Source organism: Mus musculus, chromosome 9 (genome assembly GCF_000001635.26).
Source record: "Mus musculus strain C57BL/6J chromosome 9, GRCm38.p6 C57BL/6J".
NCBI lineage: Eukaryota > Metazoa > Chordata > Mammalia > Rodentia > Muridae > Mus > Mus musculus.
The window spans coordinates 78,773,275-78,845,363 of record NC_000075.6 but is presented as its reverse complement, the minus strand read 5'-3'; the positions used below and the strand labels follow the sequence as shown (position 1 = coordinate 78,845,363).

The following is a 72,089-nucleotide window of genomic DNA, read 5'->3' as shown; positions in this document are numbered from 1 at the left end:
CTTTGGGATGGAAGGGGCAGGTGATGAGGAGTGACGCTGATAACCACCCACACACCTTTAAACAGCTTAAAAAATCATAATAATGCCTGACCCCAGTTCAAGAAGTCACCTAGTCAAACGCGTCCTTTAAGAAACCAGCAAGTGTTTGGAAATCAGTTGAGTTATAAACATGCTGTGAAATCATATCCCGGCTGCACCCAGGTGCTCAGAGACGTGTGGCTCTAAGCCAGTCTCTTACAGTCTTTCCAGAGACTGCTGGAAAGACCCATTTCCCTGAAAACACACAACCCATTGACTCAGGGTGATCTGTTCACTACATAGATGAAGAGGAACAAATTTAAGACACCACAGTATTTGAAAAACACATTTTACTGATTTGGAAAGAAGTTAGTCAACACTGACCTACCGGTTTCAATATACAGAAAACAGTGACAGTAAGGCGTGGTGGTCCTTTCACTACTTCTGCAAAGCTGCTTATGAACACATAAGATGACTTTTCAACGCGCTCAGGAAATCAGCAATGTGCTAATGAGTGCCTCTCTATCCCATTTTCCTGGGTTACACCTCCTCCTCTATGCTCACAATAGCTTTTATACTCACAATAGGTTTTTGTTCCACCTTCTCTTATTCTGAAATATAAGAAAATATTTAATCAACTCACTGAGAGGTAACACAACAAGCTCGGGGTGTTCCACTACTCTAGAGTTATCCCTCTCTCAGCAGGAAAAAGTGCTTAGCCCATGAGAAGGACAGTAGACAGAGGGATGCTATGCCTACCTAGGTCAATCAAAACGACAGACATAAAAAACAGGAGCACTCTAAGTCTACAAACCCTGATTATTACGAAACTGCCTACTCCTAAATTTAAAATGTTCTTTTCCTGGTGTTCCTAATGTCCCCTTGTTACCACCATAACAGGTTAATAGCTAACAGTGATAAAAACTAATTCTAAAACTTAAAAAGGAGGGAAGAAAGGATGGAAGGATCAAAGGAAGGAACAGAAGGGGAAGGAAAGGGGAGGGGAGGAAAAGAAAAAGACAAAGACAAAGACAGACAAAGACAAAGACAAAGACAAAGACAAAGACAAAGACAAAGACAGACAAAGACAAAGACAAAGACAAAGACAATAAATTTTCCACAGAGCCATTCAAATGTTTCCCCCACAGGAGATCTTAGAACAAATATTAAGAGGAAAGAAAGAAGGAAAGAATTCTTAATCTACCTTCTATACCAGCAAGCTTCCAGGGCCACAGAGGAATCTTTTGAGTTTAGTAACTTCCCATGAACCCCCAAAGTAAAGATTTGATGGCTAATCTTGGTTGTCAAATTGAATGCATCTGGAATCAATGAAAAGCCCATGCCATTCCCAGTTAGCTCTCTCAGCCTTGTGCTTGTGGATCAAGATGTGAGATCCCAGTACCATTTCAGGGCCACAACTGCCAGCCAGCTGCTGTGATCCCCAGTATGATGGCCATGGGCTGAAACCTCTGAAAAATCCTTTGACACCATCAGAGCCCAAATTAAATACTTTCTTTTTATAAGTTGCCTTGGTCATGGTGTTTTATCTCAGCACTAAGAGAAATGACATCTGAAGAATACCATGTTAATTAAATTATATTAGTCACCTATTTGACTAATACAATTTATATTTGTCTCACAATTCTAATTGGATATAATGCCTGGAAATGTATTTTTAGCATCAGACTTTTGGGAATGACTTCTTCAGGGAAATGGTTGCCAAACAGCTCACTGTGGAGCTGCTGTGCAGTTTGATCTCCAAAGGGTGACAAATAGACAGTCCACACGAACATAGTTGTCAAGTCACATGTCACAGCTTATTTTCCAAGGACATTTTTAAATGAAGCCATACAGTCTTACCCAATAATCAGCCACCAAACGCAGACACTATTGCATACGCCAGCAAGATTTTGCTGAAAGGACTCTGATATAGCTGTCTCTGGTGAGGCTATGCCAGTGCCTGGCAAACACAGAAGTGGATGCTCACAGTCAGCTATTGGATGGAACACAGAGCCCCCAATGGAGGAGCTAGAGAAAGTACCCAAGGAGCTGAAGGGGTCTGCAACCCTATAGGTGGAACAACAATATGAACTAACCAGTACCCCCAGAGCTCATGTCTCTAGCTACATATGTAGCAGAAGATGGCCTAGTCGGCCATCATTGGGAAGAGAGGCCCCTAGGTCTTGCAATCTTTATATGCCCCAGTACAGGGGAATGCCAGGGCCAAGAAGTGGGAGTGGGTGGGTAGGGGAGCAGGGTGGCGGGAGGGTATAGGGAACTTTCGGGATAGCATTTGAAATGTAAATAAAGACAATATCTAATAAAAAAATTTTTAAAGAAGTTGGTTTAAATTTAGTTATTTATAGTCTTCTCATCATTGCTTTTGGCACTTTGCTCCCAAGTCTATTAGGGAGCTCTTAGTAATTGTTTGCATTATAGGTGGAGGAGATGAGAGTAATTACTGTTTAATAAGGACATTTTAAAATAACAAATCTCATCACTTCCCTCCCATGTTTTATTCAAATATTTTGTATTTTTTATAACCACATCCATAACAATTGTTTATGCCAACTCCCACACACCTGACCATATTCTTCTCAGATGTTTTCATTACCCACAATTTACGTACAGGAGAAAATGACATCTTAAAACCATTTCATGTTGATTTTCCTCTGCAGATGAATTCATAATATTTTTCAGACTCAAGGATACTAAGTTGACAGTGATCTCCTTCGAGTCACACCATGATGTTAGAGCCTCTCTCTCATGGGCACATAAGGGTGGGAGGAACCTCAGACTTATACAACAGTCAAATCAAGAAACACATTTCCATAAAATGTGGCAAGCTTTTGTTCCGGGAAAACACGGTATTTTTCAGTTAATAGCACCATAATCCTGGTACTGTGCAACAACACAGGCTAATATGGGAAATGTTAAGCAGCACTGAAGATGTCTAAGAAAACTTTGTCAAAGAAGCCTAGAGAAATTTCTGCAGCTAATGCAGGTCTTCCCTACAGTTTCCAGTAACTACCTCTTCTTTTTTCTATTTTTTTCTTTATTGAAAATAATTTTTTTTCACAAATATGTTCTGATTACAATTTCTCCTCCCCAACTCTAGAGATCCTCTCCACTTATCCTTCTGTCTAAATCCACACCCTTCATGTCTCTCCTTAGAAAACAAACAGACATGTAGAAAAATAATAATTTATTTCAGAAGGTTTCTTTTTTAATTTTCTTTCCATTTATTTATTTGTTTGTTTGTTTGTTTGTTTGTTCACTTTACATCCTAATCACAGCCTCCTCCTCCCAGTTTTTCCCTCAAACAGCCCCTTGCCCACCATCCCTTTTCTCCTCTGAGAAGGGGAAGACTCCACTGTGTACCAACCCACCCTGACACATCAAATCACTGCAGAACTATGCACATCCTCTCCCACTGAAGCTAGAAAATGCAGCCCAGTTAGGGGAACAGTATCTACAGGCAGGCAACAGAGTCAGGGACAGATGCCAGGCCCCACTCCAATTACTGGGGACCTGTATGAAGACCAAGCTACATATATGCTACATATGTGTGAGGGGCCTAGTTTAAGCCCATTTATGCTCTTTGGTTGGTGGTTCAGTCTCTGGAAGGCCCCAAGGGTCCAGGTTAATTGACTCTGTTGGTCTTCTTCTGGAGTATGTATCCTCTCCAGGCTCCTCAATCTTTCCCCAACTCTTCAATAAGACTCCCAGAGCTCTGTCTAATGTTTGGCTGTGGGTCTCTGCATCTATTTCAGTCAGTGGCTGGGTGGTGCTTCTCAGAGGACCATTATGTTCCTATCTGCAAAAACAACAGAGTATCATTAACAGTGTCAGAGACTGGTGCGCCTGCCCATGGAATGGATCTCAAGTTGGGCCGGACTGTGGGTGGTCATTCCTTTAGTCTCTGCTCCATCTTTGTCTCTATACTTCTTGTAGGAAGAACAAATTTTGGGTCAAAGGTTTTGTAGGTGGATTGGTGTCCTTTTCTCACTACTGAAAGTCCTGCCTGACTACAGGAGGTGGCCACTTTGGGCTTCATATCCCACACTGCTACGAGGCTCAAGTAGAGTCACCATCATGGACTTTCTGGAGGCTCCCTCGTCTCAGGTCTCTAACAATGTCCTAGAGATATCACACACACACACACTCTCCCTACACCTGAATATTCCCCTCTATTCCCCTTCCTATCCCTTCTTCCACCCAGTTCCCTCCATCCATCCACTACTATTATATTTCCCTTTCTGGGTGAGATTCAAGCATCCTCCCTTGAGACCTCCTTGTCATTTAGCTTCTTTGATGTGGGAAAACTCTAATTAAGGAGGAAGTTTACAGTGGACCAGATAACCTTCTAAGACTTGGCACCTAATGGGGACTCCCTTCATTAGTGAAGCTTCTCCCTCTCTGGCCTGGTCTGGGGAATTCTAAGCCCACCCGTATGCCTTTACCTGAGGAATGTCATATAGCCTCAATTAGATTACAGGATCAGTTTCTCCCCCCACCCCATAAGAACATGTTCAGCTAGCATTTGAGATCCCTGAAATGCTTTCCCATGCTAATGGGGTACCCAGTCAATGACCTTTGCTCATCCTGGATGTTCCTATCCTCTGTCTCCCAAAACATTATAGGCCTTGACTTACTCTAAGTAAAGTTGATCTCCTTACTGATAGCTGGCCCTGTTGCTGTCATTCACCGTACATTCTTACAGGCTTCCAACCCTGCCCTCATCTATTGCTCCCTCTGTCCTCATGGATTGAATCAGCCAATGATCCATGAGAGCGGGGACACCCACACTTTGGGTCTGGGGACTTTAGTGGTAGGAATCCTGTACTTTATGGTTAAGATCCACCTAAAAGTGAATACATATTAATCATGTTTTTGAGAGTCTGGGTTACTTTACTCAGAATGACATTTTCTAGTTCCATCCATTTAACCACAAATTTTATGATATCCTTGTTTTTAATTGTTGAGTTGTATTCCATTGTGTAAATGAACCATATTTTCTTTATCCAGTCTTCAGGTTCAAGAGATATCTAAGTTGCTTACAGTTTCTGGCTGTTAGGAATAAGGCTGCTATGAACATAGTGGAACAAGTGTTCTTGTGATATGATGGAGCATCTTTTTGGGTGTATGCCCAGGAGTGGTATAGCTGGGTCTTGAGGTAGAAGAACTATTCCCTACTTTCTGAGAAACCACCAACTTGATTTCCAGAATGGCTCTACAAGTTTGCATTTCTACCAGCAATGGAAGAGTGTTCCCCTTGCTCCATATTTTTTTGGCTAGTACTATCTGGTTTTGCCCTAGGTCTCTGGGATTTCTAGTCTCTGGTTTTCGTTCACCCAAGCAATATTGGGTATGGTTTCCATTTCATGAAATGAATCATAGGTCAAATTAGACATTCGGTGGTAACTCCCACAAGATTTTTGTCACCATTGCCCTAGTATATTTTTAGAGGCAAGGTTGTAGATCAAAGGTTGTGTGGCTAGATTGGTGTTTATCTTTCTCTTTCAGTAGCCTACAGAGTACTTTTCCACACTGTAGGCTTAGACTTTTTACAACTAACTTTAGTAAGTGTTCTTAAAAGCTCCCTACTAGCCCACTATCCACAAGAAGTAGTAGGCTAATAGGACAAAAGGTGGATGTGGACCTGTTTAGAAAGAGTTCTTTGGGTGATTCCAATCTTTGTTGTCATGATATCGGCAGTTCTGTTCACATGAATCAGCAGTGGAGGCTCAATCTACTTGAAAATAACATTCACAAATCAGCAATGGCAGTTCAATTCAGTAGAAACCACAAGGCTCTGCCAAACAGTACAAGTCCACAAAACCAGCAAGAAGCCACCAGAACAGCACCAGAAGTTCTTTGGTGCATTTTTCTCTACGAAGTCACAGCAAATGATGATCAGCAAAGAAGACAAGATGAACCAATCCCACAGCATCGTCAGCAAACCCTAGCATCAGCAAAGTCCAACAAAGACCAGCAAAGAGTGGCAAGGCGAACCAATGGCATAAAGTGTCCTCCACTGTCTGTTGGGTTATATTTATAACCTTTCCAAACATCACGTGTTCTCTCAAGTGTCCACTTTAGCAAAACATTACATGCTCTTTTTCTAGGCAGCTTCTAGAAAAACACCACTTTCTCAGCAAAACATACTCTGCTTCAGCAAAAACATCCTCTCATAAGACAATTTCCAGAAAAACATCACATAACACAACTGAGTCTCCAAAGAAACCAGAAATTTTCACTTCATCATACCAAAGCCAATAGAACATAGGGGTAAGGGTTTGATGCTTGCACCAGTTTTACTTCTCCATGTTCAAAGTGTTGTGTGGTACTGTCTTCAGCAGTGGGACTTTGCTGTCTGGGTCCTATTTCCTTAGGACCTCTTTGTCCAGCAACGCAATTGGATGTAATTCAGTCCCGGTACTAGAAGCATTGTTTGGTGACAAAGATGGCCAGTTGGAACTCTGTCTCCCTCATTACTTAGTAACCTCATTAGGATCACTTTCATATATTTTAGAAAGTTTCCACTACACCAGATTTCCCTTTCACCACTCAAATGCCCATCCACTCCAGATGTCTCTCCTTTCATCCCCTCCATTCAACCTACCTCCCCTCCCTACCTTTTTCTCTCAGGGAGACCATGTATCCCCTTCCCCAGACATTTCCTTTATATCTGAATTCTCTGGGATTACAGATTGTAGGTTGGTTATCATCTATCTAATAGCTAATAGCCACATATGAGTGAATACATCTTTCTGGGTCTGGGCTATCTCAAGTTGATTTTTTTCTAATTCCATACATTTGTCTACAAATATCTTTTTTTTCCATTTAGTTAGTTAGTTAGTTAGTTAGTTAGTTTACATCCCAATTGCTGCACCCCTCCCTCTCCAGTCATATACAATTCCTTCTCCATATCTCCCTCCCCTTCTCCTCTGAAGGCACATCAAGTCTCTGCAGGACTATTGCCTACAAACTTCATGAGTAATACTTTGTTTTGTAAATGTACCACATTTTGTCTATCCATTCTGTTGAGGGGCATTAGGTTGTTTCCAGTTTCTAGCTATTATAAATAGAACAGCAATGAACATGGCTTGAGCACATGTCCTTTTTGGTAAAATGAGGTATCCTTTGGGTATATGACCAAAAAAATGTAACTGGATCTTGAGGTAAATTAATTCCCAGCTTTCTAAGGAACCACCATAGTGATACCTATAGTGACTTTAGAAGTCTGCATTTTACGAGCAATGGATATGTATTCCCTTTCTTCCATATCCTTACCAGCATACACTCTCATTTGTGTTATTGATCTTATTTACTCTGACAGGTATAAGATGGAATCCCAAAGTAGTTTTGATTTCCATTTTCCTGATGGCTAAGGATGTTGAACATATCTTTAAGTTGAAGGTGTCATGGAGCAAGTAGGCACCCCTCCCCTCCAGAAGGGAGTGGCTGATTACATTCCTCAGAAAAAAACATGGGGCAGACTGACTGTTGGCCACCTGCAGATATGGGAAGCCCCTACTACCTCATTCCCTAAAGACCAATCAGTTTAAAGGGTGCACTGTTCTACCAATCATATTGTGCCTAGTTACTTGCTGATGCGCTATTCTGACCCTGGAAACCATATAAAAACTCGCAGAATGGGCTGCCCAGTGTCATTGCCTCTCCTTTGGGTGCAGGATAGCCCCAGCACTCTGGAACAATAAATTCCTCTTGCTTTTGCATCAATCCCCTGCTCCATGTGGCTCATTCAGGGGGACCCTGGTAGTTAAGGCTCCTCAGAGTCTTACAAAGTGTTTCTTAGACATTTGAGGATTCTCTACTGAGAATTCTATGTTTAGATGTGTAGCCCATTTTTAGTTGAATTGTTTCATTTTTTGATATCTAGATTTTTTTAGTTCTTTTTATATTATGAATCTTAGTCCTCTATCAGATGTGGAGTTGGTAAAAAAAAAAAAAAAAAAAAATCCCCATTCTGTAGGCTACTACTTTGCCTGAATGACAGTGTCCTTTGCCTTACAGAAGGTTTTCTGTCATAAGATCCCATTTATTAATTACTCTTAGTGCATGTGCTAACAGTATCTGTGTTCAGTAAGGTTTTTTTCTTGTGTCAGTGAATTCAAAGCTATTTCTTACTTGCTCTTCTACTAGCTTCATTGTATCCAGTTTTATGTTGAGGTCTTTGACTCATTAGAGTTGACTTTGGGCAAAGATAAAGATGGATCTATTTGCTTCTACATTCAGACATACAGTTTGACCAACATTTCTTGAAGATGCTGTCTTTTTTCCAGTGTGCATTTCTGGCTTTTTTAAATCAAAACTTAGGTGTCCATAGGTATGTGGATTTATGTCTGAGTCTTCAATACAATCCCATAGATCAACATGTCTGGGTTTATGCCAATACTATGTGGTTTTTATTACTATAGTTTTGTAGTACAACTTGAAATTGGGAATGGTGAGACATCTGGCAGTTTTGTTTTTATTATCATTATTATTGTTGTTATTATTGTTGTTATTATTATTATTATTATTATTATTATTATTATTCAGGATTATTCTAGCTATCCTGCCTGGAATCTTTGTTTTTTCCATATGAATGGCCACTTTTACTATGTCAGTCCTACTAATCCATGGGGATGGAAGATCTTTCCATCTTCTGATATCTCCTTCAATCTCTTTCTTCAAAGTTTTAAAGTTTTACTATACAAATCTTTCAATTGCTTGGTTAGAATTATCCCAAAATAATTTATGTTTTGTGACTACTGTGAAAGGTATTGTTTCCTGATTTCTTTCTCTGTCTGCTTGTCATTTGTATACAGAAAGGCTACTGATTTGGGGATGTCAAATTTGTATCTGCTACTCTGATGAAAGTGTTTATCAGCTGTAGGAGTTCCTAGTGAAATTTTTAGGGTCACTTATGCATACAATCATATCATTTGCAAATAATACCTCTCCCTATTGGTATCATCTTGATCTCCTTCTGTGTGTTTAAAGGTATGGAGAGAATATACAGCTCTGTCTTGGACCTTTTTTAATGTCTGGCTTCCTTCCAGGCACCTTTGTTATGGGGATAAGGCTACTAGGAGAGTGGAAAACTTTGCTTTGGGGGCATCCAGGGTCATCATCTCTAACTTACAGGCCTCCAGCAGGGAAAATTGGGCTTTAGTATCCATTAATCCAAAGGAATAAAAAGAAAATTAGTAATAGATATAACAGGCGATTATCAAGAACCACCTCAGTGCTAAGAACCATAAAACTAACACAACTAACAGAGATCAACATAGACATAAACCTAATGCAACTACCAGACATCAACATCGGACACACAAATCGAATTCACTGTACAAATTAGAGTTAAATGTAACTACATATTTACCACATGCAAAAGAGGATGTTATTACATGCTAAATAAATGTGATCTACATATAATTATTATTCTATTTTTTCTTCATTTCCAACCAATTATAAATGAGTAAATATTGTGGATAAATCCAGTCATTCATTAAAATGAAGACTGGTTTGGTAGAACAAAAAGCCTGTTGTGCTCTGTGCTCCACCCCAACTCTGCTTCCATAATTACATTTTCTTCAGTTCTTCTGACTGGGCAGTCGCATTCATTTCTACACTTCTGTATGCAGAGTGAACTAGACTTGGAAATAAACTCTCAGGAGAAATAACCCTTCAACCTCTTTGATCTCTTAAAATGTGATCTTCATCAGCATGGATTCCTGGGTGGCTAGCCTGGTCCCTGTGCCAGAGTATAATAAAGCACTAGAAACAGTGTTTAACCAAGAAATAAACCACCACTGCTTTAAGATACTACCATTCTGTCTGTTATCTCACTATAAAATGGTATCTTTATCAGTTATTCCAATGGAATATTTTTCCAATTTTTTATTAGGTATTTTCTTCATTTACATTTCAAATGCTATCCCGAAAGTCCCCTATACCCTCCCCCTGCCCTGCTCCCCTATGCACCCACTCCCACTTCTTGGCCCTGGTGTTCTCCTGTACTGTACTGTTTGCAGTACCAAGGAGCCTCTCTTCCCAATGATGGCCGACTAGGCCATCTTCTGCTACATATGTAGCTAGAGACATGAGCTCTGGGGGTACTGGTTATTTCATATTGTTGTTCCACCTATGAGGTTGCAGACCCCTTCAGCTCCTTAGGCACTTTCTCTAGCTCCTCCATTGGGGGCCCTGTGTTCCATCCAATAGCTGACTGTGAGCATCCACTTATGTGTTTGCCAGGCACTGGGATAGCCTCACAAGAGACAGCTTTATCAGGGTCCTTTCAGCAAAATCTTCCTAGTATATGCAATAGTGTCTGCATTTGCTGGCTGATTATGGGATGGATCCCCAGGTGGGGCAGTCTCTGGATAGTCCATCCTTTCATCTCAGCTCCAAACTTTGTCTCTGTAACTCCTTCCAGGGGTGTTTTGTTCCCAATTCTAAGAAGGGGCAAAGTGTCCACAGTTTGGTCTTTCTTCTTGAGTTTCATGTGTTTTGCAAATTGTATCTTGGGTATTATAAGTTTCTGGGCTATTCACTTATCAGTGAGTGCATATCATGTGAGTTCTTTTGTGACTGGGTTACCTCACTCAGGATGATACCCTCCAGATCCATCCATTTGCCTAGGAATTTCATAAATTCATTGTTTTTAATTGCTGAGTAGCACTCCATTGTGTAAATGTACCACATTTTCTGCATCTATTCCTCTGTTGAGGATATAGATATAGAATAAAATCAAAATTTTAAAAGCATTCTCATTATCATATACACATACCTCTCCCCCAGCAGAGTAATGCTATTTTTAGTGATTCTGTTGTACTTTCCTCTGCTATGAGTATCCCTCTTTTATAGATAATTGATGTTTTCAATGAAGAGGTTTTGTGGCAAGATATGAAAGGATATTTTTTCAATAAGAATATACATATGATATGTACAAAACAAAGTAATTAATATATAACACTCAAAATTTTTAAATTATCTAGCCACTATCTGGAGGGACCCAGGTCTTCTCTCCTCTTCTTCTAGTATCCATACTTAATCTGTATTTTAAAAAAAAAATCTTTCTTAGTGAACTCCAACTTTGTGTCATTAAAAAAGAAGTTGTCTAATTTAAGAACAATGATATAACCAAGTTCATAAGTATCTTGAATCTCTAAATTATGATAGATATAGGGAGTGTCTTGTTATATTCACATTCATTTAACATCTAAGAAAATCAATAGCACATTTCTATTTTAGGAACAATAAACAGATGTGAACTTCTTTCTAGAAACTTTCTATTTTGGATATGAACTATCTGGACCAAATCCCAGGTTCAAAAATTTCTTTTGTATATATGCCTAGTTAGCCCTACTGAATGTTTGATTTCTATTTTGTGACCTGCCCACCTCAGAAAGATTTTTTTTTTAATTTGTGTTTTAAACCAGTGAGCTGGCTCAGTGGTAAAGGTACTTGCCACCAAGTCTGGCAATCTGAGTTTCCTCCACAGGACCCAGATGGTGGAAGGAGAGAACCAACTCCCACAAATGGTCCTCTGATTTCCATAAGCATACACTCCCCCTTCCTGCCACAGACATAGAATGAAAAAATATAATGCAATATATTTCAAGATTTCATTTATATGTAAAATGTTGAGCATATTATTTGACATACATCATATTCAACAATACTGGCTAGATCCTATTTCATGTGTCAAAAATAGGATTGAGTTGGGAACTTGTTAGTTTACAATTTGCAAGAGTTGTGCCAGTGTTCATAACTTTATTCATAATTACTTAGTACTTCCAATCATTGTCACTAATAAAATCGTCCCTAAATGCAGACATTAAACAAAACCAATTGTTTTTATAATATGAAGCTAATTGTTTAGTTTAATAAATAAACTAGTTTCCAGAGTTACAGAATTAGTAATAAAACAACTATGTGTGTTTGAATTCCTCTAAAGGAACAAAAAATATGTTACCATTTAACAAGGGTAAAATGACATAATAACAAAGATTTATTTTAAAATACACTAAGAGACTATTTGGATACAATATAGTTTTTACAAACAAGAATTTTGATCACATAGCCAAATGAGTCCAAAACATGTGAATTAAATTTTCCTCTAAAAACTGCATATGGTGTAAAAACAAAGAAAAAGAGAAAATCCTGAGTAGAGGGATCTTGGACTTTATTAAATGTCAAATATTTTAAAATAATTAGTTACATTTGTAAACATGAAAGATCAGATATTCATTAAGTAGTATTTATTGTGTATTCTCATACTTATTTAATTTTTCATTTTTATTTCATGCTTGATAATTTCCACTTAACTTAAACTCTATGCAATATAATTTTGTAAATTTTGAATTAGTTTATACATTAAATTTTACTCTAGTATTATAAAATAACCGCTCACATTCCAATTTTAGAAATGTATAAGTAATAAAACTCATCATACAAGAAACTACTATTAAAATAAGGTCTACTGACAACAAATAAAATACACCTTGGTTTACAAAGGACTTGGGCTAGATTAAAAAACCATCTAACACTTCATTCCTCCTTAGAATAGCAAACAAAATACCCATGGAAGGAGTTACAGAGATAAAGTTTGGAGCTGAGACGAAAGGATGGACCATCCAGAGACTGCCCCACCTGAGGATCCATCCCATAATCAACCACCAAACACAGACACTATTGCATATGCCAGCAAGATTTTGCTGAAAGGACCCTGATATAGCTGTCTCTTGTGAGGCTATACAGTGCCTGGCAAATACAGAAGTGGATGCTTACAGTCAGCTATTGGATGGAACACAGGGCTCCCAATGGAGGAGCTAAAGAAAGTACCCAAGGAGCTGAAGGGGTCTGCAACCCCATAGATGGAACAATCATATGAACTAACCAGTACCCCTAGAGCTCATGTCTCCAGCTGCATATGTAGCAGAAGATGGCCTAGTCGGCCATCATTGGTCTTGCAAACTTTATATGCCCCAGTACAGGGGAGCACCAGGGCCAAGAAGTGGGAGTGGGTGGGTAGGGGAGCAGGGTGGTGGGAGGGTATAGGGGACTTTTGGGATAGCATTTGAAATGTAAATGGAGAAAATATCTAATAAAAAAGATTGAAGAAAAAAAAATCTAACTTCATATCCTAGACTCATGGTTGGCTTAACTTCCATTTCATTTCATAGTATTAACCCAGAATTCATAACAAGACCACTTGCCACATACCTAACCCACCAGTCTTACACAATCACTGACTAGTTTTCTGAACATGAAAAGTTTTAGACACACAATACCAATCTGTCAAAGGCTGGCCAGCTAGTGCCAGACTTAAACTAACCACCTTGAGAAGTATCAGATAAGACCACACATGGAGCATCACTTTAAGAATATTTATTTTTTAAAGATTCCTCTATTTGTACACAATAACATTACAATTATAATTTTGAATTTCTAACCAGATATAGTCACTTATAATAACTTATTGAAAACATTTTCATACCATGAAAACATTGATCATGTTTTTCCTTCCCTCAACATCTCCCAGATCCTCCCGGTATCCCTACCTACCCAACTTTCTCTTCTTTCACTCTCTTTAAATCAAACAAAACAATAAATACACACCCAAAAAAACCCACAAAACTGGAAATCAAATAAAGAAGTAAAAGATCAGTAAGAAATTGCCTTCTAAATACATGTTTATATCTATTGATTAGTGCTGCTCTCAACATTTGTCATAGAAGCTTCTTTCTGCAGAGGTTAGTGGCAACAGCAGAGACTCATAACTGCTCTAAGTGCTAAGAATATGTGGCTAAATGCTTTGTCTAAATGGGCTAGCCCTATCAACCTACTTCCACGCAAAAAGCTCCTGGAATATCACCAAAGAGGCAAAAGAATGTAAGAGCCAAAATATGGGGAGAAGAGCTATGAAATATTTTTGAACATGATATGGTCATTGCACATGTGGACTTGCAGAAGCTATAGTTGCCTGCACAAAACCTATGCAGGAGCAAGCCACTCAAAATTTCTACGTGGAGGGGTTGGAGAGATGGCTCAGTGGTTAAGAGCACTGGCTGTTCTTCTGGAGGTCCTGAGTTCAAATCCCAGCAACCACATGGTGGCTCACAGCCATCTGTAACAGAGATCTTCTGCCCTCTTCTGGTGTGTCTGAAGACAGCAACAATGTACTTACATACATGACATAAATAAATAGATCTTTAAAAAAATAAAACTTATTTAAAAATTTCTTCATGGAGAGAAAAGGGGCTCCTGAGGCCCCACCTCCAGCTGACATTGACAGTTGATGAGAGCTGAGGGAGGGAGAGCTCTTTTTCTTCAGTGATATGCCAACTGGTAGCTTGTCCATGCCCCAATGGTTTGTCCCACAACTATGCATATGTGAATACTAATTAGATTCAGTGGGCTATTAATATTTTTAAAGAAGTAAAATTTAGAGGAAAATGTATTGAAGGACACTAAGAAAAACTAGAGGAAGGCAGTAAGGGTGTCTGTTACCAAACTATGGTGTATACATGCATGACATTTTCAAAGAATCAATAAAGATATTACTTTTAAGTGTAGATAATAAACATCAGGGTAACACTTTGCTAATGTCTAAAGGTGGCTGGGAAATCACAGAATCTACTGAGGCATCCTAATAGTCACAGTTTTGAAGAGGGTTTCTAGCCAGTAAGGAATGAGTATTTAAACACCAAGGGGCCACACACTGTTGTTATTGGGGAATAAAAGGAAAGAAAAATATTTATATCAAATGAATTGAAAGCCTGTTGTCTACATCTTCAGGATTAAACAAGTTGAGAACAAGAAGTTCTATCCAGAAGCTTTCAATTTTTAGAGTGTTCTAAAATCAACTAAGTCACAGTTTCCAAGTCCTACCCTCCCAATGCATCTCTGGCAAAATCCCAGCATTCACACTTTGAATGACTTGATTATTAGTGTGTTGGGAGCCGCGCCCACATTCGCCGTTACAAGATGGCGCTGACAGCTGTGTTCTAAGTGGTAAACAAATAATCTGCGCATGTGCCAAGGGTATCTTATGACTACTTGTGCTCTGCCTTCCCCGTGACGTCAACTCGGCCGATGGGCTGCAGCCAATCAAGGAGTGACACGTCCGAGGCGAAGGAGAATTCTCCTTAAAAAGGGACGGGGTTTCGTTTTCTCTCTCTCTTGCTTCTCGCTCCCTCTTGCTTCTTGCACTCTGGCTCCTGAAGATGTAAGCAATAAAGCCTTGCCGCAGAAGATTCTGGTCTGTGGTGTTCTTCCTGGCCGGTCGTGAGAACGCGTCTAATAACAATTGGTGCCGAATTCCGGGACGAGAAAAAACTCGGGACTGGCGCAAGGAAGATCCCTCATTCCAGAACCAGAACTGCGGGTCGCGGTAATAAAGGTTCCCGTAAAGCAGACTGTTAAGAAGGATTCAACTGTATGAATTCAGAACTTTTCAGCTGGGGAACGAGAGTACCAGTGAGTACAGCTTTACGAGGTAAGCCTGGCCTTGAACTTTCTAACGAAATTCAAGACAGTCTATCAGAAGTAAAGTGGAATATGTTTGGCCTTGAATTTTTTCTGGTGTTAGGAGCCCTTTTGTTCCTTTTCACATGTTATCAAGTGATTAAGATAGGGCTGAAAATTCTAGAGGAAATTCAGGACAAGCTATCAGAAGTAAAGCGGGGAGAGAGAGTAGGAACAAAGAGGAAATATGGTACACAAAATAAGTATACAGGCCTTTCCAAGGGTCTTGAACCCGAGGAAAAGTTTAGGTCAGGTAAGAATACCTGGAGAGAGATTAGAAGAAAAAGAGGAAAAAGGGAAAAGAAAAAAGATCAATTAGCGGAGGTCTCTAGGAGATACTCGTCACTAGATGAGCTCAGGAAGCCAGCTCTTAGTAGTTCTGAAGCAGATGAAGAATTCTCCTCTGAGGAAACAGACTGGGAGGAAGAAGCAGCCCATTACCAGCCAGCTAATTGGTCAAGAAAAAAGCCAAAAGCGGCTGGCGAAGGCCAGTTTGCTGATTGGCCTCAGGGCAGTCGGCTTCAAGGTCCGCCCTATGCGGAGTCCCCGCCCTGCGTAGTGCGTCAGCCCTGCGCAGAGAGGCAGTGCGCAGACTCATTCATTCCCAGAGAGGAACAAAGGAAAATACAACAGGCATTTCCGGTCTTTGAAGGAGCCGAGGGTGGGCGTGTCCACGCTCCGGTAGAATACTTACAAATTAAAGAAATTGCCGAGTCGGTCCGTAAATATGGAACCAATGCTAATTTTACCTTGGTGCAGTTAGACAGGCTCGCCGGCATGGCACTAACTCCTGCTGACTGGCAAACGGTTGTAAAAGCCGCTCTCCCTAGTATGGGCAAATATATGGAATGGAGAGCGCTTTGGCACGAAGCTGCACAAGCGCAGGCCCGAGCAAACGCAGCTGCTTTGACTCCAGAGCAGAGAGATTGGACTTTTGACTTGTTAACGGGTCAGGGAGCTTATTCTGCTGATCAGACAAACTACCATTGGGGAGCTTATGCCCAGATTTCTTCCACGGCTATTAGGGCCTGGAAGGCGCTCTCTCGAGCAGGTGAAACCACTGGTCAGTTAACAAAGATAATCCAGGGACCTCAGGAATCCTTCTCAGATTTTGTGGCCAGAATGACAGAGGCAGCAGAGCGTATTTTTGGAGAGTCAGAGCAAGCTGCGCCTCTAATAGAACAGCTAATCTATGAGCAAGCCACAAAGGAGTGCCGAGCGGCCATAGCCCCAAGAAAGAACAAAGGCTTACAAGACTGGCTCAGGGTCTGTCGAGAGCTTGGGGGACCTCTCAGCAATGCAGGTTTAGCGGCTGCCATCCTTCAATCCCAAAACCGCTCCATGGGCAGAAATAATCAGAGGACATGTTTTAACTGCGGAAAGCCTGGGCATTTTAAGAAAGATTGCAGAGCTCCAGATAAACAGGGAGGGACTCTCACTCTTTGCTCTAAGTGTGGCAAGGGTTATCATAGAGCTGACCAGTGTCGCTCTGTGAGGGATATAAAGGGCAGAGTCCTTCCCCCACCTGATAGTCAATCAACTGATGTGCCAAAAAATGGGTCATCGGGCCCTCGGTCCCAGGGCCCTCAAAGATATGGGAACCGGTTTGTCAGGACCCAGGAAGCAGTCAGAGAGGCGACCCAGGAAGACCCACAAGGGTGGACCTGCGTGCCGCCTCCGACTTCCTACTAATGCCTCAAATGAGTATTCAGCCGGTGCCGGTGGAGCCTATACCATCCTTGCCCCCGGGAACCATGGGCCTTATTCTCGGCCGGGGTTCACTCACCTTGCAGGGCTTAGTAGTCCACCCTGGAGTTATGGATTGTCAACATTCCCCTGAAATACAGGTCCTATGCTCAAGCCCTAAAGGCGTTTTTTCTATTAGTAAAGGAGATAGGATAGCTCAGCTGCTGCTCCTCCCTGATAATACCAGGGAAAAATCTGCAGGACCTGAGATAAAGAAAATGGGCTCCTCAGGAAATGATTCTGCCTATTTGGTTGTATCTTTAAATGATAGACCTAAGCTCCGCCTTAAGATTAATGGAAAAGAGTTTGAAGGCATCCTTGATACCGGAGCAGATAAAAGTATAATTTCTACACATTGGTGGCCCAAAGCATGGCCCACCACAGAGTCATCTCATTCATTACAGGGCCTAGGATATCAATCATGTCCCACTATAAGCTCCGTTGCCTTGACGTGGGAATCCTCTGAAGGGCAGCAAGGGAAATTCATACCTTATGTGCTCCCACTCCCGGTTAACCTCTGGGGAAGGGATATTATGCAGCATTTGGGCCTTATTTTGTCCAATGAAAATGCCCCATCGGGAGGGTATTCAGCTAAAGCAAAAAATATCATGGCAAAGATGGGTTATAAAGAAGGAAAAGGGTTAGGACATCAAGAACAGGGAAGGATAGAGCCCATCTCACCTAATGGAAACCAAGACAGACAGGGTCTGGGTTTTCCTTAGCGGCCATTGGGGCAGCACGACCCATACCATGGAAAACAGGGGACCCAGTGTGGGTTCCTCAATGGCACCTATCCTCTGAAAAACTAGAAGCTGTGATTCAACTGGTAGAGGAACAATTAAAATTAGGCCATATTGAACCCTCTACCTCACCTTGGAATACTCCAATTTTTGTAATTAAGAAAAAGTCAGGAAAGTGGAGACTGCTCCATGACCTCAGAGCCATTAATGAGCAAATGAACTTATTTGGCCCAGTACAGAGGGGTCTCCCTGTACTTTCCGCCTTACCACGTGGCTGGAATTTAATTATTATAGATATTAAAGATTGTTTCTTTTCTATACCTTTGTGTCCAAGAGATAGGCCCAGATTTGCCTTTACCATCCCCTCTATTAATCACATGGAACCTGATAAGAGGTATCAATGGAAGGTCTTACCACAGGGAATGTCCAATAGTCCTACTATGTGTCAACTTTATGTGCAAGAAGCTCTTTTGCCAGTGAGGGAACAATTCCCCTCTTTAATTTTGCTCCTTTACATGGATGACATCCTCCTGTGCCATAAAGACCTTACCATGCTACAAAAGGCATATCCTTTTCTACTTAAAACTTTAAGTCAGTGGGGTTTACAGATAGCCACAGAAAAGGTCCAAATTTCTGATACAGGACAATTCTTGGGCTCTGTGGTGTCCCCAGATAAGATTGTGCCCCAAAAGGTAGAGATAAGAAGAGATCACCTCCATACCTTAAATGATTTTCAAAAGCTGTTGGGAGATATTAATTGGCTCAGACCTTTTTTAAAGATTCCTTCCGCTGAGTTAAGGCCTTTGTTTAGTATTTTAGAAGGAGATCCTCATATCTCCTCCCCTAGGACTCTTACTCTAGCTGCTAACCAGGCCTTACAAAAAGTGGAAAAGGCCTTACAGAATGCACAATTACAACGTATTGAGGATTCGCAGCCTTTCAGTTTGTGTGTCTTTAAGACAGCACAATTGCCAACTGCAGTTTTGTGGCAGAATGGGCCATTGTTGTGGATCCATCCAAACGTATCCCCAGCTAAAATAATAGATTGGTATCCTGATGCAATTGCACAGCTTGCCCTTAAAGGTCTAAAAGCAGCAATCACCCACTTTGGGCAAAGTCCATATCTTTTAATTGTACCTTATACCGCTGCACAGGTTCAAACCTTGGCAGCCGCATCTAATGATTGGGCAGTTTTAGTTACCTCCTTTTCAGGAAAAATAGATAACCATTATCCAAAACATCCAATCTTACAGTTTGCCCAAAATCAATCTGTTGTGTTTCCACAAATAACAGTAAGAAACCCACTTAAAAATGGGATTGTGGTATATACTGATGGATCAAAAACTGGCATAGGTGCCTATGTGGCTAATGGTAAAGTGGTATCCAAACAGTATAATGAAAATTCACCTCAAGTGGTAGAATGTTTAGTGGTCTTAGAAGTTTTAAAAACCTTTTTAAAACCCCTTAATATTGTGTCAGATTCCTGTTATGTGGTTAATGCAGTAAATCTTTTAGAAGTGGCTGGAGTGATTAAGCCTTCCAGTAGAGTTGCCAATATTTTTCAGCAGATACAATTAGTTTTGTTATCTAGAAGATCTCCTGTTTATATTACTCATGTTAGAGCCCACTCAGGCCTACCTGGCCCCATGGCTCTGGGAAATGATTTGGCAGATAAGGCCACTAAAGTGGTGGCTGCTGCCCTATCATCCCCGGTAGAGGCTGCAAAAAATTTTCATAACAATTTTCATGTGACGGCTGAAACATTACGCAGTCGTTTCTCCCTGACAAGAAAAGAAGCCCGTGACATTGTTACTCAATGTCAAAGCTGCTGTGAGTTCTTGCCAGTTCCTCATGTGGGAATTAACCCACGCGGTATTCGACCTCTACAGGTCTGGCAAATGGATGTTACACATGTTTCTTCCTTTGGAAAACTTCAATATCTCCATGTGTCCATTGACACATGTTCTGGCATCATGTTTGCTTCTCCATTAACCGGAGAAAAAGCCTCACATGTGATTCAACATTGCCTTGAGGCATGGAGTGCTTGGGGGAAACCCAGACTCCTTAAGACTGATAATGGACCAGCTTATACGTCTCAAAAATTCCAACAGTTCTGCCGTCAGATGGACGTAACCCACCTGACTGGACTTCCATACAACCCTCAAGGACAGGGTATTGTTGAGCGTGCGCATCGCACCCTCAAAACCTATCTTATAAAACAGAAGAGGGGAACTTTTGAGGAGACTGTACCCCGAGCACCAAGAGTGTCGGTGTCTTTGGCACTCTTTACACTCAATTTTTTAAATATTGATGCTCATGGCCATACTGCGGCTGAACGTCATTGTACAGAGCCAGATAGGCCCAATGAGATGGTTAAATGGAAAAATGTCCTTGATAATAAATGGTATGGCCCGGATCCTATTTTGATAAGATCCAGGGGAGCTATCTGTGTTTTCCCACAGAATGAAGACAACCCATTTTGGGTACCAGAAAGACTCACCCGAAAAATCCAGACTGACCAAGGGAATACTAATGTCCCTCGTCTTGGTGATGTCCAGGGCGTCAATAATAAAGAGAGAGCAGCGTTGGGGGATAATGTCGACATTTCCACTCCCAATGACGGTGATGTATAATGCTCAAGTATTCTCCTGCTTTTTTACCACTAACTAGGAACTGGGTTTGGCCTTGATACAGACAGCCTTGGCTCTGTCTGGACAGGTCCAGACGACTGACACCATTAACACTTTGTCAGCCTCAGTGACTACAGTCATAGATAAACAGGCCTCAGCTAATGTCAAGATACAGAGAGGTCTCATGCTGGTTAATCAACTCATAGATCTTGTCCAGATACAACTAGATGTATTATGACAAATAACTCAGCAGGGATGTGAACAAAAGTTTCCGGGATTGTGTGTTATTTCCATTCAGTATGTTAAATTTACTAGGACAGCTAATTTGTCAAAAAGTCTTTTTCAGTATATGTTACAGAATTGGATGGCTGAATTTGAACAGATCCTTCGGGAATTGAGACTTCAGGTCAACTCCACGCGCTTGGACCTGTCGCTGACCAAAGGATTACCCAATTGGATCTCCTCAGCATTTTCTTTCTTTAAAAAATGGGTGGGATTAATATTATTTGGAGATACACTTTGCTGTGGATTAGTGTTGCTTCTTTGATTGGTCTGTAAGCTTAAGGCCTAAACTAGGAGAGACAAGGTGGTTATTGCCCAGGCGCTTGCAGGACTAGAACATGGAGCTCCCCCTGATATATGATATATCTATGCTTAGGCAATAGGTCGCTGGCCACTCAGCTCTTATATCCCATGAGGCTAGACTCATTGCACGGGATAGAGTGAGTGTGCTTCAGCAGCCCGAGAGAGTTGCAAGGCTAAGCACTGCAATGGAAAGGCTCTGCGGCATATATGAGCCTATTCTAGGGAGACATGTCATCTTTCATGAAGGTTCAGTGTCCTAGTTCCCTTCCCCCAGGCAAAACGACACGGGAGCAGGTCAGGGTCGCTCTGGGTAAAAGCCTGTAAGCCTAAGAGCTAATCCTGTACATGGCTCCTTTACCTACACACTGGGGATTTGACCTCTATCTCCACTCTCATTAATATGGGTGGCCTATTTGCTCTTATTAAAAGGATAGGGGGAGATGTTGGGAGCCGCGCCCACATTCGCCGTTACAAGATGGCGCTGACAGCTGTGTTCTAAGTGGTAAACAAATAATCTGCGCATGTGCCAAGGGTATCTTATGACTACTTGTGCTCTGCCTTCCCCGTGACGTCAACTCGGCCGATGGGCTGCAGCCAATCAAGGAGTGACACGTCCGAGGCGAAGGAGAATTCTCCTTAAAAAGGGACGGGGTTTCGTTTTCTCTCTCTCTTGCTTCTCGCTCCCTCTTGCTTCTTGCACTCTGGCTCCTGAAGATGTAAGCAATAAAGCCTTGCCGCAGAAGATTCTGGTCTGTGGTGTTCTTCCTGGCCGGTCGTGAGAACGCGTCTAATAACATTAGTGACTTAATTATTGATCACTTAATTAATTTTCAGCATCTGAACTCTGTCTAGCACTATGTCCACTGTCAACACGCGCTTTCATAGATTGGATTTCATTTCTATTTAGTTCAAAATATTTTTTACTTTCTTTTAAAACTTATTCTCCAACCCATGTGTTATTTAGAAATGTATTGTAAAATATTTGGAGATTTTTCCAGTTGTCTTTCTGTTATTGATTTCTTGGTCTAAGGACAGATGCTGTATCACTTCTCTTACTTTGTCTTGCTAAGGTATGTTCTATGGTCCAGAATGTGGTCTGTCTTGGGGAATGCCCTACTGTTGTTTATGGTGTCTATTATACCCAGCTAACAAATCACTCTCCTAAGTTCAGATACCTCCTGGGTTTTCTAGTCCCTGGATCTGTCTGGTTCTGATACAGAAGCACCAAGGACTCCAGTTCTAATGGATTCATGCTTTTCTCTGAAGTTTAAGCTTTTGTCTCATATGTTTTGATCTTTCCTCGCTAGATACATGCACTGTTTTCTTGCAGAGCTGACTCCTGCCTCAGTAGATAACAGACCACTTCATCCATAAGTTTCCTTTCTCTAAGGGCAGTTTTATTACAATTTTATTATAATTTTATTACAGTGTGCAAACTCATTCAGGTGCTCTTTTTCACTCCCCCAAGTCATCCTATGACCTTTGTATGTGCACACGTGTGCACAGGCACACATACACACATGTATACACACAAAAATAAATAAGTAAACAAATGTAAAAATTAAGAATTTAAATAAAAATATGTTCAATCAGATGCTAAAATATTTATACATTGCTCTATCAGAACATACATTTTGTAACACTGCTTAAATAGGCTCATAAGTTCAGGACTTCCTGAAAACTATAAAAACACTTAATTCATTCTATAGAATGTGAACTGTGTACAATTCGGCATAGAATGGTTTATTTCTAGATAAAAGCAACAGTTACAAAGAATACAGAAAAATTCTAGTATTCTCTTCCAAAGCCCTCTTGAGAAAGTAGAAATCATAACCAGTGTGCAAAAGATGTGACTACTGCCATAATCCAAATGCGTCGTTCATCAAGTTTCTTCTGGAGCTAGACTTGAGGTTTGGTTTTTGTCCCATCTCTGCTTTGGGTGCTGTTTGCACAAAGCCTTCAGCGTGTACCTGCAATTTTGTCATTTTGTGTTTTGGTTTTTGAGACATGGTTTCTCTGTGAATCATTGGCTGTCCTGGATCTTGCTCTGTACACCCAGCTGACCTCAAAACTCAGAGATCCACTTGATTCTGTTTCCTGGATGCTAGGACTAAAGGCATATGCTGCCACCCACCCATCTGTACCTGCAAATGTTTAATCTTTACTTTAAAAATCACATCTTCGAGGCCCGGCCGTTCGCCACCACGCACTCGGGAGCCGGGAAGCGCAGGCGGGTCACGCCGTGGGCCGCGGCGGCGATGCAGCGACGACAGCGCGCTCCGCCCGCGTCTCAACCGGCCCAGGACGGCGGGCGAAGCGAGGACGTGGAGGTGCAGTTCTCCGCCGGGCGTTTGGGCTCGGCCGCGCCTGCGGGGCCCCCGGCGCGCGGCACCGCGGAGGACGAGGAGCGGCTGGAGCGCGAGCACTTCTGGAAGGTCATCAACGCGTTCCGCTACTACGGCACCAGCATGCATGAACGAGTGAACAGAACAGAAAGACAGTTTCGGTCCCTTCCAGAGAACCAGCAGAAACTGCTTCCTCAGTTTCCTCTTCACTTGGACAAGATCCGGAAATGCATTGACCATAATCAGGAAATACTGCTGACCATTGTGAATGATTGCATACATATGTTCGAAAATAAAGAATATGGAGAAGATGCCAATGGAAAGATTATGCCAGCATCTACATTTGACATGGATAAGTTAAAATCTACACTGAAACAGTTTGTAAGAGACTGGAGTGAGACCGGGAAAGCAGAAAGGGACGCCTGCTATAAGCCAATCATTAAAGAGATTATCAAAAATTTTCCAAAGGAGAGATGGGATCCTTCTAAAGTAAATATTCTGGTACCTGGTGCTGGACTAGGAAGATTGGCCTGGGAAGTAGCTATGCTAGGTTATGCTTGTCAAGGAAATGAATGGAGTTTTTTTATGCTCTTTTCTTCCAACTTTGTACTCAACAGATGTTCTGAAATTAACAAATATAAACTTTATCCCTGGATCCATCAGTTTAGCAATAATCGGAGATCAGCTGATCAGATCCGACCCATTCTTTTCCCTGATGTTGACCCCCACAGTCTTCCTCCTGGTTCTAACTTTTCCATGACAGCAGGAGACTTTCAGGAGATTTACTCTGAATGCAATGCCTGGGACTGTATTGCCACCTGCTTCTTCATAGACACAGCTCACAATGTAATTGATTATATTGATACAATATGGAGAATACTCAAGCCAGGTGGAATCTGGATAAATCTTGGTCCTCTACTATACCATTTTGAAAATCTGGCAAATGAACTGTCTATAGAATTGAGCTATGAGGATATTAAAAATGTTGTTCTTCAGTATGGATTTCAGCTAGAGGTGGAGAAAGAATCTGTATTGTCAACATATACTGTGAATGATCTCTCTATGATGAAATACTACTATGAGTGTGTTTTGTTTGTGGTCCGGAAGCCACAATAATGGTCTTAAGTGCTATTACCCAGAAAAACATTTAATAAGAGTAAATGATGAAATAAACAACTCAGAGTCAACTATCGGTGACAACAGGACACAACCTCAAATCAGTGGTGCCTTCTTATTCCTAACAAAATTTAGAAATAGTGTCTATTTTCTTAATGATGTCTATTGCTTTTTTCAGAAATATACTATGCCGTGCAAATTTATACCACACAAGTAAAAAAAAAAAAAAATGAAGACATTATCTCCCATGCAGATATCTAATGGAGGAACTATCTTCAAGTACTTTTTTCTTTGAAGCCCTGAATTGTCTTTAAGAAAATAAACATAAACTCCAGGTTTCATGAAGCTATTGCGAGTCTGCAATAGAATTTGAAACTATTCTTTCATCATTCAAAATAGTTTTATTTTATTTTTTAGCTCAGCCGCATTTAGAGAACATCAAACATGTCATGTATGAAATGCTAAATCAGTTGTATCACAGGTTAAAACTCATGAACTACAGTAACAGAGAAAGTCTTTGTCCATGTTAAACTGAATCTTATATCAATCACTGGATCCCTTTGAAATGTATGTAAATATAAATATTTGGAGGTCCAAAAGCTTCTTTTATAAAGCAGTGTTAAGAAACTGGAAAAATAAGAATAAAATCTGCCCATCTGAAATACATAATTTCGAATTAGAAATTAATTACAAAGCTTGTCGTGTGATGTTTACAATGATGTGTTTTATAAAGTATGTGGCTTATGGAAGCAAGCACTTTTTTAGTTAACATGTATTCTAGTGAAAATTATAATAGAATTAATGTGAGAAGTTCTGAGTATAAAATTCAGGGATAAATTAATGCCTGTGTTCTGTGTCTTCCTAGGCAGCAGCCATTCATGGAATTTCAGATTAATACTAATTTTGTCCCCAGATAAGAGTTGGAGCTGAAAGAGTATATGCTGCTTTAATTTTCTACCTCTAGAGAGGCCTGGTCAGAGGGAGTTTTCCTTGTTAGTTGTAATGCTTGTTATTCCGTTTCCATTAGCTAGGAAAGAAGAGGTGGAAGGTGTTTTAACTTCTGCAGGAAAAGGAAGTTCTTGCTGAGTGTTGCACAAATGTGTGACCTCTGTGGCATCTGGATTAGATGGATTTAATATGTACTGGTGACATAACTGCCTTGTTGCCATGCTTTAATAGGACGCCTTACTTTAAGTCCTTGAGCCTTTGTGTTGCTTAGGTTTGAGTCTGTAGGATCTGGTATCTTTCTAGTTGGGAGAATTCTACACAGTATGGGAATTTTTGTCATCTGTCCTTCCATCATGCAGTACATGGCTCCACAGAGCAAATTTTACTTCTTAGGCTGTGTAAATCCATAGTCTAGTTTTTGTCTAAAATCATTTCTTGTTCTTCTATTGCTCACTACTTTACAAATGTTCATTTGGTGGAAATTCTTATCACTATATACAAGGGGGGAATATCTCTCAGAATTATTTTTTTAAGGGGAAAAAATAACCTAAAAAATGTATTTTAAAAGTCATCCAGTGAACAGCGAGGAATGCATGCTTTTTAAGTTGTTATTTAGGAATGCTTTTATTCATCGAGTGTTTTTTGTTTTTTTACAAAGGTAAGAGCAGTCTGACACCAGAGGGTTGGTTTTGTTACCTAACGATTTTTTTTTCTGTTATGTTTTACTCTTTAATGTTACTACTTACATTTCTAAATTATGTATTTTACTTAACTCTGAAATCAGTTATTTCACTTATTTTTTTCTTCATATCATGAACGTTCTAAAAATATTCCTTATAAATTTGCATCACTTTTTCTCTTGTGGCTTTTGAAGTTACTATATTCTAAACTTGAGAAGATGGTATAAATCAATAATAGAAGAGTCACTGGGGAGCTGGTGAGATGGCTCAGTGGGTAAGAGCACTGACTTCTTTTCCAAAGGTACTGAATTCAAATCCCAGCAACCACATGGTGGCTCACAGCCTCCCATAGTGAGATCTGATGCCCTATTCTGATGTGTTTGAAGACAGCTACGGTGAACTTATAATAATAAATAAATCTTAAAAAAAAAAAAATCACATCTTCACCAAGAATTGCTTCTTTGTCATTGGTTTGCACCATACTGGGCACTGTTTTTCTTTTGTTCTATATTAATGCATTCTCCATCTGCTTCTCCCTCTCTCCCAATACCTGTGACCTCTAGTGCAATTAGTCCCCTTTGTCATAATCAATGGCCTCTACTGAGTTTCTGTGATAGGGAGAATTAGAGCATCCACTATTTTTCTGCCAAGGCAATCAGTGCTGTAAGCTAAAACCTGAATTCTCTTCACTGTCCATACTTGCAACACTTAGTGTAACCACAGACAGCATTCACGTGAAACAGTGGGAAGAACTGTTTCATGAGAAGTCTCATATGGTCTCTGTCAGCAGTGGACAACCAGGAATCTTATAACTTAATTTCATTCCTACAACAAACCCTCACTGCCAACAGTCAGTTTCTTACCATGACTTTGAGCAAATAAATCTTATTTTGTTCTTATTCCCTGTTTTTCAAAGGATTATTGTTATGGGGTCTTGAGGTATGGCTCAGTTGTTAGGAGCACTGGTTACTCGTATAAAGGACCCAGGTTCTGTTCCCAGTATCCATATGGTGATTCACAACCATCTGTAACTACAGCTCCTGGGAATTTAGTACCTTCTTCTGACCTCAGCAGGCACCAGGCATACACAGGGTATACATACATACATACATACATACATACATACATACATACATACATGCAGGCCAAATAACTGTAAATGTAAAATAAAATAATCAAAACCATTTTCAGTGTCATTATGGCAGGGGGAAAAGGAATGGTCAGTTGCTCAGGCCTCCTTCTCATGCTCTTGTTCTTCCTCCAATTTCATAAGTCACTGGGTTTCTCCCTCACTTTATAGTGTAGAGAGTCTAAACTGACATTATAAGTAAATATATTTTACCTTATAGAATTCAAAATTAAGCAATCATATACAAGCTCTTCCTGGAATCAGATGTGTAATTAATCCTGAAGTTTGCTTTATAATAAGAAAGATTATCTTCCATAAATCATAACTTATAGGTCATTTAAAGTCTGTTCTTCAGATACAAAGAGAAACAGATGGCTAAATACTATCTTTCACAACAAATAAATGTCAGGAACATTCGTCAGCAGGAACATTGTACTTGATACCTATGGGAATTTGGAGAGTACAGTGTGTACGGCACTCTTAATCCATATGCATGTGAGCTACCACCTTTGCCAAAGTCACTGCTATATTTACATTTGGCGAGTTTCAACAAGGCACTATGTCACCCTGCAAGCTCCTAATACTGTATAGAACTCCAAAATAAAACACTGTCTTCGCTTCACAGAATGAAACTTGGCTTTTTAAAAAAAGTATTCAAAGAAAGGTATCAGCTCAGAGCAAAATCGAGTTGGTCACGGCAAAGCATTGTGTATGTCTTGACTTCTTATCCAACCTACTCAACTTCATAGCTGACAGAAAACTTTTACCTAAAATAGAAAATGGAAAGACAGTAAAGGTTGACTTTCATTTATACCATGGAAGTTTCCATCTGTGATGCAGACAAATGTATAGTGAACATACGCTGTTCAGAGAAACTACATTAGGTGAGCCTAGAGGGGTATACCAACATTGTACAAAATTTCACTTGTAGTATCTCCTGGTGCCCAAAGGTTTAAATGTTAGGATTTGACAAAATCCAATGGTTTTTTCCTGATTTAAAAATTTAACTCCTAGAGCCTATTGGACTTGTAAACTTTATATGCCCCAGTACAGGGGAACGCCAGGGCCAAAAAGTGGGAGTAGGTGGGTAGGGGAGTTGGGGGGACGGTATGGGAGACTTTTAGGATAGCATTGGAAATGTAAATGAGGAAAATACCTAATAAAAAGTATTTTTAAAAAAAGGTAACTCCTGGCAAATTAAGAAAAGCAGAGCTTTTCTGATCATAATTTTTTAATCTATAAAACTTTCTGCTAGCCACTTGCAGGTGATACAAGGAACTTTTTCCTAATATTAGAAAGAGGGTAAAGAAGTCTATTCTTGCCAGTATTGCTTAGCATCATATTGCAGGTGTTACACAGTGCAAATAAGGAAAGTGCAAGAAAGGAAATACCCATGGATTGGAAAATGTAAAACAAAAATTATCTGTATTCACTGGCTATATGTTATCTTTCCAAAAAATTTCCAAAGAATTTCCAAAAATAAATAGATAGCTATATGTGATGAAGTTTTAAGATACAAGTCAAGAATATAAAAAGTACCACTTGTATTTGTATATAAAGCAAAGAATCAGTAACATTTATAAGTAAACATTGGAAGAAGTGCCAAATACTTCAGTAGAAGATGATAAATTGAAAGCTGCCTGCTCAGTGACAGAAAGTCAGAAAGTAAAACATGGGCTGTATATGAGGATACAAAGAGAAGAGCTTGAGAATCCATGAAGAACATGAAGGATACCTGAATAAGGCATAAAAGTAAATGAACAAGGCAAAGAACAAGCCAAACAGCTCAATAACACTTTGAGAACTTTCTAATAGGGACATCTAACTGCACAGAGTAGGATAGATGGCTAAATGATAGATAGATGATAGATAGATAGATAGATAGATAGATAGATAGATAGATAGATAGATAGATAGATAGATAGATAGACAGACAGATAGACAGATAGACAGATAGATGATGCTCTGGGGCCCAGCATAGAAGTTAAGAAAGTAACAACCACTTAGGAAGTTGTCAGTAGTCAGTTGAATTTGAAGTTTTAATGCCTAGGACCAAGCAAACTTAACTAGGGAGAAAAATGAAGACGATAAATGAATCGAAGAACCAATGAAGTTTCTCTGGTCTCTGAAGATGGCAAAGTTGAGAAGCCTCCCACAAACGCAACTCCAGAAGAATAGCTAACAAGAAGAGATGGGATGAAAGAAGCCTAAGGCGGAAGGTTCTGCTATAGACTAAGAAAGCGTTTCAAACCCAAGTGCCCAGTTCTGTCACATGCTTCTAGTGACTCATGAGAAGTGGCCACTACATCAGATCCTGTGGAAATCACTCCCAGCATGAAAGAAAAATGCTTGAGGCAAAATAATTGGGATAAGTTCAAGAGAAAACTGTCTACATTCACATTAGGTCAATCTTATCCACACTGGAGATGTATACTTAAGCTAAGATCATAGTCTTCACCCTTTTCACCTTCCCTAATCTCTGTCTGTACTGCCTCAATAATTTACTAGATGGCCCCACCACACACATTCTTGTTCCCTCTGGTCAAACACCAGAACCAGCTTTGCCATCCTACTACTTAAAATTGTTCTGTTTCCAGAGATTTGGGGATAAAGTTTACATTTCATTTTTGTTGGTTGGTTGGTGGTGGGTTGTTTGGTTGTTTTGTTTTGTTTTGTTTTGTTTTGTTTTGTTTTGTGTTGTGTTGTGTTGTGTTGTTTTGTTTTGTTTTGTTTTGTTTTGTTTTGTTTTGTTTTGTTTTGAGACAGTGCTTCTCTGTGTAGCCATGGCTGTCCTGGTATTCACTCTGTAATCCAGGTTGGCTTCAAATTCAAAAATCCATCTGCCTCGGCTTCCTGAGTGCTGGGACTAAAGGCATGTACCACCACTACCCAGCATGTTTACAATTCTAAATTAACTTCCTGGGGGAGGGGGTATCTGTTCAATCTCCAGAATTTTCTTCTAATATCCATGCCTATTTCACATGTAAGAAAGCATAGTCTACTCAATAAAAGAGCACTAAATCAGACCCAACCCTAACATTTACATGGCTTTGGGTAAAAAAGCATAAATGGTGACCCATGTGACAAATGTCAAAATGTTGAGGAGTTACTTAAGCTTGCAACCCATTAAATAAAATATATTCTGTCCTATGTCCTTTATACTAAGATGGAAGCCTAAATTTAGGTTTTACATATTCCATTCCCATATCCTGGCTCCATCTGACTCTGTAAGGACCCTGTAGGCATGTTGGCATACCCCCTCTACCTGAGCACTACTCATTCACTACTAAGTAATGGACCAAGTGCCTTCAGAGTGTTAGAGAGCAAATCTTCCTTCACCCTGCATTGAAGGAAAGGCCATCCAGAGACTGCCCCACCTGGGGGTCCATCCCATAAACAACCACCATAACCAGACACTATTGTGGATTCCAACAAGAGCTTGATGACAGGAGCCTGATATAGCTGTCTCCTGAGAGGCTCTGCCAGAGCCTGACAAATACAGAGGCAGATGCCTGAATCCATCCATTGGACAGAGCACAGGGTCCCCAATGAAAGAGCTAGAGAAAAGACTGAAGGAGTTGAAGAGGCTTGCAACCCCATAGGAATAACAGCAATAAGAACTAACCAGAGCCCCCAGGGTCTAAACCACCAACCAAGGAGTACACATGGAAGGACTCATGGCTCCAACCATCTATGTAACAGAGGACGGCCTTGTCAGGCATCAATGGAAAAGAGGCCCTTAGTCCTGTGAAGGCTGGATACCCCAGTGTAAGAGAATATAATGGTGGGGAGATGGAGGTGGGTGGGTAGATAGGAGAACACCCTCATAGAAGCAGGAGGATGGGAGATGGGATAGAGGGTTTCCAGGGAGAAATCAGGAAAGGGGATAACATTTGAAATGTAAATAAATAAAATATCCAATTAAAAAGTGGGTTACAGATCTAAACAGAGTCTTATCAACAGAAGAATTTTAAATCCTTAACCAGCAAAGAAATGCAAATCTAAACAACTTTAAAATTCCATCTCATACCTGTCAGAATGACTAAGATCAAAAACACAAGTGATAGCTCATGCTGTAGAGGATGTGGAGCAAGGGAAACATTCCTCTATTGCTGGTGGGAGTGCAAACTTGTACAACCACTTTGGAAATCAATATGGCAGTTTCTCAGAAAATTAGAAGTTATTCTACCTCAAGACCCAACTATACTACCCCTGGTCATATACTAAAGGATGTTTCATCATACTACAAGGACACTTGCTCAACTATGTTCATAGCAGCTCTCTTCATAAAACCTAGAAGTTGGAAACAACCTAAGTGTCCTTCAAGAGAAGAACAGATTTTTTTTAAGTAGTACATTTACACAATTGAGTATTTCTCAGCTGTTAAAAACAATGACATCATGAAATTTGCAGGCAAATGGCTGGAACTAGGAAAAACAATCATTCCAATTGAGATAATGCAGACCCCGAAAGACAAACATGGTGTGTACTCACTTGTAAGTGGATATTAGCTATAAAGTAAAAGGCAGTCATGCTACAATCCACAGACCCACAGAAGCTAAGCAACAAGGAGGGCTTAAAGGAGAATACAAGATCTCCCAGAGAAGGAGAAATGAAATAAATTTCACAGGTGGATTTGGGGCGTGTGGGGGTAAGAAGAGGAAGATCAGATTGGGATGGGGAGGGAGAAAATATTAGGAGAAAGAACCGGAATTTCATGGACAAGTTTCGAACCTAGTACAGTGGAAACTCCATAGGATCTACAAGAGTAATCCTAGCAAAGACCCCCAGTGGTGGGAGAAATGGGGTCTGAACTGGCCATGGTCTGTAACCAGGCAAGTCCTCAAGTGAAGAGATTAGGATACCAACCCAGCCACAAAACCTTCAACCTATAGATTGTCCTGCCTACAGAGTATGCTAGAAGCAAACCTAGCAGAATCATCATCAGAGAGACCAGTGAGACTACATCCAGCAATTGATGGGAGCACATGCCAAGTCTCACAGTCAATATGAGGAGGAGCTTGGGGAGTCCTGTTGAGGAAGGGAGGAAAGATAGAGGAGCCAGAGGCATCAGGGACACACCAGGAGAACATGGCCCACAGAATCAACTGACTGGAACACATGGGAACTTGCATGGCTTGATAAAGGAACACAGAGGCAAAGCCTAGGCCTATACTCTACTCTAGGACAGGCCCTGCTGATCCTGTGAAGTCTTTCTTTCCCATACAGCCTGTCTCTTTCCAGTACCAGCTGCCCAGCCACAGCTATGCTTAAATTCTCCTAGGTTCAAACTTCACAAAGAAAAGGAATCTGTGTCCCAAACATGCTCAGGAAAACTGTCATATATTTCCCATGGAGTTGTTTAGGTCTGAGTCTCAACACTTTCCATCAAGCATATGTATCTGTATCTGTATCTGTATCTGTATCTGTATCTGTATCTGTATCTGTATCTGTATCTGTATCTGTATCTGTATCTGTATCTGTATCTGTATCTGTATCTCTATCTCTATCTCTATCTCTATCTCTATCTGTATCTGTATCTCTATCTATATCTATATCTATATCTATATCTATATCTATATCTATATCTATATCTATATCTATATGTATAAACAAATACATGCAAATCAATATGTATTTCAATGTAGGGTCTTTAAAGCATATTTAACTTGTGTTAACAAAGGATAATATATCGGCGAATCACAAAAAAACAGAAAATGACTCACACATAGACACAAGCAAAATCCTACCCTTAAACTGTTCCTTCTCCTAGAAAAAATGGCTGAGAAACATATATACATACTAAAGGAAATGTATGAAGAGAGAGCAATGACCACCAAGTAAACGCCTCATGATCTGGGTCTGCCCTGATTCTCTGAACTGTGACAGCGCAGTTGGGTATCCTTAAATCTAAGTTGTGAAGGCCTGTGAAGTGTGGACCCAAAGATGCTCTGCCTTCTTTCTGCTCATGTCCTCATCCCAATGTGAGTTGCTCTCACTCCCAAGCAAGAAAGGCTAATACAGAGTAGGGTATGATCAGCTTAGTATGGCTTTTACTCATACTCAGAGCAGTGATAGCTGGGATAGCAGTTTGGGATCAGAACTGCTCTTGGGTAATGAGAGTCCCTGAAGAAGCTGGACTCCAGAACAGAGTCAAGCCTCACCCAGCACTGTTCAGACCTATAGAAAGGACTGTGCTTCAGGGTCAGGATCAAGTGCACTGTCCTGGATCATTCTTGATCAGAAAACAAGGAAGATAATCCACACCTGCTCAAAGCCATGTCCAAGTTTACTGGATACACAGTATTTCTTCCAGATACCAGCTAGTTGGCAAAGTGGCATTTTAAAGTATAGTTTTGGGTGACTACTCTGTATTCAGCCTGATTTTTTTTTCTTTTTTTTTAATTAGGTATTTTCCTCATTTACATTTCCAATGCTATCCTAAAAGTCCCCCATACCCTCCACACACACACACACACACACACACACTCCCCTACCCACCCACTCCCACTTTTTGGCCCTGGTGTTCCCCTGTACTGGGGCATATAAAGTTTGCAAGTCCAATGGGCCTCCCTTTTCCAGTGATGGCCAACTAAGCCATCTTTTAATACATATGCAGCTAGAGTGATTAAATGTGCCATCTTCCATTTCAGAATTAATTTGAGTTAAACTAGTATTGGCTAATGGTGGCCACAATTCTAAAAGTAGGCCGATTATTTGAGTCTGGTAAAGACATTATTAGCATCGAGGAGCCAACTGACAAAACGCATCAGATCAAATAGAACTTTGAGTCCCAAAAATAACATCTTTAAGTGATTTCCCATACAAGATAGCCCTTTAATGCCCAATGGCAAACATTGCCATAAAAAAAAAAATGTCAAAAGTCCAGGTTGTAATCCAAAATATTAATTACAAAACTTGTTTAGGTTCTATGAACAGTGTTCATTAGCATTACTTATCTCTATATCTTGTTGGCTCTCCTATGAAACATATCTCCACAGTGATGAGACAGTTGTTTTGTTTAATCACTTCATATTTTTTTAAAAAGGTTATTGGTAATCAACAGATATTATCTATGAACTGTATTCCAAAACACACACAATTTTGTATTTAATAATTTTCTAAGATTTTTATAAATGTAGAACTAACAATATATGTAAAAGAACTGATGTTCATTTATTTGACCCAGCAGCCAAAGCTGAGACACAAACTAGAAAGAAAATTTTCTGCTGCTTGGAGCTATGTGGTTACCATTACTAAATTATGCAAAGTTATGGGATGTGTATGTGCATGCATATATGTGTGTGCACATACATGTGTGTGTTGTATATATGTAAGCATATGTAAAGTCTAGAGATGAGTGTCAGGTGCCTTCCTCAATCACTCTCTACCTCATTTTTGAACAGGGTCACTTGCTGGACCTGGAGTCGACCAACTGTCTAGTGTGGTTGGTCAGTCTCATCTGTCGGTTTCAACCTCCCCAATGCAGGGATTACAAGTGTTTGTCCCAAACTCAGATCCTTGTGTTTATGTAGCAAACACTTTATCAACTGAGCCATCTTCTAAGCTCCACATTATGGAATTCACAAGACACACACCAAAAACAAAAGCAAAAAAAAAACAAACAAACAAACAAACAAACAAACAAAATAAAACATGGCCAATGGAGTTTGGAAATTTTCTAACATGCTTTGTCACTCTTTAGAGGTAAATAGAAATATTTGTAATTTTTAACTGGAATCATTTTTGTTGAGCATATTGGAATATAATAATGTGGGCCTAACTGCCTTTACAAAGAATTCAGGAAGCTCAAATGGAAAAACAGCTTGGATATTTAGAGAGATTCTGCCAAGAGAGAAGAAAAGAAAGGGAGCAAGGGAGAGAAAGAGAGAGAGGAAGGGAGGGGAGAGGGAGGGAGGGAAAAAAGGAGGGAGGGACAAAGGAAGGAAGGAAAACAGCAAGGAAGAAAGAAGGAATAAAGGAAGGAAGGAAGGAAGGAAGGAAGGAAGGAAGGAAGGAAGGAAGGAAGGAAGGAAGGACCCCCTGTTTGCTATTGCTGTAATGTGGGAAGCCACATACGCCATTGCAGGATGGCTCTGGCTACCACTGGCCACCACCCATAAGTTTGGGTAAACAACCAATGTGCACATGTGCAGTAGAGTTTTTTGCTGAATCACTGCCTGGTCCAAAGCATGCAAATGAGGCGCCGAAAGCCTGGCCCAAGGCATGTAAATGAGGTACTGAAAGCATAACCAATCGGGTGTGGACACACCCCTCCTAGGCCTATATAAGCAGTGCCAGTTCTGGGGCTCAGGGTCTTTTCACCTCTGCAATCAAGCTCTCCCAATAAACGAGTGCAGAAGGATCCTGTTGTAGCGTCTTTCTTGCTGGTGAGTTGGGCGCTCACAAGTGGTGCCAAAACCCAGGAAAAGAAACATCTTCAGTTCAGAACTGAACAAAGAATTCTCACCTGAGGAATACCGAATGGCAGAGAAGCATCTGAAAAAATGTTCAACATCCTTAATCATCAGGGAAATGCAAATCAAAACAACCCTGAGATTCCACCTCACACCAGTCAGAATGGCTAAGATCAAAAATTCAGGTGACAGCAGATGCTGGCGAGGATGTGGAGAAAGAGGAACACTCCTCCATTGTTGGCCATATTACCAATGGATTTTAAGTAATCAGGCAGGTGCTAGTACCAGTTTGTCAGCAATGCAACCCTGAGGCGATATGAGGTTGCTATGGCCAACCAAGTTAATACTGCTGACACCATAAGTCAGGTAGCAGAAAAAAACATCTGAGGCATTGCTTACGCTGCAAAGGGTGGATTCTCTTATTTGCCTCAGTTGCATTGCTGACTGGAACCTTTCATGAGATATTGAATGTTTCTGCCACACTTTCCAACACCTCTGCTCATTTAGATAATGTGAGATCTAATAGAGTTATCAGAAATATGACTACTTCTCCAGTAGAAGTTTGTGCCAATCCTCCATTTTTCTTTATATTAGCTGAATTTCAAAATAATACAGAATGGTTAGATTGTACAAATGTCACTTGTTTTTTGATGCAATGCTGGAATGGAGCCAATTTCTTAGCCTTAGTGGTACATCTACCAACCTTTGTCCCTGTGCCTGTTGAGGCAGATCCAGAGAAGTTCCCAATCATGAGTCTTATTCGGCAAAGGAGAGATTTTGGAATCACAGCTGCCATTATTACCGCCATTGTGGTGTCTGCGGCATCAGCGGTTACCGCAGGAATTGCTATGGCCAACCAAGTTAATACTGCTGACACCATAAGTCAGGTAGCAGAAAAAAACGTCTGAGGCATTGCTTACCCTGCAAAGGGTGGATTCTCATATCGCCTCAGGGTTAATGTTAGTGAATCAAAGAGTGGATGTTTTACAACATAACATGGAACAGATGATGGATGTCATACAAATGAGTTGTGTGGCATCAACCCCGCATGTGTGCATTACTCCCATTAGGTATATTAATGATTCTTTTATTAAAAATACAGATTTATCAAATTATCTGAAGGGGAACTGGTCGCAGGAGCTGGAAAGGTTGCAGACAAAGCTGCAGATACAGATCCTGAACCTTAATGGAACCAGAGTGGAACCAGTAACCCTTGGAGACTTTACCTCTTGGCTTACCTCTGCATTTTCTTACTTTAAGGAATGGGTGGGAGTGATTTTGTTTGGTGCTATCATATGCTGTGGACTGGTATTCATGCTTTGGTTGGTTTGCAAATTCAGAACCCAACAAAAACGTGACAAGGTGATTATAACTCAAGCACTTTTAGCCATTGAAAACAGCGCCTCCCCTGAAGTTTGGTTATCTATGCTCAAGAATTAGTCGGCATCTGAGTTCTCTTGCTCTTGCATCCCACAGATTTATGGATCCATTGCACTGGGATGAGAGAGACTCAATGATCACTGATCAGCCCTTGCACATCGCTGAGGTTTCTTCATTGCACGAGGTAGGGTGATCATGATTTCCCCGCTAATTAATTCCCTTAAAACTTGGCTGGCCTCTCTTATAGAGTTCGCCCTAGGTCATTTAGCAGTTACTGTCACACAGGGCCACGGTATCCAAAGACAGGCAACTTTCCTTGTGCACAGACCAACCTAAGACACGGGCCAGTAGCAATAGGGTTACCCTATGACGGGTAAGGCTGTGACACTAGAGGAACGACCTAAAACAGGAGCCGCTTCAGATGGACGTAATTGCACAGGCCTAGTCCAGCATCACTTTATTAAAATTAAAGGGGGAGATGTGGGAAGCCACATATGCCATTGCAGGATGGCGCTGGCTACCGTTAGCCACCACCCATAAGTTTGGGTAAACAACCAATGTGCTCATGTGCAGTAGAGTTTTTTGCCCAGTCACTACCTAGCTTGAGGCATGCAAATGAGGCGCCGAAAGCCTGGCCCAAGGCATGTAAATGAGGTACTGAAAGCATAACCAATCAGGTGTGGACACGCCCCTCCTAGGCCTATATAAGCAGTGCCAGTTCTGAGGCTCAGGGTCTTTTCGCCTCTGCAATCAAGCTCTCCCAATAAACGTGTGCAGAAGGATCCTGTTGTGACGTCTTTCTTGCTGGAGAGTCGGGCGCTCACACTGTAATGAACCAAATGACCAAAAACAACTTTGGGAGGAAAGGGTTTATTTCAGCTTACAGGTTCCAGGATGTTGTCAAGGAAAACCAGGGTAGGAGCTCAAGCCAGGAGCCTGGAGTTAGGAATTGAAATGGAAACCATAGAGTAATGCTGTTTACTGGGTTGCTTTCTTACAAACCTAGGATGGCCTATCTAGGGGAAGCACTCCAAACAGTGTGCTAGGCCCTTCCACATCAATATCTACTCAAGAAAATTCCCCACAGACATTCCTACAGACCAATCTAATACAGACAATTCCTCAGAAGACGTTTAGTGTCTCTGTGTCAAGATGGCAAAACTAACCGAGACAGAAGGGAAGAAAAAGAGATAACAATTTTGAATAATTACACTTGTTCTTAGTTAAATCTCTTTTATAACTTATATGCAGCAACATAAAATTACACAGGTTACTAGTACACCAGGTGGTACATTGGTACATCCATACATTGTATAATGTTTTAAGCAGTTTAAGTGTATCTATCTCTTCAAACATTTATGTTAATTAAAATACATATACTATATTTTTTATTTTTTTACTTTTTAACATATATAAGAAATAAATGTAATAAACCAAATAAATGGACAAAAATACAATAATCATATGATCATCTCAATGGAAGCAAAAAAGAAAAGAAAAAGTCTTTAGTAAGATTCAACATGCATTCTTAATAAAAGCCCTAGAACAAGTAGGACTGTAGGAAACATATTCCAACATAATAAAGATTATATATGACAAACTCATGGCCAATATCATCCTAAATGAATAAAACCATTAATAAGCCCCATTAAAAATTAGGAATGGGAGAGGAGTGCCCACTATTCCTACTGCTCATCCAAAATGTGATTGAAGCATTAGCTAGAGCAATAAGGCAAGGCAAGAGAAGGGATACAAATGGGAAAATATTAAGTCAAATTATTTTCAATTGAAGACTATATTATCTTATATCCAATCTTCCCAAAATTTGACTAGAAAATTTGTAGAAATTATCAATAATTTCATCAAAGTGTCACAATACATAATTGACTTACAAAATTTACCAGTCTTAATACATATGAGTAACAATCATACTGAGAAAGAGATCATGGGCATGCTCCTCTTCCCAGTTTCTCAAATAAAACCTAGGAAAGAGATCAGAAGTCATAGATATAAGCATCACCAACAGAATACAAGAGATAGAAGTGAGAATCTCAGGTGCAGAAGATACCATAGAAAACATTGATACAAAATCAAAGAAAAGGCAAAAGGCAAAAAGCTCCTAACCCAAAACATCCAGGAAATCCAGGACACAATGAAAAGACCTAAGGATAATAGGTATAAAGAGAGTGAAGATTCCCAACTTAAAGGGCCAGGAAATATCTTCAACAAAATTATAGAAGAAAACTTCCCTAACCTAAAGAAAGAGATGCCCATGAGCATACAAGAAGCCTACAGAACTCCAAATCGACTGGACCAGAAAAGAAATTCCTCCTGCTACATAATAATCAAAACACCAAATGCACTAAACAAAGAAAGAGTATTAAAAAGCAGTAAGGGAAAAAGATCAAGTAACATATAAAAGCAGTCCTATCAGAATTACACCAGACTTCTCACCAGAGTCTATAAAAGCTAGAAGATCCTGGGAAGATGTCATACAGACCCTAAGAGAAAACAAAGGCCAGCCCAGGCTACTATACCCAGCAATTACCATAGACAGAGAAAACAAGGTATTCCATGACAAAACCAAAATTACACAATACCTTTCCACAAATCCAGCCCTACAAGGGATAATAGATGGAAATACTACATATAATTTAAATGAAATTATATCTGTCATGGTGAAAATACAGCCCCTGATAACTATAGGCTTTATAACAAAATCCACCAGTGCCAAGCATGGGAAACTTCTTTCCTATGGTTGGTCAGGAAAGTCCAAGAGATTCCCACAACAATATAAGCTATTACCATTCCCCTTTATGGCCTCCCAGAATTTGAAGATGAAACTGTGGTAGTATCCAAAGACAACATATATTTCAATCACAGAACTTGTAGGAATCAAACAGGAATTGACCTGAGAGGCCCTTCTTTGATGGTTAGCACTCATATTAACCAAAGATGCTTTGCAAGTTTCCAAGGGAGAAAAGAAATTAATAGTTGTACAAACCTATAATGACCATGAACCACTAAAATGGTCAAAATGTCAGGAAAGCTCAAGCATACAACAGAGGCACTTGCATCCAACTTATAACCAACAGTCATCTAATCGGGGCATTCATTTTCAAGGAACTCATAACCAAGCCTGTAAATCTAGCCAACTACCTGTGACTGATGAAGTCATAGACCCTAGAAGAGAACCTACTACTGAGACTTTCTTAAGCGAGTGTAATTTCTAGCTGTATTTTAACTACCCCTCCTTATTTCCACAGCTAAGTGTGGTTCTCACTCCTCACAAAAAAAAAAAAAAAAAAAAAAAAAAAATCTTGTTTTGTCCCCTTCACAGAAATTTACAACTGGTCAAAAAGCAGAGAACTGGTCTTACAGTGCCCATCACCAACCAATACAACCAACACAATCCCTACACTTAAAGCTCAGGGGATATTGCAGAAGAGGGACAGAAATATTTTAAGAGCCAAAGGATCAGTATATCTGCTAAGAGATAGTGTTTCCTATAAATGACAGAAAATTGCACTCATGAAATCTCAATTAAATAGTTACCTAACCAATGACAACACTAGTTGACTTCTCAGCATGGCTGGGAGAAATTTGACAAAATCCCACTGATATATGAAGTTCTAAAGGTAATTAGTTGCTCCTACAAGAGAGAATCAGTACTCCCTATGTACAACCCCAGCCTCCTGCTAATAGGTCATCTGATCCCAAATGGTCATCTCTAAATGACCCCTCAACATTGTAACATCATCTTGTGGATTTATTCCCAGTGATGAGTATGCTAGGTTACTTGGTAGTTCTGGTTTACTTGTTTAAGAAACCTCCACACATTTTCTACAATAGCTAATAAAAAGAAGGGGGGGTCCCTTTTCTCTGCATCTTTGTGAGCCCTCATTACCTTCTGTCTTTTTATACAACTGTTTTTTCCTGGGGTAATGTTATATTTCACTGTTGTCTTGATTTGGGTTTCTCTGATGGTTAGTGATATTGACCAAGATTACAGAATGGTCCAGCACTCACATTTTTCCTTTAAGAACTGTCTACTTAAGACTCTTGGACATTTTTTGCTTTTCTGATTTTGAGCTTTTAGAGTTTTTCACACAGCCTGGATATCAACACTTGGGTAATTGTGTAACAGTTTGCAAATGCTTTCACATCCTGTAAGTTGTCTCTCCACTTCACTGTTTGTTTGTTATGAAGAAACTTTTTCATTTCATGCAATCCCATTTGTCTAGTTTTGCTTTTATTTCTCATATTTTTGAGATCATTGATTAGAAATATTTTACTGTTTCAATGTCCTAAACCATTTCCCTAAATTTTCTTCAAGTTGAGTCTTAAACTTAAGTCTTTAATCCACTTTGAGTTGCTTGGTTCACACCTGAGAAACAGAAAATACTTTTATTTTTCTATATGTGGTTATTCAGTTTTCCCAGCTTCTTGAAGATACTTAAATTTTTTTAAAGCAAAAGAACTAGTCGGTTCTTATTGGTATTATTAATAGAGAAGCATGGAGCTCCTTCATCATAGTGTCACTAGAATGCTAGTAACCCTAAATCAGAAACTAAATTAACATGTATTCATGATTCCTAACTCTATCAGGACTGCCCACTTGTGAAAAGAAACTCAACACTGACATCTGCATAACTGTGGTATCCCTGAAAAGTCTCACTGTAGCATAAGGGCTGCTATCATATACCCAATATATAACCCCAATCATTTTTACTCAAACACCTGGTTTAATCTCTACAATGTTTAATGACCAGAATACAAAACAGGTAATTTGTGTTAAGCACAAATAAAAGATCTATATACAAACAGCAAACAGGTTATACACACACACACACACACACACACACATGTGTGTGTATACATATATATGTATGTATATATACATATATATGTGTGTATATGTATGTGTGTGTGTACACACACACACACACACACACACACACATACATACCCACACACACCAGAAAAAATCATGGTGTATATGCACCAAACACATTTTTTCAGATTTAATAAAAATGAAAGTCATTGTGCTATATCCCCTATGTTCCATACATATTGTATTTACTGCCATGATTGACCAGTCATGGGCAAGACATTTTTCTCCATGTGAGACTACTACTTTCTTCCTTTATCCTACCCACAGAATTTTCTCTAGAATTCACTAATCAAATAACAATGCTAACCCAAGACAAGAAGAGAGTAATATAGGACACTGAGTTCACTCCCCATAGTTCCAGTTCAAAGCCACTAAGCCCTAGATTTGCTGAATGCTGCTCAAAGCTGAATTTGTACCATGCTAAAGAGAGAACACTGCTTTTATGTCAACAAATCTGGTTAAAAATATATATATCACCAAACTATCATCAAACTTACCAGTGATTTTCAGAGGGTTTGGCTAGAGAAATTTTAAAAACAAGTATCTGGTCTTGATTTTCCTAGTTGTCTCACTTTCTGGAACTACCAAAGGTTATCCATCTACTTCTTATACTTGGTTCTTGCATTTAAAAAATAATGTTTTTATTAATCCTTTGAGAGCTTTATATGATGTATTTTTATCATATTCACTACCCTTGTCCCCAACTCCTAGATCTACTGTCATCTCCCCATCTACCCAAATAGCTCTCTTTTTTGTAAACCTGTAGAGTTCATTTTGTATTGCCTAACTACTCTTGAGTTTGGGGCTTGTCCTGGAGTATGGTCAACCTGCCAGAGGTACATGATTATAAAGAAAACTGGTTCTCCTCCTCTCACATCTATCAAATACCAATAGTTCCTCAGCTACAGGTATAAATTTATACTCACCCCACTCCCCTGTGCTAATATTTTGCCCAGCTTGAGCTTGCACAGATCTTGTGTATGCTGTGGGATCATAGAAGTACTCTGTTACATCCAGGAAATAGTTTCCTTGAAGTCATCTAACATCTCGTTCTCTTATAATCTTTCTACCCCTCTTCCGCAAAGATAGCTGAAGCTTGTGGGGTATGATAGAGGTGCCACATTTAGGAATGAACACTCTGTAATCTCTTGTTCTCTGTATATTGGCTAGTTGAGGGTCTCTCTTTATCATCAACTACCACAAGACTAATTGTCTCTGGTGAAGGTTAATACAAGCACTGATCTATGGACATAAAAATGAGTCATTAAGAGTCATCTTTATACTATGTCTATTTAGGAGAATAAAAGTTGTATCATAGGTCCTCTAGCTTATCTATGACCTATCTAGCTACTAGTTCTTATCTCTGTTAGCAGTGCCAGGTGTAAGTTTCATCTCATGGAATGAGATTTAGATCCAATCAAAAAATTTTGGTAGCTGAGTCCCATAACATTTGTGCCACTATTGCACAAGTGGAAGAATCTTGTCAAGCTAGTCATTATTATAACTCCCAAAGTTCACAAAGGAGTGAGATTTATGAATACTTTTTCACAGTATGCATAGCACAATCTAGTAATATTAAAATTGGCCAATAAGTATGAAGTTTCCAGGTGCCAACTTAACCCTTTGACATTTTTTAATTGTTTATCATATATGTGTCTTCTAAGGTTTAACAGTTCCATCTCAAGGTAATATTTCAACAAAGTTTTCAACACCTACAAATGGAATACACACTTTCCTTACACCACTGCTCAAGACAATAAGAATCTTCTACCCCAGTGTTTTGCAGCCTTTGGGGGGGGGCTGGTCAGAGGACCCTTTCAGAGAGGTTGCCTAAGACCATCAAAAAACAAAGATATTTATTTGCATTATAATTCACAACAATGACAAAATTGCAACTATGAAGTAGTAAAGAAAATAATTTTATGGTTAGGGATCACCATAACTGTGTCAAAGGGTTGCAGTATTAGAAAGATTGAGAACCACTGTTCTCATTCCTAAGTATGGCTGCCCTTTTTTGTGGTAACCAATAGAGCTCCTACCAGAGTAATAATTCAATTGACAGTGCCAACATATCACCCTGTAGAGCTTTAAAAAGGTACAAGAACAAATCTCCAGAAAACTTTATTGTTCTTTCCAGAAGGACTGCTGATAATAGAATATGGAACAGATCCCTTTTGGGTAATTTTCAAAAGTATGGTCCAGAAATCAAGACCTTTTGTATCTGTCATGACAGAGCTGAAAACCCCATGACCAAAGTTTTGATCAGGATTGAACTTTGATTGACTACAGCTGATTTATTTGCATAGCCCATATTTGCATGTCACTGGAAACTATGTGTACAGCAATTCACTCTAACATCCTCAAACTGTACAGTAGCCAAGATGTCCTTCTTCACATGATATGAATCACACGCTGAGAAACTGAACACAAAGAAATTACTTCTAACCAAATAAGTACCTCTCCAAAATGGAGACACCCTACTTGTCTACCATCCATTGTACTACGGTACCAACTAACCCCTACTCCTTCCCAGTGTTCTTCCACAATCCACTCAGCTGCCCACCAATCTTTTCCCCTCTACCATAGAGTCCAATCAGCTCTATTTTCTTCAGTGGATCTTATTATTCCAAGAGTCTCGGCTCTTAGAATGTATTTTTTTCTACACCAAAGAGACTACAGTTCAGAAGACAAGAAAAGACAAAAAGATCTGATAGTTGACAAAACAGAAAATGAAGTACTATGCCAATAAAAGACAGAAATACATTGTAAGCAGGAAGAATAAAAAATAATGACTACCATACTTGTTGGTGCATAGCTGTCTGTGTGAAGACTGATGTATGAGAATATTTTAGCCAGTTTTTAATTTCATTTTCTGGATTTTCTGTAATAAGTGTACAAGGCTTTTAAGAACTATAAATATAAACATCAAAAAACAGCTTTCATCACTAATAAGCAAAAATAAACCTATTTTTCTCCCTAGTTATTAGAACCCACCAGTACTTACATATGTTTTAAGAGAAAATATATTTTCCATCTTTGTAATGGCTATTTTTGGCTGTCAACTTAACTATATCTGGAATTAACTAAAATCTAAAACAGAAGGGCACACCTGTGAGGGACTTTTGCTTAATTTGAACTAGGTAGATCCACTTCTAATCCATATCTTTGAGGGAGGAAGGCACAGTCCTTTAGTCTGGATCTTAAATAGGTAAAGACACATGTTGGGGTTTTGATTGTGTTTACATGGGAATTCACACATCTGTTGCAGGTTCCTACCAACAGCTGGTTTTTTGAATGATCAGTAAAGAGCCAACAGCCAATGACTGGGCAGGGGGATAGAAGTAGAATTTTGAGGATTCCCACGAGAGGAAACACAGAACAGGAAAAGGACAGATTTGCCATAATGGGGAAGCAAAGAGATCAAACTTAAAAGCCCACCATGTAAGAATCAGGGAAAGTGGCCCCAGAGCCTCTCCCTGATTGGATCTTAAGTAGCAGTGAGGAAATACAGATTAATCAAATATAACTCAGGAATATTGGAGGGGGAAATGGGAGTCACATGGAGTTAGAGAGAAGCCCAGCCATTGTGCTATTAAGGCATGATAAATATAAAGGTGTGTGTGTGTGTGTGTGTGTGTGTGTGTGTGTGTGTGTGTTTCATTTGTGAGTTCAGAGTTCTTGGGTGGGTGCAGAGCCTCATGCACCGGTGGGAGGATAGAGTGGCATTTAAATATTTACTGCAACAGGCACACCTTTAGTCTAGATCACACCTTCTGCTGGAATCCTATATAAGGACATTTTTCTCTTTCCCTCTTGGCCTCCCCCTTGCTAGCAAGTCCATTCCTTCACAGGCTTAGGGCCTACTTCTTCAGTATTCCAGCACATACTGAAGACCAGCCTCATGGACAGAGAAACTACTATATTCTTGGACTTTCCATTCACAGCTAGCTGTCATTGAATTAGCTAGACCACAGCCTATAGGTCATTCTAATAAATCTTTAGATAGATAGATAGATAGATAGATAGATAGATAGATAGATAGATAGATAGATAGATAGATAGATAGATAGAGATTCATTCTATAAATTCTGTAACTCTAGAGAACTCTAACTAATAAAACCTTTGGCTAATGAAAAGCATTTGTCCTCACAGCAAAATCAGAGTTGTCCAGACAAATGTTTTACATATTTCTACCACTGGATCCTTTCATTCCTTAACATTATATGTGAGATTTATTGGACTGAAACTTCTCTGAACAATAGTCATAAATAAATAAATAAATAAACAAATAAACAAATAAATAAATAAAAACAACAGTGAAAAATCCTAGTCATTTATTTCAAGTTCACCTTCTGAATGTTTTCCATTAATTACAATCAACAGTTGCCCATAAATCTTGAGAGCAGAGTGTAATGGCTAACAATGCCAGTTTCTAGGGCATTATAATTTATGCCTTTTACTATTCAAAAGGGAGTTGTTTATAAGACAAGGGACCCAGATTATAAGAGGCAACAAACAAATGTCCTGCCAGGCTTAGTCTACCATTTACCAATCACTAAATCTTTTGGAAAACATCTTAGAAAATCCTCAGTCACTGTGAATTTCATTCAGTTCTGCTTCACCTTTTAGCACCAAGAATGAGAGTGTCCAGAATGGAAAGGGAAGACAATGTGCTCTGGACAGGTCACAGCATAAATGCAGTTTGACACATGAGGTGAGGCTGATATAGCAAGAACCTTCTTTACCCCATCAATTTTAGACTTCCACAGCTTATTCTTGCAAAGATGTTAAGTCACAGGAAACTAGTAACCATCAGCTTTGTGTTGGCTCAAAACCCTGAAGAATCTATAAATGATAGCATGATGCCTTACCTCCCAATACTCTGAAATAAAATTTGCCATATATTTTTTTCCACTGAACCTTTTTGTCTCTCTGTAGTGTGCCCTTGAGTTCTGAGGTTGACTACTGAATGTCCCCTCCTTGCAAGTTAAACTGCAAATATATGATTTGGAATGATTATAAATTGTCCTAATATAATCCACAGAGAAACAATGTCTAAAACATTCATCCATATGTCTCATTGGACATTCCCTGGGATCTGAAACCCTCCCCAGTACAGGATATAGAGTAGAGCTCTCCCCAGAGATTGACAGCAGCAAGAGATAGAACCTCTGCGGGATGACAGCCTTCTACTTATAGCAATGTGACATATTCTTCTTTCCCAGAGAAATTAGTCCTTTACTTTCAATGGAGAATAAAGTCTTCCTTCTAGTGGTTACCAAGTGTATTTTCTAGATTTTGCACATCAGACTATCAAAAGCAACATTCAGATAATCTATAAGAGATTCTTTGAATTATTTTAATAATCAAAAGGTTTGGTGACACTTTCTCAAACTTCCTGATGTAATTCCTAGTACAAAACACTTGTTCAATAAAACGCTCATAACAGCATAAAAGGAGAAAGGAGTGGAAAGAATACCACCTCTAAAATAGCTTCTAATGACCTCCCCTGTTGTAACCCCATCTTATGTAATCCGCCCTCCCATGTACATGGGCTGGACATGTTGACTTGTTGCTAGTAACTAGAAAAAGACAAAGTCTTGTGGTATAGCTTTAGATACTACTACACAAGTTGTGGCTTCCATTTTACTTGACCATTTCTGTCTGATTCCTCGCATGTCCTTAACCTTATGAAGCAATCTGCCCTGTCATAAGCTGTCCTGTGGGAAAACCCTAAAGCAGGGAACTAAAAGTGACTTCCAGCTAATACTGAGTATGAAACTGGGGTTCTCAAACTAGCATCCCTCAAGAAACGGAATTTTTCCAGCAACATGAATGACTATGGAAGTAGATCTTTTACCAACCGATTCCTCAACAAGTTCACAGCTCCAAGCTGTACAGTCAGGACAGATTTACAGAAGCAATGGTGCTGAAAGCCTGATTTAATTCTTCACCTACAGAAACCAAGCTAATAGTTTGATAAAACACAGTGCTGAAATGATTTGTTGCTTGGGGTATACAACCATATTATTATGTCTAAGGAAGTATATGTAAATTTCTTGGCTAGAGATAGCTTGCCCATACTACTCAACTTTTGAGAAAAGAAAAGCCACTTCTAAAAGAGACTTGATAAAAAAAAAAAAAACAAAAAACAAAAAAGACAAAGTGACACAAATCAACAACTTGGTTTGCCTCTATTTGTTTTGTTTATGACGCAGGGTCTTGCTATTCAACACGGGTTCATCTTGAATTCTGAACTTTCCTGTGTCAGCTTCAACTTGTTTCACACTATTGTTAACAATAGACAATTCGCCTCACCACGATTCAATTTTTCAGCTTTAACATAAACCTTAGAGTAATTGGAGAGACTAATTGAAGTTAAATTTCTTAAAAACTTAATACAGGGCTGGTGAGATGGCTCAGTGGGTAAGAGCACCTGACTGCTCTTCCGAAGGTCCAGAGTTCAAATCCCAGCAACCACATGGTGGCTCACAACCATCTGTAATGAGATCTGATGCCCTCTTCTGGTGTGTCTGAAGACAGCGACAGTGTACTTACATATAATAAATAAATAAATCTTAAAAAAAAAAAGACACGTTTAAAAAAAAACCAATACAATGACTACCTTATAGTTACAAATAAAGTTGTAGTGGTTCAAATGGGAAATCCTGCCTTAATGTATAAGATAAAGAGTACCTGACCAAAGATGGCACCTAGTGTAAATCTCTGACCCCTTACATTTGTTTATACTTGTACAAATAGACTCCCCATAACACTGTGTCACATACATATTTACATGCATACACACACACACTCTCTCTACAATGTTTAAAAGAAGAAAAACTAACTTTTTATTAGAAATGTTATTTTAACTCAAGAACTATAAACTATATCATGTTTAGGAACCTATAACTAAACTAATATCACTTAAATATTGGTTCAACGTGTAAGAAGTTATAATTCACTATGGTATTCACACAATGACAAAAATCATGCAGACATACCTTTTTAGGAATATATGCAAAATTAGTAATCTATGTAAAATTAGGTGTGTTATAAGTTAGGAAGGTCTATCTTCACATTAAAAAAAAAAAAAAAAAAAGCAAACACGAGCCTGGCATGGCTGTCCTCTGAGAGGCTCTGCCAGCACATGACTAAGACAGATGCAGATCCTTCCAGCCAACTGTTGGACTGAGCCCAGGGACCCCAATAGAAGAGTCAGGAGGACTGGAGGAACTGAAGAGGATTGCAACCCTATAGAAAGAACAGTATCAACTAACCAGACCTCTCAGAGCTCTCAGGAAATAAGCCACCAATGAAAGAACATACATAAGTACAAGAGGAGTGCCTTATCTGGGCTTAGTGGGAGGGGTGCTTGGTCCTATGGAGGCTTGATGCTCCACAGAAGGGGGATGCTAGAGAAGTGGGTAGGGAAGCACCCTCTTAGAGGTGAAGGGGAGGGTAAAGGGTGGGAGCTTCTTGGAGGGGAACTGGGAATGGGAACTACATTTGAAATGTAAATAAATAAAATAATTAATAAAAAACTAGAAATTAAATATGTTAAACTACTGTAACTAAACACAGAGGAAGGGCTTTAGTACACAATCTAACTAGAGACTTTTTCCTGGTTATATGACCTCAGAAGCATGAGCAACAAAAGCACAACCTGGGAAATGATATTCCCTCAAGCTCAAAAGCTTCTTCATACCATTTGTTAACAAACTGAAGAGCCAGCCTAAGGAGCTTGGGAACATTTTCTGCAAACTATTCATCCAACAAGAAATAATATTCACAGTCCGTAAAGAAACCAAAAAAAGAAAAAAAAAGACCAACAGCAAAGAGACAAATAATCAATTATCTAATTGGATATTTATTATAAGAAGACATTCCAATGCAAGCCCTAAAGATGTTAGGTCAGTGGGAGAGCACTTGTCTAGCATATACAAGGCCCCTGGGTTCCAACTCCAGCACTAGGCTGAGGGAAGACAAAGGACCAACAATACTATGTGGGGAAATGCTTACTATCTATCATTCAATCAGGGAAAGGCAAATAAAACCCAAAATAAGAATACCTCTCATGCACATTAGAACACTTGCTACCAAAAAGGCAGAAACAACAAATGCTGGTGCTGGTGTGGTGCAAAGGGGCGATCAGACATTGTGAGTCACAGTGCAAATTTAGTACAGCCACAGTAGTAAATGCCAGGCAGGTTCCCTTAAATATTAAAAAATAAAAATATGGTATGCTGCAGTACTCTTCTCCTGGGTACACACCCAAAACACAGGAACTCAGCATGCCAAACAGACATTTGCACAACTTACTGAAATACAATTCACAATATCCAAGAGATGAAATCAACCTAAGTGTTCATCAATATATGAATGGGTAAAATGAATAACACACACACACATACACAGAGAGGGGGCATATATGCACATAAGTATGCATACAAGTGCATGCATACCACAGGACTACTGTTTAGCCATTAAAGTATGGAAATCTTCTCACAAAATGAATACTTTGAGAGAAATAAATTAAGCACAGAAAAGCAAATTGCACATGTTCTCAGTAACATCTGAAAGTTTTAAAAGGTTGAGCTCCTAGGATGAGATAAAAGAATAGTTGTTAACAAAAGTTTGAAGTGGCAGACAGAGTCGGGAATCTTGTGTCAACGTTTCTTGGGAAATATGAGCAAATATCTATTTAGCCTAGATAGGGCACCAGTGACAAACCAAAGTAAGGGTCTCACCAAACTGCAGTTTTGTGAACTGATGGCATTATGAGCTTGCTTAAAGGCACATGGGAAGGAATGTGAATGCCATGCCCGTCCTCTGAAATCTCAGCCTTAAACATATGTTTTACTATATGGGGCAGTGGCCATGAAAACCTCTCTTCAGCTGTTAACACCCTGATTCCTTCCATGTTACTCTACAGACCACAAAATTTATTCTAAGCCTTTTGCCTTTTGGAGGCATCTCTCTATTTACTCGTTGTACCCCCACTCATGAAGTAGATACCCTATGCTATAGTACATAAAGAAAGACAGACTTTTCCTTTGATAGGGACTCAGTCCTGGTTGCATGTCTCAGCACCCACTGTAGGGCCTTCTGTCCTATTCTTTGTTCTGGGACAGAATAATCTGGAAACCCCAAAAGGAATCACCAAACTCCAATATCTGTGAATATAAGCTTCATAACCCTGGATAGAATATGCCCTTACATTTCTTGTCAAATGAAGAGTCCAGAGGCAGAATACTTTTCTTTTAGCATGATTTCTGATGTTGTACTTTTATACAGGTCTCTAGCTTTATACTGAATCATAGATTTTTCTCTTTTTTGAACTAAAAGATGGACTTGGGGGAGGGGAAATCTTCATTCACTCTCACCTCACTCACCTTCTTCAATATCTGATATTTCCTGTAGATTCCAAGTCTTGTTTGTTCCCAGGAAGGGTTCTTTAGCATAGACCTAATTTGTGCTCTGTTGCCATTCAGCCCCTGGTCGCCCACTATAGGAAAGGACAAGCCAGCATTCCTATCTCACCCTTCCTTTTATACAATTCCCATGCCAAGTCAGAGTCTAATGTGGAGGATGCTACCCACATGCCCCTTTTTTCCCATTTTAGTTTCTCCTTTTGATGAACAAGATTCTTCTGTGCAGCCATTTTGGCTTCATGTTGAACCAACAAACTGATGTCAAAGGTGTGGGATATAGGCTCACAGAAACAGTCACACAACCACCTCAACAACATGCCAGGAATCAGTCCATAAGTACTAGTCTTAGAGACTGCAATGTATACTCTAGTCCTTCAACAATTTACAGGGCATCCCCAGAGAGCTGCTCATATGGTAAGCATCACTGTGCACTATAAGCTCAAAATGTTACAAGTCATTTTAATTCCTATTGAACATGCAACCTGACCAAAGCATAGGAATTAAAATGACTTGTAACATTTTGAGCTTATAGTGCACAGTGATGCTACCATAAAACCATCAAACTTCAGAATTTCGAATACTGCTTCCACTGACTGTGCCCCACTTTTCAAACCATCGTAAAATTAAAGCATATCAACCAACTCAAAAATCAACTGTCCAGAGGTGCAAAGGTGGAGAACAGGTGACAGATCTTAAGTCCTCATGTTAGACATGTAATTAACAAGATGCTCATTAATATCTAAAGCAAAATATCAAGAAGTCGGCTCTACATAAAGACTAAGTGGTCTGGAAGATTACACATCTGTTGAGTGTTTCTGAGATGTGGAAAAGTCAAGACACATCATGCAAACTTGGAGTAGATGTTGAGAATGTGGCCTTGCACTTGGAGGAATAAGAAGCAGAGTGTCTCTGTGCACATACTAACACAGATGTTTGGGAAAGTTAATACAGCTGCATGGTACAGGTTTAGGAGGGATCAACACCATTCAATGATGGATCAGCCTACTAAGAGATAATTTAGGTCTTCCACAGTTAAAAGATTTAATTTATTTTCCGTAGAACCAATTCAGATGGGGGGAAAAGCAAAACTATTGAAAATCCTTTTTCTGACTATGACCTTTTGAAGGCCATAAAGTTTAAGGTTCTTTTTTTTTCCTCATAATTTTTGAGGCATATGCTACTATTTTTCATCAAGTAGGCTATAAACATGACAATTTGTACAGGCACAGCTGATTTACCCATCATGGCAATAAAAATCCATATAAAACCATCTCAGTCTGTCAAACAACCCTATTGTCTTCAATGTGTGTTGCCCAGTTTTTTACAATTGACCTAACTAGAGTGTAATTTCCATATGCCCCAGCCAGACCCATGTGAAGGAACAAGGAGAAGTCGCTCCTCGTCCAAAACTGGTTTAGAAGCTCTTCCAGCTTCGTCCTCGATGTATACCTAAAAGCCCAGCATAGGCCCTGTCCTGCTGTCTATATATTGAATATTTACATCCTTCCTGCCTTTTCCTTGCATCTCACCCATCCTGTTCTCTAGGTTTCTAATGTGAGCAGAGCTAGAATGCAGAAGGTTCCTTCCTGAGTAAATTTTATTTTCCCAGGGAGATCAAGTATGAGGTATCTTTATGATAGTCTAGCTATCTGTGAGAAGATGCCTTACTCTGAGAGACTGCTGTACTTGCATATCCTACAAGCATTCACAACAGAAATATTTCCCCAATCTATTGCAACCCAATTCCAAGCCACTGCCACTAGAATGGCTGAAGAATTCTAAATAAAATAATCCATTTCCTATATACATATTGTTTGCTATCCATATAGACAAAAGGCCCTAGGATCGGAATGACACCGATCTCACCTACAAAATTATTATATTTACCGCTCCTTTGTGGAGCTTTGAAAAAATCACTTATTTCCATGCCTTAAAAATGAGGAAATACAAAAAAAAGGAAATATCACTGAAATATTAAAGGGAAACAATGGATTAGCAAGATGTCCAAGAAGGTAAAGGCTTTTGTCAAACAAGAGAGGTGTCATGAGTCTAATACGCAAGAGCACACGACAGTGGAAGGAGAGGAATGATTCTGCAAAGTTATCTACTGACCATCATATATACATACCAGCAAGAATGCACATGTGCACACACATACACACACACACACACACACATACAAACACACACACACACACGCATGCACACACACATACAAACACACACACTAATTTTTTTTAATGAAGGAAAACAGTTCATTAAACATGCTTTCTTGAAAAGGTCCTGTGGGATAAAGTACTAGCCTGCCTGAGAGTCATTCAATTAAACAAGTAGAACTCACACAAGACCTGCTGTTCATGTGGGAAGAAGATCCAGCTGACTCTCTATGCTGTTCCCCTCCTGCTTCCTGTGCAGGGGCTAGACCTAAGGGTTCAGATTAACAAACAAAATGTAATAAAGTAATCCTGTCATTCAGAAGATCAGGTTGCAAAGACTCTGGCTTCTATCCTGCTAATGTCTTTTGCTCTCTAACTTACTGACTCCAACAGAAGTGGCTGCCATCTTGAAAGTTTCTGTTTGGAAAGCAACTGCCAGAAAAGAATGAATCCTATCCTCAGCTACTTTGAGTGGGCTGTAAAGCCTTGGGTGACACGATCCCTGGCCTCACTGGAGCTGCAAACATAGCAAGATCCAGACTTCTCCTCCGTTCTTGTTCCACAAAAATAAGGAATATGTGTTATGTGAGCCAATCTATTATGAGGTGTTTTTTATGAAGTTGTGGATAACTAATGTAACTGAGGGTGAACTTTGTGTGTAGAAAGGGGAAATATTGATGGAGATTTTGATGCTTGCAAGTGATGGTTTATAGTTAACTATGTTTTCCAGGAATCTTTGATTGAAGGTTTCTGCCCCATAGAAAAACAAGAACAAAATCCATGGAATGAAAACAGACTATAGAACAGGCCATTCTACTTTTTTTAAAAAAAAGTATTAGCATCACCTTCATTTATACATGGTAATTAAAAAATAATTCACAGGTCTATAAGATCTCTATTACTAAGGTAAAATCCTGACTTGTCAATGTGGTACATACCTTCAAATTTTCCAAATGATACCTATAAACCACAGCTAGTTATTTGACCTTCTCTTCATGGAATGTATGGCACGCTTCTTTATTTAAAAAAAAAAGTGTGGAGTTTAGGTTAACCCAGAAAAATAACATTTTACATCTATGTCATATATATCCAAACACAAATATCTTTTTAAACGACTCAGTTGGGGGCTGGTGAGATGGCTGAGTGGTTAAGAGCATTCATTGTGTGGATCTAGGTTCAATTCCCAGTACTCACATACTGGTGCTCAACATCACTAACTCTAGGTCCAGAGGATCCAACACTGCCTTCTGCCCTCCACAGGCACCAGGCATGCATGTGGCATAGAGACATACATGTGACCAAACCATTCATACACATAAAATTAAAAATGAATCTTAAAACCATTTTAAATTAATAGAAAATAAATTTAACTTATCCCATTGGTTTTACTACAAAAGTATGAAATTTATTTTACGTTCTTTTTTCTGAAAATTAGATTATACTTTTTATACTTTGCCAGAAATATTTTTAAATAAATCTTATTTCTTCTTTAGTATACAACAGGTTTTTTTGTTGTTGGTTTTTTGTTTTTTGTTTTGTTTTGTCTTTTTGCTTCCCTACTTGTAAGGCCTAGGAACTCACTAAACACAAATCTCAAGTTCAAAAGCACAGCTGAATAATTAAGAACAAAAGCACTGTCCATGCTATGCTTATGCTTGGGACTTAAATCAAGTAGCATGCCAGTGCCAGCCTCCCAGACTACAGTTGCCTAGGAACTAGGCAGCATCCAAGGATGTATGTGGGGACCAAATCAATGTAGGAATCAGAGATGAACATCACTGAGCATAGAGACAGAGAATCTCCAGGCACTGATCCACTGAACCAAAGCTGCTGAATTTCTTTTTCTTTTTTTTTTTTTTACTAAAATAGATTTTATTGTGACAGTAGTGAAATTACTCTTCTACAGATATAGAACTATGTTCTGTGCCAAGCTATCTAAAATTCTGGTATTTTTCCAGACAGCATATAACATGTATTCCTATGTTATAGAGTGGTGGTCCTTGTGAGTGAATGTTAATGAGATTCCAGATGAAATGTAAATACATACCAAATAGGCCTTTCTCCCATGCTGCTTTCTCCATCACTCCCACTCTCCAGCATACAACTCCTGTTTTGGTTTTATCACTATGCTTTGTTTGAGGTACATCTGTGGAGAAAGATGTAGGTGACAAGTTATAGAAACATAGTGACCATGGTTAATTCCTTTCTCCATTGCCACAAGCAAAACCTATGAGTTGTCCCAGTCTGTTGTGCCCTCTGTTTCGTAAATGAGTGTCTACATACCAAATCCCGTTGGAAGCTGAAAGTTTATTCTATACCTCTGAACTGACGGTTTTTACCTGCTTCCAAGGTCAATATGTGATCACATAAAGGTTATCAAATAGTACAGAAGGTCTACTAAATTTATTATATGCCTTAAGAGACATGAAGACTGCTGTCAACCTACTGACACTGGTGTTGGTGAGGTTACGTGCAGCAGGGTCAGGTCATCATGATATCATAACCAGCTGAGGGAAAACTCCATTCAACACACAGCACTAGGGTCACTAGGGTTATATCCATTTCCTAGGGTTACAGTAATAACAGAGTACCACAAACTAAGTAAGTGGCTGAGACAGCAGAGACGTAATGTCCCACAATTTCAGAGGCTGCAATTTCAAGATCAAGATATCAATTGAGCTGCATTCCTTTGGAGTGCATAGTATCTGTCCCAGCTCTCCTTTAGTAGTTTCTTGGTTTGTAATATCATAAGTGCAGCCTTCACATGACAATCCCTGGGACACATGTCTAGATGCAAAGTCCTTTTTCCAAGAATACCAGCCATATTGAGCCTGGGTCTTAATCTACTCTAGTACAACCTTAACTGTCACATTTATAATGACCCTATTCACAAATGAGGCCACACTGGGAACTACACATTCAACATTTGGAGCATGCCACAATTCAACCCGTGAAAGGGATTAATAAATCAAGATTAAGAATAATTGGTTTTCCTCACACACTGTAATAGGCCAGAAGGACTGCCTTAGAAGGGTAATGCTATCAGAAAGCCATTGTGGAATAGAGACTTGACTGGTTAGCCAAGGTAGACCTCGGAAATGCATCTACGGAGGGAGTGTCCTGCTATATCACTTTAAACACCAGTAGCAAACAAGCCTGTGGTGAACCCTTAGCATGAAACTGAGTATCAATAAGACTTGGGGAGATGGGGGAGAAAAGCTAGCTTTCTGGGCCATTTAAGAGAAGATTCCATAGAACCATTTAGTTTCTCAGTTGAAGTCAGAAACCTAAGGGTACACACAGTTCCTGGGTTGTAGAGACTGAGAGCCCAGATGTGCTGATAACCCATCTAGTATCCTTTCCCTACACCACAAAGATTAAAACTCCAAAATGAGTTCCAGACGTCCAGGCTCAAAATATCAACACTATACATTACTTATCCCTGAATGTAGGTATCTAAGAGGCATGGATATCCAATACAACACACTCACCCAATTTAGCCTGCTGCTGGCTCTTAACAACTGTAAGTTAACACTGCCCTCTAGAGGTCTCCTACTCAGTTTCATCCCTCCTGAGCTGCCTTTCCTATATGGAGTGTGTCCAGTCAATTGCTCTCAACCACACATTCTGTACATAATTAGGAGGACACAGTCAGTCACCAACCAGAAGACAAAGACATATTTCCTTAGCATGTGCCATAGTTATATCTCTTGTCTCACAGAAATTCTGTATAATTCACTTGAACTCATTTATGTGGCTTCATCTCTACAAAGTGACACATCTGAATCCAACGGCAACATTCATCTCTAACTATGCAAAACACCCAAAGGGGCCCAAATATTAAATTAGAAACACAGAGACCAAGCTTCTGATGACTCGTGTCAGAGGAGGGTGATGAACTGGAAGGAGTTGAGTGAAATTCTGTCTTTGTGTTCTGTCTCCCAGCTCCATCACCAGAAGCCCTTAGACAGGCATCAGTGAGTTCACTAGTCTGTGTTTTTCTCATTTGGTTCTAAGCCTTTCCAGCAGATGCTCCAAAGTCAAACTGAGTCTCTGGAATCTTAAATTCTATGACCACTTCTGCTAAAAAGATGTGTGACCTTGACTGACTCCGCTAACCTCCCTTGTTTCAATTCTGTCTACTTTAAAATGAGGGTCTGTGTTTAATTATCTCAAAGGACCCTTTCAACCTTCATCCTTTGTAACACTCTGCAATCAATTCTACTGAGTGCTATATCTGGGGTCCATATTCCAGAAAAGTCCTATTTAACATCACGAAGCATCCATATTAGAAATAAAGTTGTTTGGCAATGGGTCAAAGAGCCAGAGCAATCTTCACACCCATATGGCCATTTCAAATATCAAAATATTCACTGAATACGTGCCACTGGGAACAATAAAAACTTCCCCCAAGAACTTTCAAACACTCAAATACATTCTATGATTTTTGACTATACCTTTCACTCTGGCAGCTAAACTGTTAAGAAACATTGTTTCAGCAATGACAAACTTCAACGAAGCAACATAGTACACACCTGCAACACCAGCATATGGAAAGCCAATGGTGGAAGATGATGTAGTCATCCTTGGCTGCATAGTGAGACCTTGTCTCAAAACCTAAACAGAGGTCTGAAGATGTAGTTAGTTGGTAGAGGGCTTGGCTCCTTATACACAAAGCCCTGGGTCTGATCCCCACACTATCTGAATTTCTGAATTGAGTATACTGGCATATAGTGCTATCGTCTCAGAACTCAGGAGGTAGAAGGAAAATGATCAAAAGTCCAAGATTATCTCCAGCTACATATTAAGGTTCAAGGAAAATCTGAGATAAATGAGACTCTGCCTTTAAATGTGTGTGTGTGTGAGAGAGAGAGAGAGAGAGAGAGAGAGAGAGAGAGAGGGAGAGAGAGAGAGAGAGAGAGAGAGAGAGAGAGAGAGAGAGAGAGAGAGAGAGAGAGAGACTTGCCACATACATAGAGTAGTTGTGTCTACCAATAAAAATAAAAAACCTTTTGGAGCCAAAATCAAATATTCCTCTCCTAAAACGTGAAATGTAATCTAAAATCTTTATTTCCATTCAATTCTACCCAATTGTTCCTGCCTTGTTATTTTAATAATTTATTAACTAATAAAATAATATCAATCCCTACCATCATACTTAAAACCTACAAAATTGTAAGGAGTAAATCTAATATAGAACTCATTTGAGGGGATATTTTTGGACAAATTAATTGAAGACACTCAGAAACAATTCCATGTCCTTCAAACAGGCAACCAATCAACTCCCTTTGTAGCTCTGATGAGGTGATTTTCTATGCAATTATTACCTATTAGTATATATAATAATATATTAGTATATTATTAATAAAAACCCCGTAAGCATCTCATTGCTGTGATTGACTCTAGTTCTTAGAAATTTCACTTGTTAAATTCTCATATTTACAGGAAAAATAGATGCCACACATCTAAAACCCTTGAAAGACCTCTCTACCCAACCTAAAATTGTCAGTGCTCTGAGAAGACGTTTTCCTTTTTGCCAACTTCTGTGTGGCACCTTAGAAGAAACTCAAAGACTTCAATCATCATTAGCAGGGAGACATGCACCAGAGGAAGCAGCTATGGAATGAGCTATGGGACAAGGGAGATCTCCAGTCGGAACTGCAGAGGATGTGCCAAGCTCGTGCTCAGACAAGACAGTTCAGACTCCAGAGGTCAGCCCAGGGGGACGATGCCAGCAGCAAACATCCACCAGAGCACAGGCTGTACCGTTAGGGTGGTTGGTGAAAGGACTGCACGGCCACTGGAACCCACTTCCACTGAAGTCAGATGGCATGGTGAGTGGCATTTTCCATGTGCCACCACGTTCAGTCAATCTGTTAAGGCTTTTCAAGACTTCTTCAACATACATTTTTGTCACGGAGATTGGCATTTATAGACATTGGCAAAAGAAAGTGGAGAAAACACAAATACAGGTCAACCATCACCTCTCCTGATCCACAGGTTCTGCCCAAGTTCCTTAGACTCAACCAAAGTTACCAGGTGGTGAGGATGCCTGCGTTACATACATACATACATACATACATGCATACAGGGTTTCATTTTGTGTCACTGTTCCCCTGAAGAGTACAATACAATGGCTATATACATGCTATTTTATATTTATATTTATATTTATATTATATTTATATATATTATATATTTATATTATATTCATATTTATAGTATATTATGTATATATAGTATATACAGGGTTTCATTTTATGTCACTGTTCCCCTGAAGAGTACAATACAATAGCTATATACATGCTATTTTATACTTATATTAATATTATATTTATATTTATACAAATATATATTTATATATTATATATTTATATATTTATATTATATTTATATTTATAGTATATTATGTACTGTAAGCGACTCAGATATTATGTGAGGAAAGTAGCAATATGTGTACATGTTATATATAAATACTATGTGATTTTTATATAAACAATATAAGTATCCAGGGATTCTTTTAAACGTGGGGCCCTGGAACCAATCACTCCTGGATACTGCAGACTAATTATAGAGAGAAAGATATCCTATGCTCCCACACTAGAGTGGTAAATATTGTTTAAAAGCCTATACAATTCAAAGCAATCTCTTCTCAACACAGTCTCAAAAAGCTAAGAGAGTTTTTACAGAAACAGAACAACTTTTTACAATTCAGAGGGAGTCACTAAAAACCCCCAGTAGGCAGAGTTATAAAGCTTTAGTAATAAAAGCAGCAGGTTAGTGCAAGAAGGAAGCTCGAAGTGTTCTTATCGATCAATCAATCAGTCTGTCAATCGGTAAGATAGCTCAGCTAATCAAAGTGCTAAGTACAAAAGCCTGACAGGGTTTCAGCTTCAAAATCCACACAAGGGTAAAAGGAGAGGACCTGCTGTACAAAGTTAACATCTGGCTTCCATACACACCGAGACATGTGTGAGCCTCCCCACCCCACACACTAAGGATAGTAACGATAATAGCGGTAACTTTAGAATGTTAAGTATATGAGGCAGATCATATGCCAGCACACTTGATTTGACCATTTCAAAAGTACCACAGCATAACATGTTGTAAATAATATAACTTTCAATTTTAAAAATTTATGCTTGGGAGGTGCTGATATTAGGATGTAAAGTAAATTAATGAATGAATGAAAAGTTATATTTTTACAGAAATAAATAAGGAATGGACATATTTGAATCTGATATTTCTATGGCACCACCCCCACCCCCACCCCCACCCCCACCCCCATCACCCACAAATATCACAACATCAGCTGAGGAATCCCAAAACTGTGTCAGAAATGACATAATGCCAGACACTCTTAGGAGCTTGAAGGGCACCATCTAAGAAACCCTCATCCAGATGCAGTTTCCTGAAACCTAACAAACATGCTTGTTCCTAGGGCAACCTAACATTACGGGAAATCCCGAATGAAATGCTAAGACTTAGCAAAAACAACACACAGGTGACACACGTTGGGACGGATCTGGCACGCTCAGGTCCTAACAAGGGGTCAGATGAGGGTAGAGTAAGTTTCCAGAGGAAGCTTTGCAAATGAAAGGCTCTACCCCAGACAGGAGACAATGGTGATCTATAGACAGAAGTAAGAAAAAAAGAAAAACCTGTCTGCGTCTCTTCCCCTGCCAGGCCAATCTGACTGTATCAGGACACTCCATTCAAACTCTCGGGATCTTCTGCTGCCTCTCAGGCATTCCCACAGTGCATCAACTGCTTGCCGGGACAGGACTTGAGCGCTTGCTATGCAAAGTGTACATGCACCAATGAAAAGTTCTTGAAAATGAAACAATACTGAGTCTATTATAATGCTGGGTTTATTATAGTTCATATGTTCTCCGATAATTATGGGACTTGGTATATTAAGAACACTTGAGAGTAAATGTTAGGTTGAAGTCCTTACAGAGGAATAGGAGCTGCTGCTGCTGCTGCTGCTGCTGCTGCTGCTGCTGCTGCTGCTGCTGCTGCTGCTGCTGCTGCTGCTGCTGCTACTGCTGCTTCAGTTTCAAGGGAATATCCCCCCCCCCCGACCCCTGCACCGAGAAACCTAGGTGCCTTATTTGTACGCAAGGGTTGGGGGAGAGACAATATGAAAGGGTGTTTCATGCCTTGGCTGTGCGTTGCTGAATCCTGAGAAGTGAATTCTTTTGATCTCTACTTTCTGAAACATAAGGCACCTGTAAGGCAGATTCAGCCACAAATAAAAGGCATGTAAATGTGAGGCAAATGTGGAAAGAGTAAGAACTCACAATTCATAACATATGTTGGTCTGGTGGGGGTCTCTCCTCCCCTCGTGGCCAGGACTAGAATCCACGGCACTCTAAGGAGCACCCTGCCCCTGTCCTCTTAAGGGTTTTCATCTGGGTTTCAGGGAGTTTGCTTCTTTCCCTGTCTTCTTTCTTGGCATGAACTACAATAAGGGTGGGAGACTTTTCACTTATTCACTGGTTCAGAGATTGTAATCTGCCTCCTCGAGCTTCACTCGTTCCTGCCAAATCTATTGGCAATGGAAGAACGGCTTGCAAGCGTGCAGTGGCTTGCAGGAAGAGCTGGAGTTCACTCGTTTCTTTTTAGTGTTCTTTCTATTATCAATGCACTTGGAGGCTAAAACGCAATCACTCCTGGGTTATTTCTAAAATGAGAATTAGACTTCTAAAACAAAAGTGTTGAACTATAGAGCATAGAAGATGCCCATGAAGGAGCTGCAAAGATCTGGGTCCTGCATCCAGAGTTCCGACCTTGCAGGTCTGGAATAGAACACGAGAATGTTCATTGAATCAAACCCCCAGACCAACTTGACAAGAAGGACCTGGAGACCACATTTTGATATGTGCCATTTTAGAACACCTTGCCGTATTTCCCTGGCGTGCAAACCAATTCAAAGGAGCTTACTATCAAGATACTGGATTGTATGCGATGATTGATGTCAAACTTGTTTCATGCAAATTGTAGCTATGTCCTCGGGGCTGTTATAATTTCCCATGCATTGACTAAATATGAACAGGGTTTATCTCCTAGGCCTGCATACTAGCATTGCATAACTAAGTATGCCATGACTCATTTGTGAGCTGGCACTCCAGACTTCAGAGAAAAGCTAGACAAGCCAGGTGTCCTGTACTAGCAATCTGGAGTTCCACTGTGGATCTATCCTCACACCAAGAACCTAGTCCAAGAGAAAGAAACTCAAGGGAAAGTTAAATAAAGAAAAGGCAACATGAAGAGCCTGATACTTGCCCTTATGCTGGGCAGGATACCCATACTAATTATGTTCCAAACACTGAGAAAACAAGACAAAACTTTCCATATGTCAAGAAATTTTGGAGACCTACCTGGGAGAGAAGAGTACAGTTATGGCCATGAGATAGGGAACATGACAATGCAAAGCACAACCCATGCTTGATTTTATAGTCTTGGTACTTCCCCTGGCTGTTCCTGTCTTTGGACTACCATTGGACATTAGAAAGAAGTCCAAGTTTTGCATCTTTAAAGCACAAATAGAGGAACAGCAGGAATAGGCAACAGCAGGGTGAATGCCTTCAAGATAAAAAAAAAAGTCCTGAAAAATTAGTAATAGAAAAGATATACCTTAAGATAATCAAGGCTATACACAACAAACCTATGTCCAACATTATCAGACAGATAACCTAAACAATAGGAGAAAATCTTTGCCAGCCATATGTCAAACAGATGATTTATAACTATACTATATGAGTTCTAAGAAAAAAGACATGTAATGAAAAGCTAGGAAGGACAGGAAAGTAAGAACACTGAAGTCTTCCGTTGGCAAAATCCCTATCAATTTTTTTTATTTGTTCTTTGGAGGGCTTGGTCTATTGGTGTACAGACAGTGCACTTACTTAATGTTCTGAGGGTTTGCTGCTGTTGTTCTAGATCACAGGTTTCTGGATTATGGGGGGTGGTGTGAGAGAAAGAGAGAGAGAGAGAGAGAGAGAGAGAGAGAGAGAGAGAGAAAGAGTGAACATGGTGTTTTGAACATATTAGGCAAATGTCCTACCACTTGGGTTCTTTATGAAGGGAAGAACTCTTTATTGGCATAAATCTTAATACATCAATAAATGTTTAACAGCTACTTGTTATAAAGACTAAATATATTACAGAGGGCTATATGTTCCCCTACACACAAAGCGCTTTAAGTTTGGTGTTACATATAAAGAATAGAATGAATAAGCAAATACATAATCAGGTAAAGTTTTGTGGATCCAGCTCAATACAAAAATGATGTCTAAAGTATAAATTGGGAGGGAAATGGAACTACTCAGACACATTTAGGAAAAAAACATTGTTAAGCAATGATAAGACATGACAAATCATATCACATATCTCACTACAAGCTAATGCTTAATAAATAGGTTTTAACAAAACACAGTAACAAGAAAACACACCAATAAAAGGACAAACATATTGAGCAATCACTTTGCCTAATTCACATGGCCAACAACTAAGGAGACTAAAAAATGCTTATCATTAATTGAAAGGGAAGTGCAAATTAAAACTAAAAATTATAATAATTTCAGCTCTTTTCCAATGTCTAGAAGTTTTAGAAAGCCTAGCTGTATCCAGTGCTGACTCTGTATCAGAGTGAGAGGCTTAGATGTGAGCGATAGGAATGCAAACACTAGAACCAGCTTAGAAAACAGTCCCGCAGCTTCCCAAGTTAAATATAAACTGGCTGTACAAGTCAGCAGTTCTACCCATAGGGACTTACCTAAGGAAATGAGAACATTTTTTCCATGAAAGATCACACATGTGAATGCCCATAGCTGCCTTACTTCTGAAACTAAGAGCTGGAAACAATGCGGTGATAGGTCTGGGTGGGTAAACCGAAATATCTACATATTGGAATGGTAAACAACCTGAAATATCTACATGGTGGACTAGTACTACATTCCATGAAGGACTGAACTGTTGATACAACCAATAAAGGAGACCCTAAAGAATCACACACATATCCCAAATAATGATATACCACATGACTTTATGCACAGTTTTGAGAAACACAAGCCAATTTACCAGGCTACAGCAGGGTGTCTGCCTTCAAGATAAAAAAAAAATCCTAAAAAATTAGTAATGGGAAAGATATACCTTAAGATTATCAAGGTTATACACAACAAAACTATGTCCAACATTGTCAGACAACCTAAACAATGGGAGAAAATCTTTGCCAGCCATATGTCAAACAGGTGATTTATAACTATACTATATAAAGAACTGAAAATTAAACAGCAAAATCAGTTCTTTCATTTATCAAATAGTCTAATGAAATGAACAGACAGTTCTCCAAAGAAGAAAAACAAATGCCACATAAGTACCTTTAAACTGTTCAGCATTCTTAGTCATTAAGGAAATGCTTTATGGTTCCATCTCACCCCAGTCAGAATGGCTATGTTCAAGAAACAACAAATGCTAGCCAGGACGTTGAGAATGAGAAGCACTTATTCATTGCTGATGGAAGTATAGATTGGCACAACCACTATAGAATACAGTAAGAAAGTGGCTCATAAAATTAAAAATAGAATTTCCACACGACCCAGTTATTCCACTCTGGGATCTATATCCAAAAGACTCTACCTGCACATCCACGTTTATTGATGCTTTATTCCCAACAGCAAGGAAATGGAACAAGCCTAGATGTCCACCTCAAATGAATAATGAAAATGTAGTGTGTGTGTCAATTTTATTCTTATATAAAGAAAATAAAAGTTGCAAAAAAAATAGATAAATCTGAAAAGTATTACATTAAGTGAGGTAAGTCAGTCTAAAACAAAAATCACATGTTCTCTCCCATATACATGTTCTTGCTTATAGTGTTTATGTCTATATATTGTTGGGGTGAGTGTGAATATAGACTAGAAAGCTAGGAAGGAAACCATTGGAATGATGCTAGAGAATAAAAGGTAGACAGACTTAGCAAACACAGAAGTAGATGCTCACAGTCAGCTATTGGATGGATCACAGGGCCCCCAATGGAGGAGCTAGAGAAAGTACCCAAGGAGCTAAAGGGAACTGCAACCCTATAGGTGGAACAACAATATGAACTACCCAGTACCCCCCAGAGCTCGTATCTCTAGCTGCATATGTATCAGAAGATGGCCTAGTCGGCCATCAGTGGAAAGAGAGGCCCATTGGTTGTGCAAACTTTATCTGCCTCAGTACAGGGGAACACCAGGGCCAAGAAGTGGGAGTGGGTGGGTGGGGGAGTGGGTGGGGAGCATGTGGGGGACTTTTGGGATAGCATTGGAAATGTAAATGAAATAAATACCTAATTAAAAAGAACAAAATTTTTTAAAAGGTAGGCAGATATTACACATGTGACATAAAAGCTGGAAAGAAGGGTGGGTAGAAGAGGAGGACGGATAATCAACAAAAACTATGTTTTTCAAAAATACTATAATGAAACCTAGTACTGTGTATGCTAATTTTTTAAATGTTTAAATAAAAGTCGGGGGGAAATACATCGTGGTTGCCTCAGTCTATGAGAAATGATGCCAGGATGACCATATTTGGGAGACTAATGGTCTTAAGGATCTCTCTCTCTCTCTCTCTCTCTCTCTCTCTCTCTCTCTCTGTGTGTGTGTGTGTGTGTGTGTGTGTGTGTGTAGACAGGGGGAGGAAGAGGGAGGGTAGGAGGGAGAGAGAGAGAGACCATATCAATGTGCACACTTTAAACTTGTACATTGTTACTTTAATAACGTTAAATAACTTGTCAATTATAATTTAATAAGATTATTTATAAATGGGGAGAAAGTCAGCTACTTATCATGCTAAGAATCCCTAACGAGATAGCAAGAAGAATCCATCTGTAAGAGACTGTGCGCCCATTTTTAAATTGGTTATCTAAATTTACTTATCCTCAAATGAAGAGAAAGTGGAAAAAACACTGGCCAGCAGTGAGCAGTTATGTAGGACAATCTTACGTCCACATGTCCAGGATGGTTCCAATTTACAACCATTGCCTGTTCTCCTTATTAAATGTCCTTTCACTCTCAAAAGTGTCCTAACTTGCAAATAGCCCCATTATGTGCTCATGCTCATTGCACGCTCAGCCAACCTACGATGATGTGTTTTCTTCCCCTTAGTTACTGCAGAGAAAAACAACAAACAAACAAACTGAAAATCACCGAAGGCAAGACAACAAACATCCAGGGAAGCTCGTCAGCCAAGCCGAATCAGCTTTCAAACTAAGAACACAACAAATGAAGCAAAATATACCTGACTTTCCACTGGGAACTCCAAGTATGAGCAACTTCCGTTTCATATTCAATGTCTACAAGGTGACCTCTGGGAACACACAGCTTCAAGAGCGGCAGGAACAGACCCAGTTGTGAAGCAGACCACTGTGACAAGGCCAGGGGCAGGGCTAGCTTCCTCTAATAACATTATTTTTTTTTAGATTTATTTATTTATTTTATGTATATGAGTGCACTGTAGCTGTCTTGAGACACACCAGAAGAGGGCATTGTATCCCATTACAGATGGTTGTGAGCCACCACGTGGTTGCTGGGAATTGAACTCAGGACCTCTGGAAGAGCATTCAGTTCTCTTAACTGCTGAGCCCTCTCTCCAGCACCCATGACATTATTTCTTTAGTGTCGATAAAGTCTTTAGGACAAGAACATAAATTTAGTCCAAGAACTGTGAGAGTCCTGCTTTCTATTTTCTTTAACGTACTGATAAATTATGTATTTATGTTTGGTTTTGTTTGCGTGACATTGGGGGTTGCAATATTAGGCACAATGCAAATATTTGTTAAATAAGAAAATGTATTGTCATTCAATTATCCTAATTTCTCCTTGTACAAAATTAACAGCGTTGGCCATAGACTACTGCTATTAGAATGTCAGTTGTTTCTGGGATGAGACCTCGTTCCTGGATTCCTGTTCAAATGCAGTGAGAGATGGAGTTAGCCATCTGTTTTATACTAGAGGTCTTTGATTTTGAAGGAAATTAATGTTGGGAAGAGAAGTAAATTGAGTTCTAAATGCACACACACACACACACACACACACACACACACACCAGTGTTTTTAATATGGAATGGGCGGGGGGGGGGGTCATAGGAAATGCAATTCCAAGACCCCATGCTTTTATCTCTAAATAGACGTTCAAAACCCTTACCAGCTGAGGGCCGGGATCAGCTAGGCTCTGCCCTTTAGGAAGGAACTCCTTTGACCTTCATTTGTTTTCGCTTTGCTCTCATTTATTCCTCAACAGCCAGAAAGGAACCTCAGGCCACAGGTGTGTAGAGCACGTGCTTCTAATCTACCCTGCTGACTTTCAAGATCTGTCTAACAAAACCATTAAAGTGGTCTTTCTGTCTAGTTCTGTTAACTAAAAAGTTCACAGTCCCTCCTTAGAGCTCCATTTTTCAGTTGACTAAATTAGATAGAGATGGCAAAGTCAAAGGCAGCGGATGCAAAGCTCATAACTGCTCCGCGTGTAATAGCTTCTGCTGTGTATAGAATAGACTTATATGCTAAGGGATAAGCTTAAATGCCGTAAATCAGTTGGGTGGACTTCTCCCTCGAGTGTTAGTCATAGCAATGAAAAAAACACGGAACTCTAATACGACAGAGCAACCAACGCAGCTCCTTCATGTAGTTTATTTCACTTAATTTAGGCATATGAATAAGCACTTGTTTAAATATTATTATTGGCAGCTCTATAAGACAGAATACATATGAACAATGCAGCAAAGCAAAGAAAATATCTATAATAGAGGAAGCCCGGTCACGCCCTAAAGTGCACAAGCCACGCCCACCAAGAGCACAAGCCATGCTCTATCTTTTTTTTTTCTCCTCTTTTTTTTTTAATTAGGTATTTTCCTCGTTTACATTTTCAATGCTATCCCAAAGGTCCCCCATACCCACCCACCCCCAATCCCCTACCCACCCACTCCCCCTTTTTGGCCCTGGCGTTCCCCTGCATTGGGGCATATAAAGTTTGCAAGTCCAATGGGCCTCTCTTTGCAGTGATGGCCGACTAGGCCATCTTTTGATGCATATGCAGCTAGAGACAAGAGCTCTGGGGTACTGGTTAGTTCATATTGTTGTTCCACCTATAGGGTTGCAGTTCCCTTTAGCTCCTTGGGTAATTTCTCTAGCTCCTCCATTGGGGGCCGTGTGACCCATCCAATAGCTGACTGTGATCATCCACTTCTGTGTTTGCTAGGCCCCGGCATAATCTCACAAGAGAGAGAGCTATATCTGGGTCCTTTCAGCAAAATCTTGCTAGTGTACGCAATGGTGTCAGCATTTGGAAGCTGATTATGGGATGGATCCCTGCATATGGCAATCACAAGATGTGCCCTAAAGTGCACAAGCCATGCCCACCACGAGCACAAGCCATGCTCTATCTTTCTACTCCCGGGATAATTGCACAGAAATGGAGATTTATTGGACATGGTTTCAATCTCAAACATCCACTAGACATGTCAAGAGCAAACTGATAAATGTGAGCCACGCTTGCTTAGAGTCCTGGCGCACTACTGAGCAGAACTGTATTTGCGCCCCATTGTTTCCAAGTAACCAATTCCTAGACACATTTAAACTCTGGTGTTCACAGAAATAAGAAATTGTGTGTTCTCTATTCACTAAATGACGCATTTTTCTCATTGTTCTATTTTGATTTCCGTGTTAGATCAGGACAGTATTTATGGTCTAAGAAAATTAAGGTGAATAAAAGGTCAGCCTACAGTTAAATGTGGTGGTGGAAAATATTATGGCAGGTACAGTTCGTGGAGTGTGTTGCAATCGCTCCTTAAAACTCTGGAAAACTCATGCTGAAAAACTTTATAGAAATTAAGGCACTTATTAGCAAGGCCTGTTGACAGAGACAAGTGGGTGGAAATAAACCATTCCCCTAAAATACCATGGGTTCTCCTCCTGCTGCAGTCGCCTGCCATCTAGTGGACGTGTTACAATCTAGCCAGGTGTTGCTTTATTTGAAATCAACCGAACTGGTTGAATAATCCAGTGTTGCCTTTGAATAAGAACAGAGGGGTGTGTTCTAGTTGGCACACCCCCAGAATGAAGCCCATCTTGTTTACAAGGAGTCCTGAACAGTCTGTTCTCAGTTGCTTCTTTCTCTGTTACTGTGACAAAACACTGACCAAAATCAACTTCGAAGGAGGAATGATTTGTTTCATCTTATAGCTACCAGGTCACAACCCATCGCTGAGGGAAGTCAGGGAAGGAGCTCAAGGCAGAACTAGCAGCAGGAACTGATGCAGAGACCGTGGAGTGACACTGTTTTCAGACTTGCTTCCTAGGCAGCCACCTGAGGTATACAACCCAGGACTATCTGGCCAGGGTGGCACCACCTACGGTAAATGAGGCTGACACACATGCCCATAGACCAATCTGCTGGAGGCAATTCCTCAAATGAGATTTCCTCTTCCCAAGTGTCTCTCGTTTGTCACATCTACAAAACTAACCAGCCCATTCCTTACAGAGGCTTTTGAAAAACATATCGTTTTTGTACTTAAATTCACTCAAAACCAAGTCTCATTTTAAATGTGAGTCTAAGTAAGTAAAAGAGAATTATTTAAAAATCATTCTGTTTATGTTTCTCCTGTACCAATTCAATATTTTTTTTTCTTGAGACAGGGTTTCTCTGTGTAGCCCTGGCTGCTCTGGAACTCACTCTGTAGACCAGGCTGGCCTCAAACTCAGAATCTGCCTGCCTCTGCCTCCCAAGTGCTGGGATTAAAGGCATGCGCCACCACTTCCAGGCTCAATAAATTTTTACATATCATACTTTAATTGGAATATTTATGGACCCCCCAAAATCATTGAATAGACAATTACCTATTAACCAACTTTCAAGACAGATGTTAAAGGAATACAAAAATGTAAAAGACACACTCTTAGATTTTTATAATGTAGTCAGTCAGAAAGGAAAAAATCCAAATGAAGAGGTAGCTCCCTGTGTGGTCCAAAGGAAAGGTCTCTGCCTGGGGAATTGTCAGTGTTTGCAAGTGACACTTGGGCTGTGTTTGACAATAACCCCCAGCCCTAAAATCAATGAACAGGTATTTTCCAGGTGGAATAATTATTATCTCAATATGAAGGAGAGGGAGAGATGAATGTAGGATGAGAAGACTCGCAGGAGTGGCACAGGTAAGCTTGGACCATGGAGTAGGCTAACTGGGTTGGGGGGGTGGGGGTGTCAGCTGAGTGGGATCTGCAACACCAGGAAGGTCTTCATGAAAGTGTTCATCACATTGTCAATGCCATCTCAGCACACATGCTCACCTTGTTTGCCCCGTGTTAAGCAACTATTGGCAGACTGTGCATGGAAACAAATGCTGCTTGTAACTGAATTCCAAGAGCACTCCTGTAAGCTTTGCTCAAGAGTGAGCTGAGTTAATGAGTCTCACTCTTCCCAGCAGGTAGTCCACGTGCTGAAGGGCAGGACCAAGCAGCTCTTTGGAGACTTAGTCTTCCCTCTAGGGAACCAGTGTACACACACACACACACACACACACACACACACACACACGTCAAAGGCTCAACACTAGTTCCTTATTTTCTACAAGCAGCTTTTTGTTACCTTAAAAATTGAACAATTTTTTATTTCACCTTAGCAAGAATTTTAATGTACTTTAAAACAATTCTTCCAACAGTCATTTTTTTCTGTTTCTACCTGCCTGTCCACTGTCTTTCAGGCACAACTTTGATAATAATTAATAATTAAAATCACCATCTGTTTCATATATAATATAGTGTGTGCATGTGCGTGTGTGTGCTGTTTGTTTGTTTCTTTCAGGTAATCTTAAAGCCCTAAAAGACCCTTGTTATTTCATAGTTATATTCAAAAAAGCTGCTGTTGAGACCAAGTGTACAATTGCCTTATATACAAAGTAGCAATAAGAATGACTTTATATCATTCTTACTTCAAATCTTGTACAGTACATACCCAGTGGCTTGTTTTCTTTGGACTCTACTGTCTTCTACTGATATTTGCCTCTGACTGAAATATTGGATATCAAAGTTGGAAAGTGACAATCTGTCCCCAAGTCACATCCAGCCATCCATAAGCCAATTAAAAGCAGAAAGGGGCGGATTTGTACAATGCAGCCACATTAGGAAGAGTGACAAAGAGATCCAGTAAATCCCTCAAGTCTGGCTTTGGTCTTCAGGGTCCTGAGATAAGATCAAATGTTAAATTTTCTAGGGGGCCAAGGATAGCACAACACAGCAGTCCTGGTCAAAATGTGGTCCTGCCCACCATCAAACCATCACTGCCTGGG

General features: G+C 39.8%; 1 long non-coding RNA gene and 1 pseudogene across 1 annotated transcript; one reads left to right on the top strand and one right to left on the bottom strand.

Annotated features, from left to right (window-relative positions):
• Positions 1-24,097: 24,097 nt before the first annotated feature.
• Positions 24,098-25,595, top strand: Gm8116 (predicted gene 8116; annotated as a pseudogene).
• A 30,216-nt stretch (positions 25,596-55,811) lies between these two features.
• Positions 55,812-59,737, bottom strand: Gm39376. Its single transcript, XR_870938.2, has 3 exons — positions 59,531-59,737; positions 58,300-58,381; positions 55,812-55,910 (listed from the first exon to the last, which is right to left on the bottom strand). It is a non-coding gene; the product is annotated as a predicted gene, 39376 (long non-coding RNA).
• Positions 59,738-72,089: the final 12,352 nt, after the last annotated feature.